Consider the following 71,777-nt stretch of genomic DNA (forward strand, 5'->3'; position numbering starts at 1 on the left):
AGTGACATAGAGTCCACTAGAGAGACACATAAACTTCTCTAAGATGCGCCTTTGTTCGCAATCATTAGAGGTATTGCAAAGGAACTCATTTCCGTTCTCTACATGCGTTTTCGCATGGAATCCGTTGGCTATTCATAGGTGCGATTGGCCCTAGGAGCGTAGAGAGTTTCTGTGACAGTAATTAAGGTGTCATTTGACAAGTGGAACTTGGGCTATTCCATGTCCTTGAATTAATACTGATGGCTCAGCCATCGTAGTCACAAAAGTCATATGCTCAGAATCAAAATGGAGTCATAAAGAACTCGAAATTTTATTCATAAGCCAACGGAGTTACATCATTGTCTCTTTGACTAAACAAAATCCTAATCCAAAATGATAGCTAATGCAAAACAATGGTAGTCGTCTAACTTCTTTCAGTAATTCCAAAATAAATAGAGAAATGTCGGTGGAGCAAGGCTCGCTTAAGTACCACTAATCTCATAACCTTCCTAGACATCACACTTACTTTGGGTGAGCCTACTTTGAAGAAAAACTAAACCAATGGCATTTACTACAAAAATATATGGCAATTGCCTATTACATCTCTTGGAAAAATAAAGACTTAAACAGAATTGGCGATCTATTGATCCCAGCCAGATTTGTAGTCTTCAACCCTTCACTCTAGATCATCTTCTTGATCTTCTTGTTCCATATAGTGAGCTTCTCTTGCTTCACAATATGCTTTGTAGGCGGTGACGATTTCACGAGCTCTACAAATGTGTGCCCAATGATCAGACACTCCACATCGAGAACATACATCTCTTTGCTCAAACTCCATTGATTGAGGCGCTTTGAAAGCGTCATTTAGATGGCTCTTAGTGTTGGTGGCGCCACCAACATGGCCAGAGGCGTTGCCTCCCTCTCTCTTTCCACGTTGACCTCTTCGGTTCTGTGTTCGCCTATATTGGCGGTTACCTTCCCAAGTAGAGCGATTATATGGACCAGAACGTCCAGAAGTATCCCTAAGGTTAGGGTTTCGCTCTTGGCACCTTCTCTTAGGGGCGCGACTATAATTGGATTCCGGAATATGCTCTATTTCCACGGATCTCGAATTATAGTTCTTCACAAGGATGTTGTCATGCTTTTCAGCGACATTCATAGCTCCAATGAGCTCATGAAACCTTGTGATCCGTCCTGCAGCAACATCGATTCGATAGTTCTTAGCAACCATCAATGCAGAAACGGGGAAGGTAGAGAAAGTCTTCTCAATCAACATCGCATCTGTGATCTCTTTACCACAAAATTTCATTAAGGATTTAATGCGAAGTGCCTCCGAGTTGTAGTCAAGAAACTGACTTGAAATCACAGAAGCGGAGGCTATGCCATCTCACTTCTAGGTCAGGAAGCAGGGAGTCATGGACGTTGCCAAATCTTTCTTCGAGTGAGACCCACAGCCTTCTGGGGTCTTCTTCATTCATGCACTCGTACTGGAGCGAATCATCCATATGACGAGTCATTAGGATGATGGCTTTCGCCTTATTTGCCTCTAAGGCTGCTCTATTTGCTTCCAAAGCTTGAGCTTGCTCAACAGTTAGCACGTCCTGGCTAGGCTCGAGAATCATATCTAGGATTTCATCGGCCTTGAGATGCTGGCGGACATCACGAACCCACCTGTGATATTCAGAGCCAGTTGTTCCCAATGGAGCAAAGTCCAATTTGTTCAGGTTACTCATCTTGAAATAGAACAAGAAAAAGGGTTAGTTTCGGAGTGAAAAAAGCTACCACGAAAACATATAAAATTTCTGAGCGTAGTCGCTTCCAAGAAATTAGGAATTTCTTAGCGTAATCGCTTCCAAGAAATTCAATTCCAAGAGGTATTGAATTAGATCGATACAATGACGTAAGTGGTCGATCATAAATTCTCTACAAACTCTAAGTTTGGAGATCTCAACAAGCTCCAAGCTTGGAGTGAGCACGAACCCCCACAGTTCGGCTTAATTAGGTCTCCCCTATGATGAAGAAAGGGAGGTAGAAGAAGGGAGTTTGCAAGTCCCCGAAAAAGAAGAGAAATTGAATTAAAAAAACTCTAAAAAACGGGAACATTTAGAAAAAAATACCTTGAAATAGGTCGTCGGAAAATTTGGTCGGAAAAAGTCGCCGAAAACGGTCGGAAAAGTCGCCGCCGGCGGCCGAAAAGTTGACCGGTGCTGACGTGGCAGAGGCTGCGTCAATGGGCTTCTCTGAACTGGGCCTAGCTTTCTTCTTCTCAGTGGGCTTTCTGCCCCTTTTTTTCTCTTCTGGGCCCACAGCCTTTTTCTTCTTTCTTCCTTTCTTTTCTTCTTGGCCGTTCCCCTTTTCTTCTTCTGACAGTGGGGCCGTTCCCCTCCTTTTTTTTTCATTCTTTTCTTCTTCTTCTGGGCCCACTCTCTCTTTCTCCTTCTTTTTCTTCTCTTTCCTTTCTTCTTCTACGCGTTTTCTTCTTCCTCGTTCTGTTTTCTGGTTTTTTTGTTTTTTTTTTTCGTTTTGCTGGCAGAGGCTAACCGGCTAATTGATGGGTGCAGTGAAGGCGCTGGGCAGTCGCTGGGTAGGAGGGCAGTCGCAGGAGGCTGTTGGTGCTCGTGCAACGGTGGTAGCAAGACTAGCACGGGCTAGGAGCGTTGGTGGAAAGGTTGAGATTTTTCCGGGTTTTTTGTTTTTAGTTTTGGGATTTCAGGGTTAGGGCTTCGTGCTGATAACGTGTTTAAGGAAAACTGAATTGGGAGAGAATTGAGTCGTGCTTTCATTGATAATAGGGGCCTCTTTATATAGAGGATTACAAGCATAGAGATAGAGTTGTACATGGAAACATAATCGTACATTAATTGGATATCTCCTAAGATTCTCCGAGAATATCTCTAATATAAACCCTATTTCAACTAGAGCAAGTAACCTCGAGTTTGGGCCAGACACATATTCTGGATTTACTTGAACAAGATGTTTGTTTAAGGACATCTAATTTATGTGTTTGGCCCAAACTCTAGTGACTTATCCAATTTGTAATAGGGTTAGTCTTACAGATATCTTTGGAGATATTCTAATCATTGTACGATTCAGTTTCCTTGTAAGATTTATATTCTCTGCTTGTAATCCTCTATATAAGAGGCCCATATTATCAATGAAAGCACAACTCATTCTCTCACAATTTCTGATTTCCTAAAACACGTTATCAGCACGAAGCCCTAACCCTAAAACTCTAAAATCGTAACCTTCAAACCCTAGTTACCTCCGCCGCACACCTTCTAGCCCTCGATCCTAGGAACCCAGAACCGGCCGCGGAACCACCAGAACAGGCCTGAAAAGCCCCGAACCGGCCATCGAAAAACCTGAACCGGTTTGGTTAGCCTCGCTTGCTCCCTCCGCCTGCCTTCTAGCTAGCCTCGCCTCACTCCGCCACATCCCTTGCCTGCTAGCCTCACTACGCACACGCCGCTGCGTTAGCCTCGCCTCGCTCTGCCTTCGGTTAGCCTCGCCACAGCAGCCCCATGTTAGCCTCGCCAGCCAGCGCCTTCGCACACCCTAGGCGCCCTTGCCCTAACACCCCACGCATACCCCACGCACACAGCATGCACGCACGCACGCCCCTGCCTGCTGCCTGCTGCCTTGCACTTAAGTCTCGCCTGCAGCAACCTCCAGCCAACTTCCGGCCAGCAACCAACCACCGGTGACCTCTAACAACATTTTCCAGCGATCCTATTTCGAGGTATTTTTTACAAAAAGTTTCTGCTTTCAAGTACTTTTAATTCTTTTCTTTTCTCGGGGACTTTCAACATCCCTTCCTCTACCCTCAATTTCTTCTTTTGTGGGGAGACCTAAGCTGAACTGTGGGGGTTCGTGCTATCTCCAAGCTTGGAGCTTGTTGAGACCTCCAAACTTAGAGTTTGTTGAGAATATATGATCGACCACACATATCATTGTTTCGATCTAATCCAATACCTCTTGGAACTGAATTTCTTGGGAGCGATTACGCTCAGAAATTTCTATTATTTTCGTGGTAGCTTTTTTTGCTCCGAAACTAACCCTTTTTCTTGTTCTCTTTCAGGATGAGAACAAACTAGACTTTGCTCCATTAGGAACAACTGGCTTTGGATATCACAAGTGGGTTCGTGATGACCGCCAGCATCTCAAGGCCCAAGGAATCCTGGATACGATTCTTGAGCCTAGACAGGACGTGCTAACTGTTGAGCAAGCTCAAGCTTTGGAAGCAAATAGAGCAGCCTTGGAGGAAAATAAGGTGAAAACCATCATCCTAATGACTAGTCATATGGATGATTCGCTCCAGTACGAGTATCTGAATGAAGAAAACCCTAAAAGGCTGTGGGTCTCACTCGAAGAACGTTTTGGCAACGTCCGTGACTCCCTGCTTCCTGTCCTAGAAGTGAGATGGCATAATCTTCGCTTCTGTGATTTCAAGACAGTTCTTGATTACAACTAGGAAGAACTTTGCATTAAATCCTTAATGGAATTCTGTGGTAAAGAGATCAGAGATGCAATGTTGATTGAGAGGACTCTTTCTACCCTCTCCATCTCTGCTTTGATGGTTGCTAAGAACTATTGAATCGATGTTACTGCAGGACAGATCACAAGGTTTCATGAGATCATTGGAGCCATGAATGTCATTGAAAAGCATGACAACATCCTTGTGAAGAACTATAATTCGAGACCCGTGAGAACAGAGACTATTCCAGAGTCCAATTATAGTCACGCCCCAGAGGGAGGATGCCAAGAGCGAAAACCTAATTCTAGGGATACTTCTGGACGTTCTGGTCCATATAATTGCTCTACTTGGGAAGGTAACCGCCAAAATAGGCGGACACAGAACCGAAGAGGTCAACGTGGAAAGAGAGAGGGAGGCAACGCCTCTAGCCATGTTGGTGGAGCGACCAACACTAAGTGCCATCCTAATGACGCTTTCAAAGTGACTCAATCATGGGAGTCTGAGCAAAGAGATGTATGTTCTCGATGTGGAGCATCCGGTCATTGGGCACATATTTGTAGAGCTTGTGAAAATATTGTCATCGCCTACAAAGCGTATTGTGAAGCAAGAGAAGCTCACTATGTGGAACAAAAAATCAAGAAGGTGATCTCGAACTAAGGGTTGAAGACTTCAAATCAGGCCAAGATCAAGAGATTGCCGATTTTGATCAAAGTCTTTATTTTTGCAAGAGTTGTAATAGGCAATTGCCATATATTTTGTACTAAATGCTATTGGTTTAGTTTTTCTTCAACTAGGCTCATCCAAAGTGAGTATGATGTCTAGGAAGGTTTTGAGATAAGTGGTACTTAAGCGAGATTTGCTCCACCGACATCTCTCTACTCACCTGGTCATATTTATTTTGGAGTTACCGAAAGAAGTCAAACGACTACCTTTGTTTTGCATTAGCTAGTATTTGGATTAGATTCTCTTAATGGTTAAGAAATAATGATGTACTCCGTTGGTTTATGAATAAAATTTTGAGTTCTTTTCATTATGACTCCAATTGATATTCTGAGCATATTACTTTGTGACCACGATGGCTAGGCCATCAGGATTAGTTCAAGGACATGGAATGACCCAAATTCCTCCTGCCAAATCGCACCTTGATTATTGTCACAAAAACTCTCTACGCTTCTAGGGCGAATCCGAACCCTATTGAGCTATTCAAGCCAAGGAATTCCATGCGAAAATGCATATAGAGAACGAAAAAGAGTTCCTTTGCAATACCTCTACTGATTGCGAATAAAGACGTATCTTAGAGAAACTTACTTGTCTCTTTAGTGGATTTTATGTCACCATTATTCGAGCTATTAAATCCAATAAAGTTATGAGAGAAGGTCTCTAGGATTTAAACACATATTGGCTTTGTCACGACAAGATAGGTCATCCTAGTCATGATATGATGATCCGTCTACTAAATACTTCACACGGACATCCATTCTTTCGAACGAAATGAAGCACGAATCAAAGGTTGATTCCTGGACTAAGTGTGACCGCGCCGCTGCAGTCCACCGCCAGCCTAGGGCTACCGTAGTCCATATCCATGATGCCATGGATGGTGTCCATCATGGTGATTGCGCCCCAGGTGATGCTGCAATCACCAACTTTGCTTCAAATAGCGTTTCAGACGCTCAGGCCCAACCAAAATCTTCATTGGTTGCTTCTAAGGCCTCTCGCTCGTTCTACAAAGCATGTTCCTTATGGAAATTAGGACTGAGACCGTTCTACGCAAAGGATACGAAAATACTCATTCTATTTTTACATAGAATCCGAGGGGATTCTGTGGACCGATTCAACCAACTTGCGGACGTTTAAATATTTCATGATGTTAGTTGACGTGCAAACACGCTGGTCACGTATTGTGCCATTTCCACTTGTAATGCTGCTTCTACTACATTCTTAGCACAAATCATATGGCAACAGGCTCACTCCCTGGATCACCTCATTCAGTCAATTTTACTTAACAATGCTAGAGAGTTTCCATCGAAGACTTTCGATGATTATTGCATTGGGACTGATGTTGGACATCATATCCCCATGTACACACCCAAATAGTCTTGAGAAAACGACTACGATGGTAGTCCGGACATTGGTAATGTGCACCAATCTCCCTATATCCGCTTGAGGTGATGCAATATCGAATGCAGCTATGCTAATTAGTCTACGACCCACCGCCACTCAATCTATCTCTGCGTTACAGCTAGTGACTGGGTACAAGTATCTCATACTTACGCATATTTGAGTGTGCCATTTATGTGCCTCTTGCACCGCCACAGCTCACTAAGATGGGTCATCACAGACGAATGGGCAAATACGTTGGATTGGTGACTCCAACAATCGTCCGTCATTTACTACGCTTGTTAGGCGATCCCTGTACCGCTAGATTTGCGGATTGTCACTTTGATGAGACAGTCTTCCAGTCGTTAGGGGGGGATAAGAACAAGGATGTTTAGCAGGAACGACAGGAATTGTCGTAGTCTGTCCCCACTATGTCTCATCTCGATCTCCGCTAAAGTGACGAGATCACACATATCTGCTGCAAACATGCCTGCAAGGATGGACGTCCCTACAAAAGGACGTAGTGCCACCCTACACGGAGATAGGCATGACACCAATGCCATAGAGAGTGGCAATCTGGCGTTACATGTCATGGCCCCAGCTAGGATGCGTGGGAGGCCCGTGGGTTCGAAGGATACTTTGGCACAATTCAATCCTTTGATCATCGACACTCAAAATCCGTCTCATGAGAATGTTCCGGATTAGGTTATAATTGGGGAACGCCTCAACATCAAAACTTATTCCTGAGAATATAGAGCTCTCTGAAAATTACACTAGTATACATAAAACGTGGGATAGAAACTCCATCATGATTGATGATGTATTTGCGTGTTTTGTTGCGCATGAGTTTGTTGAGTCCGATGATATCAAAACACGCTCCGTTGATGAATAAATGCCAACGTAGAGAAAATTGGCCTAAATGGAAAGATGCGATCCAGGTTGAGTTGGATTCTCTATCGAAGAGGAAAGTTTTTAGAGCCAGTGATGCCAACACCTCCTAACATAAAACCTTATTACTAATGGGTCTTCGTTAGAAAGCGTGATGAGAAAAAGATATGGTGATCTCGCCTTATGACGCAAGGCTTCTCACAAAACGCCCTGGAATGAACTACGAGGAGACATATTCACTATGTCAAAAAGGCCTTCAGACGACAGAACTGTTCTGTCGTCTGAACGAACAAAAATGTGTCGTCTAGTACGATGTCGTGTCTTGGGCGTATCGAACGACAGAAGAGTTCTGTCGTCTGAAAATTCAGACGACATAAAAAATGTGTCGTCTGATGAGTTTTGCATTTTGGGAACATTGTGATCTGTTTCTTTAAAAGCATTCAAACAACGGTTTTGTATTGTCTGATAAACAAAACAATGACATATTTTTTGAAATACTATTCTGTGAAGCATATTGCAAGACTTATTTGTGTGGTCTGAATGCCCTTAAATAAGAAATATGAAGACTCATATGTAGTGTCTTCTCTCATACAACAACACTTAAAGGTTGTGCTAATTTACTTTACACGACAATTATATGTGGTCGTAAAGTGTATCAGAGGACAATTAAATGTCGTTCTATAGTTGATTTGTATGACATTTAAGTGTTGTGTGAAAGATTTTTCAATTATACATATGTGATGTTGGGAAATGGTTTAGACAATAGATTTCTGTTATGTCAATCTCATTACGACGACAATTTACTGTCGTTTGAGATTATTTAGACGACAAATTTTTGTAGTCTGAATATAACAAGGACCACTAATAGTACGTGTTTTATATTGTCTGTAATCATGTCCAATCACACTTATTTGTTGTTGTTATACACTGTGCAGCTGCAACCACACATTTTGGTGTGCTTTTGTTGTAGCTTGCAGTTTGTGATGACACATTTTAGTAGTCCCCTGTACAATTGGTATGCATGCATTCTGGAAATTAAAATTGCCCATTAATGAAAGTATGAAACCATAAAATCCACATTCAAAATCATTCATTGCAATTTCCATTAATCCACTAGTATCTCATGTACACAAACTTAATCATGAACTTCAGTTCAAAATAACTCATATATACTAATCTGGATCTGAAGACAAGTCTAAATGCTTAATGAATGAAAAATTTCTACTAGACACAAGTTAATAAAGGAACTAGCTAGCTATACTGCTGTACTGCTGTACTAGTTTCACAATCTGATCATGAACGGAATCACCCAAATCATAGAAGTGGTCATAGAAAACGGAATGGCCAGTGAGCTTGCAGAGACACAAACCTGCTGACCCATTGCAGAGACACAAATCTTTCTTGACCCCCATATAGACTTATGCTGCATATTACAAGAGCAACTAGTCTTCATTCTCAATGAGGAACAAGATATTGCAGAAAAAAGAACAAAAACCTTTGCTGCAAATCTGGTAGGTGGTCTACTCGTCTGCATTTAACTCATGTGCAGCTTAGTGAGGCATTTAACTCATCTGCAGAAAAGATACAAGCTACGTAAATATAATTAAATATAATAATACCATGACCATTATCAAAATTCAGGCATTGGTCAAACCTATCAATACTCTGATATATGATTTTGCATCATATTAATTTGAAGCTGATATTGTACAGTTCAGATAAAGCCGAAGTAAGTACATTATATTTATCAACAAAGAGATGACTCAGATGAGTTCATCAAATACAGAACATACTTATCAGAAAAATCAGAAAACTCCAAGTGTAATGAATTATGATGATGTTTAAGGAAAACATGCTGAAGTACTTACACATTGAGAAGAGATGAGCTTTTCGATTCAGAGAGAGTGCCATTCAACTTATTGTTTCCAAGAAACCTAATCATGAAGACAGAAATACATGCCTCAATTAGTACTTGAAAGAGTACATTTAGGAGGAAAATAAAACAAGTAAGAGCTGAACAGAGTGGAATTTTACTGAGTTGCAAGAAGAGAAGAAGACCATCACTTTCTTTGATAGATTCCTCGTCAGGAAAGAATATAGGAGAATAAAATCTCTTGGCACTTGGCACAAGACAATAGTCCTGTTGCAGTCCTATATTCGTGGCCTGTAATGCACACAATCTTGGCAGGTTATAAAGATTACGGCTAAAATACAAGAATAAATAGGTCTATATGAGTATGAAGTGGACTTAATATTTAGTGTGGAATCCAAAAGACCAGTTGGATTCCTACCTTAGTTCTCCCATCATCCACATCTATATACATAGGCGTTGTCTGGAAGGAAAAGTCAGCAAGATCTTCAACCTACAGGTTTAATGGGAAAAGTATTAATATATATAAGAAGTAACTCATGTAACATATGGGCAATCCAGTCATGTAAAGAAGAGACAAAAACAGTTTAGAAACTACTGAACTATATGCAAACAAATAATCAACTACCGAAATGTAATCATGGGATGACTGTTCAGAGATTCAAAATATATGCAATGCATTGCTCGCTTTCTCCCTCTCAGTCTGTGTCTCTTTTACACATGGCGCGCGTACACACACACGCACATGCAACAATGAATATCAGAAACACTTTTATCCTTTACAATTTTTGTGTGCTCCTAAGAAACATTAAAATATTCAGGGAAACAAAGGTAAGCCAAAGACATGTTGACTCTTTAATGGATCATGATACTAGCTTTTTGCAAAGGCATTTCAAATTCCAAAGTCCATGAATTCAAGAGCTGGTTGCTTGAATTTTGGGATTCATAGTTGAAGGGTTCACGGACTCAGGGATTTATAGAATTATATTAAATAACTAAGATACAATATATAACTAACAGGATTGAATAAGAACTGCTTGCTTGAATTCCAGGATACTTATGTATTAGGGACTTTGGGACTGTTCTGGAGACTTTTTTGAAGGGATCACGATAGGGTGCATACTCTAATATGCAGCAAGTAACGAACATTGGTCTTACCATTCTTCTCACATCCCTAAGTTCTCAGAATGTTAGCCAAAAGCAAGTTTTATCTCAGAAAACTTATATTGCCTAGTACCAAGAAGTCTGTTAGTAAATATGTCACACTTTTCCTACTCAACTACTACTCACGATTTTATCTTATTAGCCAAGTCAAAAGTAGTTTAAGAGGGAATAAGATAGTATGGAAACCCGTTTTGACTAGGGATCTCTATAATTTTCAACCATTGATTTCACCAAGTCCAGGAAAATGGATGAAAGTAAAACACTAACAAGTACACACATTGAACAAGAACTCAACTATTCTTTTTCTGCCTTCAAAACAAAACTGCAAAATAAAATCTGTGCAAGACAAATCATCTCAATGTCTTCCACAATAAGCAAATAGCACTCTAATTGAAAAGGAGATATTTTTTTTTTATTCTCCTATCTTCTCACTTGTCAAACACTGTTTTGTTTCTCTAACATATCTATGCAACATAAATCTTCAAGCACTTCAAGGAATGCCATAATAACAGTGCCATGTTCCCGCAGAACTGCAAAAACTGTTGCAGCTCATGCAACAATATAAAACTAAGTTTGGTCGTAGTATAACCGCACCTAACTCTAAAAATACTTGTAATGTAACTAGGTCATGAGTGCAAGCTAAAACAATAGAAAGAAACCACTTTGGTGCGATCAACAAAGTGGACCTTTATCAAAGTACATTGTCAGTCAATCCTTCAGTCTTAGTCATTTAATGTGCATCTACAACATGCTTGAAAACGAGATGACTACAACTACTACATCACACCTGATGACTGTCCTTATGCGAATAACTGAATATGAAACAGTAAAGTAAAATTAAAACCATTAGCAGTGAAAGCTAAGCTAAGCTATGAGCTAATGAAGGAACTGTTGCTTTGGCTACCTACCTGCGATACTGGATAGGCATATTACCAGCCTTCCAGATAGCAATCTTACGCGCGCGCACACACATACATAGGCACATGCAACGCGGCAATGAATATTAGACATTTTAGTCTCATACATTTTATTTTTGTTTCTACATTTTCTCTAGACCTGGACCTTTTTTTTTTCTTTTATTTGAAAGGAAACAGCTTTTTATTGACAAAACAAATACCATAATACAAAGAAGCGGACAAGAAGTCCACATAAGAAAAGAAAGATAGTTTGAGGAACAGAATAAGATGCTCAACTGACAGTAAACATGCTTGCCAATCTAGAACAAGAGATGAAAGAGTGTAATCTTCATACTCCCCAAATATAGAGGCCCAAAGAGAATCTCAAATCTTAACTCTTTCCCACAACTCTTCCAACTCCGCACTACCATAGGCTTCAGACGTCCCTTTATTTCTCTGGACCTTGAAAAGAAAAATTAAGCCAGGTCTACTCTTGTTTGCTAACTGCCTAGTCTAGTATGTGCAGTATACACAAATAAATGCAAATCATGACAATACATACTCAACTCTCTAAACCACAAGTTAAGAAAAGGCAGTGTTATATATATATATATATATATAGATGTATAAATAGGCATAAAAGTTAAGAAAAGGCAGATGTATATATATGATTATACATGTGTGATAACAATTTAGTTTAGTGCAGTGCATTCATATAATGACAAATAAAGAAGTTGCACCACAATCTGTATCTATTTTTAATTACAGAGAAAGTCATTGACAAAAAAGGAATAAGTATAGATAAGTGGACAAGTATACAGTGAGAAAAAGTACCCAGTAAGTACAACAATCCTAGCAGAAAGAAACAATAAGCACCAAAAACAACGAAACTAACTTCCGCATTCCAATCTGTTTGAAAGGCAAAAAAGGAGCCATTCCTAGAAATTGAAGAAACTGATCCCTTCATGATGCCCAGACTAACCAACATCACCTTCATAGCAGATCTCCCCAAAACCAACACCTTCTTTACAAAAAAAAACTGTAGTTTCACATAACAAAGACACACAATCCTGGAATGTGTCCCAGCTCACATTAGAATCCTAATAAACACCCTTCTTCAAAGAGCTAAAGCAACCAAATTGGTGGTTCTTTAACAAGATGATAGTAATTACAATCATAAATTGCATTAGGAAAAGGAAACGACATGCTTGATCCTTGTTAAACTTTTCACCAAAGACTCAAGAAATCAACACTTCCAGTAATCATACCATTTACTGGAATCCATATCTCTCACTGTGAGACCAAAACATTGTAATGGCTTCATTCATATATATATATATATATATATATATATATATATATAGCTATCAGGAAGCTATTCAGTAAACCAAGTTTAGCAATAGAAAAACAAACACCAGTTAAGGTAAAGATCACTTACAGGTAATGTAGGCCAAGCATCCCCCTTGAATCCCTACAACCTTCTCAGCCTAAGACAATCATATGAATTCCATGAATACTTAGTGTCATCTCCCAGAATTCATCACTAGAATATCCAAATTTGGATTTCGTTGAAAGACCTTAAAATGATGGGAATTCCATAAATCCAAACCTAGAATTAATCAAACGCATCTAAAAATACATAATGAAGCCTTACTAAGGGAATTAGAGCACAAATTTACCTTGGGCATCCAAACTTGAAGTTCCTCTTCTTTCCCCCAATTCTCTAACTTCATCCTCCCTATCTATCAAAACCCAACGGTGAAATCTGAAAAGCACGACAACAACAAACCCTCCTACCTAGTGGCCAAATACCAAAAAGCCCTTAAACAAAACCCTTTTTAATCTTTTTTTTTTCTTTTCTTTTTTTTCTCGGTTGTTACATTATGAATGCAGCTACATCAGCAACTGCCTAAAGGCTAGATCAACATTGCATGTTGACGGTTCTGATGGGAACTATATCTGGATAAAACAGATGGACTATAAGCTTCTGACTATAGATAAAACTGAATATAAGGTGCCCCTTTAAATACCATGTACAATTAAAGACTTACTAGGAACACCAACATAAAATGCTGGCATCCTGCACTCAATTGCTCTAAGTGAGCCAGGAGTGAGAACTATAGTATATCCCCTACTTCACTTGGGTTCAAATTTGTTCTCTCTATAACTGCCTACATAACAAGTACATCACAGATAAATTAGCCCTATAGACTTAAGATGAAACATACAAATCCCGAGACTCGACATTCTTTCCTATGAAAATTCAACTGTACGTTTATCTTACCTTCAAAACAGGTGCCAGTAAATCATCAGCTAAAGTATCCTTAAAACCGCCTCGCTTTGCTTTGTAAATGGCAGTTCGGTAGGCCCTGTTTAACATGATTTTCAAGGCAATATTAAGCACAGGGAAGGTATAAACATTATCAACAGATATAGATTGCAAAAGATTAAACATTATCAATTACTCACGCCACAATCACTACATCCTTCCCAGCAAATCCTTTTGTAGCACCAAGTTTCCCTATCAAGGCCAACAAAATAGAAGAAACATGATACAACAGAAGAACTATTATCCAAACTCAAAACCCCAAAACCCAAATGAGTTTTAATTGAAAGAAGGAAGAGTTCTTGTCAAACAACATGGAAAATAAAACACCAACACATAAATCCATTTCAACCGAAGGAAAACCACAGCACTAAATCGAAGAGAAACCCCCAAGACAAAACCCCAATATAGCTATATCCATTTCAATCACCCCATCCCCAAATAGAAGAAAAACCTAATCGAAATCAACTAAAATCGAAATTTTGGATAATAAGCAAACCTAAAATTTGCAGATAAAACCCTAAAATCGATCTAGGATTAAACCCAATCGAAACCCTAAACTAAAAAACGATTGAAACCCTAAATTGCTTACCAATATCCGAATTAAAAACAGCTCTGTTGTTGCTGGGGAGGTCCACTAATCCGGTCGCGAAAGATGAAGTAGAGGCTAAGAAGAAGAAGGAGAGACCAAGAAGAATCGAGAGAGTGAGAAGATGAAGGAGAGAGGAGAGAGTGAGAATCGAGATCTGAGAGATCTGAGAGAGCTGAGTGAGAAGGAGAGAGGCTGGTGTTTGAGTTTTCCAGTTTCGCGGGTTCTAGGTCGAGCTGAGTGAGAAAGAGAGAGCGCGCGGGCTGGTGTTGGAGTGAGAAGGACAGAAAATGATTTAATTACGAGGGATCTATGTAAAAAAGCACAAGTCAAAATAACTTCAAAAATTTTAAAACAAGCTCCACACTCAGACGACATTTAAATGTTGTCTAAATGTCACAACATTTTCTAGTCAACTAGAGTTCGGCTATTTGAGAGGGAAAAGTACTTGATCAAATTTTGGATATCCCTCCGCATTTGAGATAGGAAATCATCATCTTTTACAACTACACAAATGTGTTGTCTGAATGCTCACCATTTTTTCAAATTGAACGAGTATGGTTTTAGTCTATATTCAGACAACACAAAAAAAAATTATGTCGTCTGAAAAACTCAGACGACATAAAACAAAACTTATGTCGTCTGAAGTGTGTCGTCTGAAGCACATTTTGGCATAGTGATTCTCTCGTAATGGATGTCATTGCACTCCACTATCTTGTCAGTTTGGTAGTTTCCGAATAACTGAACATGCAGCTTACGAATGTGGTCACTACGTATCTCTATGGGGATCTAGATACGGAATATACATGAAGGTCCATGGTGGACTTCATTCACCCAAGTCAAATGGTTCTAGATCACGGAGCGCGTTTGCAATAAGAATGAAACGCTCACTAAAATGACTATTTGATTGGTAAGGGATATGCCCGCGCGTATCTATGACAAGTTTCGGATTCTATCGCGGTTCATGTTGGTGACATGATGGTCTTCATTAAAAGCCCTTAAAGAGTTAAGGGAAACCGCTGAACACTTGAAATCCGAGTTTGAAATTAAGGATCTTGGGATAACACAATTATGTCTCGGTTTGGAACTTGAGCACCGTGTTGATGGATGCTTAGGCTTTTTGACAATGTCAAACCTTCAAGCACGCCCATGATCGTCCGTAGTTTTGATCCTAAAAAGGATCATCTTCGTCCGAAGGATGATGACGAAGATCTGCTAGAGGCAGAAGTACCCTACTTAAGTGCAATAGGCGCATTATTATACTTATCTCAATGCACAAGACCGGACATCTTATTTGCTGTAAACTTGTTAGTTAGATATAGCTCTGTGCCAACGCGACGCCGTTAGATTGGTGTAAAAGATATATCATTTGATACTTAAGATGTATGATTGATATGGGCATGCTCTATCCCAAAATAGAGATGATGGATTCGAACCCATCACACACCTGGAAAGCCGCCAACACTGGCCTGCGTTCCCTATCCCCATCTCAAAACAACATTAGTGTTTTGGAAGGTTTTGCTGATGCTGGGTACCTCTAACCCACACAAAGGTCATTCCTAAACTGGTTAAGTGTTCACCATGGGCAAGACTGCGATATCTTAGAGGTCTACAGAACAGACCATTGTCGCTACATCTTCGAACCATGTAGAGATTATTGCTCTTCACGAAGCGGTTCATGAATGTATATGGATTTGATTCATAATTACGCATGTTCGAAGCAATTGTGGTTTGAAGTCTACCACATATGAGCCTACGAGCATTTATGAGGATAATGCTGCTTGCTTTGAACGAATGAAGCAAGGCTACAACATCAAGCATCATTAACAATAACAGACTATCCTTAAGATCAAAGTGAACAAGGTTCGATATGAGGACAATATAGCAAACTTGTATACTAAGTCATTGCCTAAATCAACTTTCGAGAAACATGTTAGTAGCATCATTTGCGGAAGTTATCCGAACTCCAATGATCGTAGTCATCAGGGGGAGATGCAAACATCAGGGGGAGATGTCTACATGTATGGTCTCGAAACGTGAAGGGTGTGTTGTACTCTTTTTCTCCTTCGATCGAGGTTATTGTTGTCCCACTGAGTTTTTGTTGCTCGACAAGGTTTTTGACTAGGCAATGAGAGGAGCACCACGTTTGGGCGACACAAGGGGAGTGTTTAAGGACATCTGATTTATGTGTCCGGCTCAAACTCTAGTGATTTGTCTAAGTTGTAATAGGATTAGTCTTACAGATATCTTTGGAGATATCCTAATCATTGTACGATTCAGTTTCCTTGTAAGACCTATATTCTCTGCTTGTAATCCTCTATATAAAGATACTCCTATTATCAATGAAAGCACAACTCATTTTCTTCTAATTTCTGATTTCCTAAAACAGTTTGATAACTTGTTTAAAAAAGATCAAGACAAAACACTATCTAAAGTCGGATGTGTTTGCTCGGAGGAGAAAATTTTGCGCAGAAAGTATCATGATCTTCAATTCCTGACCTCTGAAAAGATCTACAAGTCTCGAAGAGTGCTATATTATCACTCATCAATGAGGGACCTGTCCCTCTACCTCTACATGCACAATCCCCCTATTAACGCATTGGCTCAGGAAAGCACATCATATTGGTATATGCTAGATAGCCTCCTTTCCTTCCTCTATATTGACCGAAAGTCCAAACCCCGTTGTGACAAGAAAATAGCGGCCCCAACGAAGAAGCCGCAAACATCCAAAAATCCCACCACAGGCTCGTTGAACCCATCTAGAAGATAGTCTACAAGTCCCACAACTTCCACCCATTTATTATTTTTCCATACAACACTGTAGCCCAGAACCCACGTACCTCTCAACCAGAGGGCAAGTTATATAAAAATCAACTGCCAGTAACCTCCCTATATATCAACAATATATTAGTTCCTTTTATCTAGAAGCCATCGCTATCCACCGATACCAAGTCCAAAGAATATATAAATAGAACTTGGGTTCATCTCTCTCCATGAAAATCAAACACACCCAGCAACAACAATTCCATCAAAGCTTTAGCTTCTTGTACTTCGTTTATTTCCCAAAATGGTTGCCCAATTGGACTCGTACGTTGCCCTAGAAGAAAACCCAGATCACCAATTACAGAACCAGCAAGATGATGATCCATATGAAGCAGAGGAGACACTCTCTCTTTGTGATCTTCCTACACACAGCGACTCAGCTCATTGGGATGACTTCTCCAAAGAGTATCAGAGCTCTTCATTGGATAGAGATGAAGACAACTTCTTTGAGTTCTTCAGTGAAGAGTTCACGGCCTCAACATACGCATCTGAGAATAAAGACATCATCTTCTGTGGGAAGAAGCTCATTCCCTACAGCAAAGAAGCACCACATGTTGCAGCAGAGAAGAAGACGACCCAGAAAAGCACAGAAACGAGCAACAAAATTTCCACCAAGAAATGGGGATTGTTTCGATGGAGAAGGTTTAGGAGATCGAAACCCAAGGTTGTCACCAAGTACTGCAAGCCGAGCCAAGTGAAAGATGGTAGAAGTAATACTATTTCATTTCCCACATCCAAAAGCTACAAAAGGTGCGATCCTTCACTATGGAAAGTGTCGGTTCTGTCTAGCAACCGATCAAAATCAAAGTGGCATTTGTTCATGTTTGGAATAACGAAGTTTCCTACAGAGATGGAGCTGAGGGACATCAAGAGCAGGCAAAGCAGGAGGAACCCATCGACCATGTTTGGGTCTAATTGTAAAGCAAGTAATGAAATCATGGGAAAGGGTAATAAGGAAATTAGCAGTAATAATAGTAGTAGCAGTAGTAATAGTAGTAATAGCAGTAGTAGAGCTAAGGGATTGTGGAGTTTGTTGAGAGTTATCGGGTGTAGTAGTCAGCTTCCAAAGGCCGTCCTTCTTTAGTTAGAAGAAGAATATTTTTTGTAATAGTGCTTCCATAGACCGATAAGACTCTAGTTGGAGGGTTAGGACCTCACTATTTAATTATCTTCTCTTTCCTCCTAAATATTGTTTGAAGCATTTTTGTTGATAATGGGATAGGTACTATACCAATTAATCTCATATGCGTGTTACATATGCAAGTTAATTGAGATCTGAAATTTGAGCATTCTTTGTTTTTCGTTTTCACAAATTTCCAATTATATTTGGTGTCTTGATCATGCAGGTAAAAAGCCACTGAAGCATGCAGAAACGTAAAACATGTGACATATAATATCTTATAGTCACTATCATATATATAATTGGAATCATTACCATGCATAAGCTAGTTTCTAGTGTTTGTCTTCTTCTAGGTAATAACTTATAGCAACTTAGCAAGAGATATATTAATGAATTCGACAATTTCTGTAGATATATAAATGTCTGTACTCTATTAATCTCTTCGATCTTTAAATTATTTAACACATGATTATTGCTAACCAGCTGGCCAACCACCAAAGGAAACAAAAACAGAAGGAACGTTAACAATGTTAGAACTGCGGATACAAGAGACTGCAAAATGTTAAGTTAGAAAACACGTAGCTGCCAGTTTTTACAAGAGGTTGCCCAGCAGTTGGGCGAGATTTACTACTACATTTAACAAATTGCAGGCAGACATTGCTTATAACATGCCGGCCAGTTTTTGAATATCATGATGTAAAAATTATGATAGGTTGTGTGCCAGTGGGAGTCATTCGAATCCAAGATTCAAGTTCGATATGTATAAGTAGGGGAACAGTACACTAGCTGTTCTAGAAAACTTTGCTCCTGAGGCAACTTTACCGCATGTCAACTAATTTGAAATATAAGAGTGATGGACACTGGGAGATAATCATGAATTAAGAAGAAATCCGGCCGCGTAGAAATGAGTCATTCACATTAAGCTGCTGATTTTAAATGTCTCCTATTCCATAAATTTGAATTTTCTAACAAACTAAAATATAAATGCATGCCCAATCATGGTAAACGAACCAATATACATGTCACCAACAAATCCAGACGATTACTTTTCTTCAACAAAATATTTCGTAACTGATTAGCTTCCGGTAGTTCCATCTAGAAGACATCATATATACACTAATTTCCCTAATTTCTCGTCAAAAGAAGAGAAAGAATTGAAGTAGCTAGCTCGGAAACTTAATTAGCTCAATTCTGTCTTCACCAAACAGGAAAAATTAAAGAAGCTCAACTACTTTAGTCTAAGCCACTACTCGTCACTTTCTGAACATTGTCATATGCATGATATATACCTTAATTAGGGCAGAAGATCGAGCACAGTCAGCACACCTGTACTTAATTGTGAATTTATGATCCATCACGTAGATATATACGGTTGGGAGCTAGCTTGTCTTCCTTGGTCCACTGCATGCCGGAGACCTCGACCTCCATTAATTCCTTGTCTCCGTCCCAATACTTGACTAATTGGTTGCAAGTGCATGTGAGTCTTGATTCTAGAAAGTGATATAGTACAAACACAGTTGCTCACCGGGACAATTTTAAGAAACTGTGACAGATAAGTAGATTTCAGCCACATGTACTAAATTAAGAAATATAAATTATAACAACATAAAACTGTGCATTTATTCTTAACCGTCAGATCCACGTGTACCTCATAGTCCTTCAAAAATTGTTCCGTAAGTGAGCAGCTCTGATAATACACATACACAACATGTAATACTAGGTAAATATGTGGAGGATAGTCTTAAGTAGTTAGGCATGCTAACCAAGTTACCAAAATATCCAAGGCTTCTATATGCTTCATTAATTTTCATGCGCGCAGTGCATGGGATCCCGTCATATACTAATTAACTAGGAAATTTCGTATGAAGGGTTGATGTTGATGCTTGTGATGAGGTCTATCGTGAAGTTAGTATGCAGATAGTGTTGGGATATTTCTTGTTGAGAGCGAGATCAAGTACGTTCACATCATGATAATCTGCATGGTAATTAAATTGATCTGTTTTAGAAAATCTATGGAGCATCAATATGTTTATACTTCGAATAAAACATACATTCTGAAACGAAATGAATCGGTAAATTTCGGTCACATCTACAAAATGAGGGGAGTGATCGCTTCCAGTCGCTCTGCTCTACAATGAATTCAATCTAGAATTAATGATCATAGAACTCAATCTTATATTAACAATTGATGAACAACGTATAAAACATACATTCTGAAACGAAAAATGAATCGGTTAATTTCGGTCACATGTAGAAAATGAGGGGAGTGATCGCTTCCACTCGCTCTGCTCTACAATGAATTTAATCTAGAATTAATGATCATAGAACTCAATCTTACATTAACAATTGATGAACAATGTTTGGATGGTTGCATAAAGAATCGTTCTTAGATTAATTTCAACTTCAACCATGTTGCTTCTAACAAGGAATGCATAATAACTGTAATTAAGTTTTACCCATTTACCCAAGATAACAGGAAGATATAGAAGCAAAATCTGCAGGCCACACTCATAAGTCTGTCGGTCTGTCTCTGTCCAGTCGTCTAGACGTTACTCGTTAAACTGTTAGACTGATCGAGCTAATGAAAGCAACTAGGTTGAAAACTTGATTCGACCGGACTACTAGCAAACAATATCTTCAAGACCACGCAATTAAGAATTAAGTCATAAGTTAGAATTGGAAACCAGTAAACAAGCTAGTCACCCAACAAGTTAACTGGTAAAAAGGTTGAACTATAACTATAAAGACTCCGCGTAACGGGTAATATTCTTCAAGCTACTTTGATTCATAAGCTTGACTAATCCATCCCTTTTCTGATGGAGTAGGCTGCAATGAACCAACGCATTTGTAGACCAACAGATGCCGTCAGGTTTTCTGTTAGATTGACCCCGTCAACTCACATAGGACAGGAAAGATGAAACTGTTATTCCTGTTGTTACCAGAGGGTCTTTTAAGGAAGAAGGATTAAGGCATGCATCGAGGAAGAGAGCGGGTTTTCATCGGACTTGGCTACTATAGCCGAGCGCTTCGCTTCTTCCTCTACCTATCCAACAATAATTCAATTCAATTCAAATGCAAATGGGTTGTACGTTGTTGGGTGCTAATCACTCTCTCAATCCAAAACCCAGTCAAGTCTGCCTCTCTCTCATACGACCTCCGCGTGCGTCTCCAATACTGCTCCTCTCTCTCAATCAAAACTCTCTTCTTTTTAGTCTGGGTTGTTACAAAATCCGAAAACATTAGAATTACGTATACGTGGTGCCTGAGTTCTCCGACGACGATAATCAAATACTGCAACACTCTGCACGAGGTACATCTCTCTCTCTCTCCTATTATCACTTGTTTTTGTAATATTTTGTTTGTGAAAGCCCCTTGCTTCAGTTCCATTGAATTCTAATTTCGCTGGGCAATGTATATAAAACTCATGATCACACAAGTACCCAATTTCAATTTACTTGTATTTCATCCACTTGCTCATAGTTTTATTGAGAATTGAGGTTTGGATTGCTGTGGGTTGTAGTTAGTTATTCCGGTATTAGATTGTTAAGAGCTTGTGCTTTTATACTATGGTGTCCAATTCTGCTCTCAACTATTCTTGATTATGATGAAATTTCCATTCTAAAGAAACTTTCAGGTTTGCTCATATGCTTGATTTTGCAAAGAGGATATCTTGGTTTCATATTATTTATATTGGGATACTGGTAATGATTTTTGATACTTCTGCTCACATTCGAATTCTAGTGTTCTTAGCTGAAGTGTTAGGATTATATTTGTTTTGTTGAGAGGTCATGATTTGGACTCCAAATCAGTTCAAACTTGAAAAAAATGATGGATGATACTGAATGTTTTTCATTTGTTGGCAGGATGGTAGTTTTAGGTTAATCTAGAACTTTGATTGCATGGACTTCTTATAATAAGTTTCAAGTTATTCAGTAGCAAGCAGCTTTGGAGGACAGTAAAAATAAGGTCAACTTACGTTTTACAGCCTTGGAGGCTTGGATTGGAGCATTAGAATTTGAGATTGTAAGATATAGTTGAAAGCTCCTTTTAGTTGTATCTTGTATCTTCATATATCGGGGGTGGTTAATTTTCTGAAACTGGTTTAGGGGAAGTTTTTTCCCAATTTTTTTAGTCAGGTTGTTAGATTCTCTGGTTATGCATGTTAAGTTTTCAGGTTGCTACTTCACCTCAGATACCTGCAAATCCTCAAAACAACCTGCAAAAAAACAAAAAGGGGGGTTTTAATTTTCTCAAAAAAAAAAAGAAGAAGATGTGTCCCTATACACTTGTGTATTTTCTTATTATAGATTAAAAAATAGAGTAACTTACTCAGCGATGGTATCAAATTACTTTCTTCTTCTTTTCTTTTTTTTTCTTTTTTTCAACTTACTATTGAGATGCCATTTTGGTCATACACTTATTTATTTATTGGTTTTGAATGGAAAAACCTGAAATCATGAGTCGTGCTCTTTAGTTACTCAATTGTACTTTCATTTTATTCATAGTTTAACATTTACTAACTATTACTATATGGGTTGTTTCTCAGAATTTGTTAGGGTTGTGTTGTCACTAACAGTGTAATCTGAATTCAGGTTGATAAAGCTTTTCTGAAGCAGCTCAAACTGTTCCAGAGTTAATTTTTTCAACTTAGCTTCCATTTTGTTATTAAGATTTGGTTGTATTCAATTTAATTGTGATTTGTATTCTTATGGATTTTGTGGCAATTTTGGTTGAAAGAACAGGGAATGGTAAGAGACTTGGAAAGGGAGGATTTCATACATGAAAGCTTTGGAAATGTTATCCCTCAAGGTATGAAATCCTGGATCCATCATTTTTTTTTTCTTTTCCCATATAGGTAGGAACATAGGCGATAATGAAAGCAAAGAAGTCTACAATAGTTTCTTACTGAAAAACTGTCCGAGTTATATAACAGTAGATAGGCACAGATTGTGGTAGCTGTCAGAAAGTCATATATTTTCTCAGTGGAACCAAATTGTTTATATCAGTGATATCGAACAAAATTAGACTGACAGGAGATAGAAAATTTGGTAAGATTTATGTGTCCTACAGAGGTTGTGCTAATGGTTTCATCTATTCAAGATGTGTACAAGTGTAAGCTACACTCTATATTTGGCTTCATTTTATTGACTGTTTCTATACTTCCTTGTGGGTGCTTCTTTGTTTAATCCTTCTTACAATTTGTTCTAATTTTTCTTTTCAATTATTGTAATTGTAAATTTTCCCGTCTTTCTCTTGAGTGGGTGAGTAAATCCCCTATTCAATATTTGCATTCAGCATCATCTCATCAAGCTCTGCATGTAGCCTTGTGGGTTCTTTACTTTCTGTTTTACCAATTTGGAGTTAGCTCTATACTGCTGCTGCTAATAAAATGAAATTGAAAAACAAAACTTTTGCACCGGGAGCTCTTAAAAGTTTACATTTTGACTCGTTAGATAATATCAGAGTATGTAGCGCGTACACAGTACACACATATTGTAGCTACTGCTCTCTCATTCTATTGCTTAATCTACTTAATGAGGTCATGGAAAGGGATTCTCTTAGGATTGCAATATTTCCTAAAAATTTGTGGTACCATTTGTCTGTTTTCAGTTTTTTGCTTTCTGTTTAGCGCACTTCTATGTTGGTTTTGATAAGACCACCTTTTAAATAGATTAAGAGATTAGTGCAGAAAAAAAATACACTAGAAAAGACCACCCTCTTGTTCGAGCCACTTAGAAAAGTGATGATCATCTCCATTTAGATATGCAGCTAGAAACATTGATGCATATTTTCTCTTCATTACAGAATTTCATTGTAGGTTAATTGTTAGCTAGGTGGATGGGAATACTCGTAAAATAACACAAGAAAAGTACTAAGAATAGGTATTCCACCTAAGAAGCTAGTCAATACATGCAATTTTTTTCTAGGTTAAATGTATACTGGACGCTGCTTGCTCAAAGTTCATTTCATGGAGCAATGGCAGGGTTCACAGGCTTTTTAGTTAGGTTTGTAGTTATCCTTTCTCTTACAAGTTTGTTTATTGTCACACTTGAATGGTGGAAGCTTCTACTTTAACTTCATCGTCTTAGTATGTATCTCATTCAAAAAGTTGCTCTTAGAGTTTGAAGTTAAGACTCACATATTGATCTTTTTTTACTTTGATATACAGCATATTACTGAGAGCCAGAACCAGGTTGTGATTACCGATAGGATCTGGGCCACAACTCCTTTCTTCAACCAACCAACCGAGCTTCTTGAACCCCAAAGATGTTGATGAAGTCCAAAAAGAGGAAGAGCCTCCAACTCAACTGCTAGACAGGGAAAATTGTAAAGCTAGCAAGTACTGAAGACATTCCTGGCATGATATGAAAACACAAGACTGTTTTATTCGAAACCTTCTGTTAGAATCACTAGTATTCAGATCTTTGGTTGATGCCCTACTGCCCCAGAATGTTGATGGGAATTCACATTTTTGACTGCTAGTAGCATCTGTGGAGCATAATTGTTTGTTGTTGTATCAGATGAATTCAATTCACCATGCCCTATCGAAGAGATTTCCGCTTAAAATGTTCATTTGATATAAGCAATACTAGCATTTCTGGAATGGGATTAGCAGTCTAATTAAGCTCCATCCTGTACGAGTTTGTAATTACTTAGGTCATTGCATATTTTTGACAAGTGCTGCTACTGGCCGTTTGTTCTGTTGGATAGTTTTGGGTGCTTAGCAGTAGATAGTAGTTTGGATGTTTAACAGGAGCTGCTATGCCATCTGTTCTGTTTCATTTTTATGCTTTCGTCTTAAAATTGAGTCGAGTATATTCATCCTTTACACATTTCCTGCAATGCGGTAACGCAATTATTTCATTGTATCTGCACAGCCATACCAAACAGTCATAGTGGCATGGTCATTCATTGTTTTGCGATATATCATGTGTAGGGTTTGTTTGTGAGTTTCTAACCGTATTTGTTCATTTCAAGGTCTCTAATACATCATGTACCTTGCGGACTAACTACTTCGTATGTATTATGAGTTATATGTCATGAATGATTCATTCTACTGTGCGCTAGTTTTTCAATCTTCATACTGCTTGCACTGATAGATTTTTCTTGGTTGAAAAGAAATTTGAAATCATTATTCTAGTTTTGCAATTGAAATTTAATGCTCACATCCAAATGTTGAAACCTAAACTCTCAAGGTATGGGCAGAACCAAGTTTCATCAACTTGTCAGTCATATAGCTTGTGTGGGGCAATAATATGGAGCTCAAGGAGGTGATGAGATTGAGCAGTGTAATTGAATGGTTGGCTGAAGCTGAATTTCAAATGAATAAAGACTGATATACTTAGAAAGTTTCCATAGCATTCAAAATTGGTAAAAATCATAAAATCCCACAAACAAAGTCTACTGGTAGCATCTTGATCAGAGCCGAGTCTTCTAGCCATCTCGGTCAGGCATAATTTTAGGTACAGATCATAAAATCCCAAGAACAAAGTAGACTGGTAGCATCTTGTTGGTTAATCAAAGCCAGTCGTACACTAAACAAAGCACACTAATATCAGATTATCAGTAAACAAAAAAAAAATGACATAGTTGAAAGTTTCTTGTTCTACATGTCCTCTTCAATAGTGTCCATGTGCTCGTTCAAAAGCTCCTCTTCAATAATAGGCTCCAAGTGCTGCTTGCTCAAAAGCTGGCTGATAAAAGACAACAAATTAAACACACAACTCCTAAAAATTGGGTGAACGAATAGTATTTTATTGGAGATAGAAAATCAAGACGAAGTGATTACCTGGGATGGCTAGAAGACTCAGCTCTGATCACCATCCAATAGGATAAGGAGGCCAAAGCCTTATTTGACAAATTTATGCAAGTTCAGGCCGTCTTTAAACACGTCATATATCAATCTCTTGCCTATCAGCATCTCAAATAGCAGGATTTCATAGCTATAGATGTCACCACTTGTTGACACCTCCATTCCTATGCCATACTCTGAACTTCATTTCCAAATGTACAAAAGAATACGACTGGGCCAAATCTAGGACCTATAAACTATCATGTTTGTGTGCATCCCCACCTAAGGTCCTCGACTCTTAATGGTTAGACTGGGCCAAATCTAGGACCTAGATGCATTCTTTGACAACCCAAAGATCACATTGTAGATCAGTAGATCACCTTGTAGCATATTTATGTATGCAACATGAAAAAGAAAAAAAAGAACAGCAAGCTTTGACAGCAGCCAACTTACTCTTCATAAACACATTGGGCTTCTCCCAACTTACTATAAAATCCCTCTATAATTTCTTATACTCTTCAAATAGCTTCTGTAATAATCAGACCCTCAAAATCCATAGTCACAACTGAAATAAACCATTTCAGGTTATTAGAAGAAAAAGAAGCTCAAACCTTACTCTTTGATACTTCCAGCTACACTCTTGCCAAGTGCAATGACTACTTTCTTTAAGATAACTTCAGTTTTCCACGGCCTTAGATCACAAAAAGAAAAAAGAAAAAAAATATAAATTAGTAAAAAGAACTATATATTTAAAAAGGGGAAATTACTGGTCCCCTCTTTAACTTTTGGTACGTCGACAGTTCAGTCCCTGTTATTCCAATTTTAACAGATAACTCCCCAAACATTCAAATTTCACACAATTTGATCCAAAATTACCATTTTACCCCTCACTTCCTTTTTTCACACACACACACACACATACATACATACATACATACATACACATATACATATATCTACATATACATATATATATATACACACACACACACACACACATATACATTATATACACACACACACACATATGTATAAAATTATACATATATTTATATATCTACATATACATATACATATACATATATATATATATATATATATATATATATATATGTATATATATGTATATGTAGATATATATATATACATATATATCTAATGTGTATATATATATATATGTGTGTGTGTGTGTGTATGTATATATCTGCATATGTATATGTACACACACACATATATACATATAAATAAATATAAAAAGAGAGAGAGAAGAATAAAAATATACACACACATATACATACATATATACATACACATACATACATATATACTCACACACACACACATACATATATATATATAAAGAGAGAGAGAAGAATAAAAAATATATATACATACACACACACACACATATATACATATGTATAAAAGAGAGAGAGAGAAGAATAAAACAAAAACAAAAAAAAATAAGTGAGGGGTAAAATGGTAATTTTGGATCAAATTGTGTGAAATTTGAATGTTTGGGGAGTTATCTGTTAAAATTAGAATAACAGGGACTGAACTGTCGACGCACCAAAAGTTAAAGGGGGGACCAGTAATTTTCCCATTTAAAAACCACCCATCTAGATTGAACAAGACCAATTATACAAAACAGCAAAAAAAAAAAAAAAAAAAAAAAAAAAAAACAAATTCAATTCGAGTTCAACAAAAACTGATAATCAAATTGAAAACCGAAAATCCTTGAACTTTTACCGGTATCGAATCGAGCACAAGAAGAGGATGTTTGTGGTGCGTGCAGGAATCAAGGGCCATTGCGCATAAGCAAATAAGAGAAAGAAGAATATGCAAAGACCAGCAGTAGCACATCAAATAGAATAAAATCACCCACTTAAAGTCCAAATTTTTAGGTCATGTTAATTCTTCCAGCATATAATGTGATCCACTTACACATTCTGCTTGATTATGTGCGCAAGTGTAGGTGGACAAGTGTGATTATATATATTTGTCTTTCTTTATTAACAACACTTTTCTCAGTAATCATTTGTCATTGACAAATTTAAAGCTTACTTACAGAATAGTTGACATCAAGCTTAGGATCGCTATTGCAAACCAAACAAGTCTGAGCAATGCAGTACCAGTGGGAGTGCGCTGTGATGTTTTGGACCTCCTATAAATATCTCAAATATAGACATACAAGAAAACAGTGATATGAGAATTCATTGATCGCTTGATAAAAGTGATAGCATTGAAATATTAAACTGCTTGCTAGTGCAAGGCTATGAGCATTACTTTTCCAATTGGGTAGGCGATACTGGATAGCAGATGATCATCAGAATGCGAACAAGCCAACAGAAAGCCCATACATATCTTGAGCATATAGCTTGTGAATGGCAAGTCACAAGTCAATCGCAATCCCAATATCCCATTGCATCTCAATGAGCTTAAGACAAAACGAGTAGGCAACATACCTCTCTGAAGATTAGAACAAATGTTACAGACATCAAAACGGCAACAACAGGGTGAAAGATTTCATCAAGGTACAAAGGAAGGGCCCGAAAAATAAAAATAAAATCCAATGTAATTCATGAACAGGTATTCAAAGATCCTAAATTTACAGCAGAAGGATCCAATTCAGATCGAATTGATGCTTGGTTTTGAAGAAGATGACATTGACATGCATCCACAAATGGCAGCAAAGCAAACTCAAAACTTTCTCGGTGTCTGTCTGGGTGATTCTTCTTCTTCTTCTTCAGAGTAAGATCAAGGACTCAAAATCGATCAAACCGACGGGACGATTGGGTTTCATCGAATGGGTTCGAAGCGGTGCGATAGCCAGTAGCAGTAGCACAACAGTAATAATAAAAAAAAAAAAAAGACCAGAGAGAAGGATGCCAAACCAGATATTTTTCGTGGTTTTGATGCCAACCCATACAAGTTATTAGCTGTAAGCCTCATCCCAGATGCCAAAATACCAGATTGATGCCGGGATTGGTTTGCTCTCTCTGCTTTTAATCAGCTGTAAGGAGAAAGAGATATCGAGAGGCAGATGACTTCAATGAAGCTGGGGTATGGAGATATTTTCACAGCGAAAATACCATTAGACCCGGCTTGTTTCACCATGACGGCAAAACAATTACAGTTAACGTTCAATTCACGGTCAACAAAAAGTAAGCAATTCCTGAGGATGTTAATTGGCCACGTCGGTGGGGCCCATTTGGTCTACAATTTTGTTGGTTCATTGCAGACTCTTCCTTTCTGATATGATGGTAGGCAATCTTTTCCACTTTCTATGCATAAAGATAAGGTTACACATGAATAAAACCAAACCAAACAAAAGAGATCATTGCGACCCTATTTGGACTTTAAGAGTTGAATATAATAGTTTTTGCTCTTTTGATGAACACGTCTCTGAGTATCCATTCACACTAAGCATAACTTCTGGAACTCTTTACAATTAATAGTCAATGGAATCTTCCCCTCTTTTTCTTCGAAGACACGTTCTTATGATCCTTGTAATGTGATGTGTTATATTTTGAATGGATGGAGCATGTAGCTAATCAAGGATATACATTCTAAGTCCGTGGCCTAAATCTTGCCGAAAATCTGCCAATGAATTGAAATTAAGGAATTTAGAGTGTTGAACTCAATCAGCAATAAGAGAAAATGTATGCAGCATTGATTTTTTAACGTAAAATGAAATATACGTCAGAAGTATGACTTTAATATTGGCGGATCCACTAAAATCTAGTAAAGGATATCACACCCTTAAAAATATAATTTGAGGCAAGAAAATGTTCTATTATTTTGTGTAAACTTTTTTAAATTGATAATAGCCCTAAGTTGATATCACAAAATACTCATATTATCTTTTCAGAATAATGATATGTAATTTATAAAATTCGTAAAAAAGACTTAATAGGCTATTTCAAACCTTTTTTTTTTTTTTTTTTTTTTTTTTTGAATCAAACCCAAACCCAAGGGCGGGTGAATATATATTCATCTCAAGCCAGAATAGGCCGTTACATATCCTTCCGCTGCCATCTATAGACAGACAAGAAGATAGTGGTAGTACCCACAATGATACATAGAAATAGACCCACTCATTAGACATTTAAAGACGTAGAGGTAGCGGATACCCTCTTTTGGTACTACTCCAGAGGCGCTAGAAGTACATAGAATGTTCCTAATACAAGGAAACTTATTGTAACCTTTGTGCAATCTGTTCTCCAATATATGGAGCTGCTATCGATCTAAGCTCGAGATATCTTTTAACAAAATATTTTTGTGCAGAAAAGTTTTTTAGAATCTTCCTCACTATTTAAAAGAAAAGGATCTCAAATGAGTGTCACTCTGTCATCTTTGTAGGACCTCTCACCTATGCACAACAAAACCCCCATACTATAGCCCCAAATTAACACATAGTGCTCAAGAAACCACATCATATTGGTATATGCTTCATAGCCTCCTTTCCTCTATGCTGACCCAAATCGAATCAACTACGTGGTGAAAAGAATAGCAGCGCTAACAAGGAAGCAAACACTAACATCCAAAAAACCCACCAGAGGCTCAAAACTCATTGAACCCATCTAGAAGGACCATCCCACAACTTCCACCTATTTCTTAATTTTCCAAACAAAACTACAAAGCATTCGCCAAAAAAAAAAACAAAACTACAAAGCTAGAACCCACCTCTCAACTTTCCCCCCGTCTCCGCCTGCTATTCTAGAAGTTCAAGTTATATAATAAACTACTTACTGTCACCTCCCTTGTAAATTATTCTTTATTTAATTATTAGTTCCTTTCATCTAGAAGCCATCGCTATCCTCCACCTCCACCTCCACCTCCAAATCCAAAGATATATAATTGAACTTCTTGGCACCTCTCCCCTCACAAACCCAAACTACAATTCCATCAAATTTTCTAGCTTTTGCTTCCTTGGTTCCCAAAATGGTTGCCCAATTAGACTCGAACCTTGCCGTAGAAGAAAACCCAGATAACCAATTACAGAATCAACAGGATGATCCATATGAAGCAGAAGAAACACTCTCTCTTTGTGATCTTCCTACATACAGTGACTCGGCTCATTGGGACGACTTCTCCAAAGATTATCAGAGCTCCTCTTTTGATCAAGATGAAGACAACTTCTTTGAGTTCTTCAGTGAAGACTTCACAGCCTCAACATACCCATCTGGGAATAAAGACATCATCTTCTGTGGGAAGCTCATTCCCTACAACAAAGAAGCTCCACATGTTGCTACAGTAGAGAAGAAAACCCAGAAGAACCCAGAGCAGAGCAACAAAAAATACAGGAGTTCCACCAAGAAATGGAGCCTTTTTCGGTGGAGAAGGTTTAGGGGATCGAAACACAGGGTAGTTAAACCAAGTCAAGTTAAAGATGCTATAAGTGCTAGTGCTACTAATACCATTTCATTTTCCGCATCAAAAAACTACAGAAGGTGTGATCTTTCACTTGGGAAAGTGTCAATTCTTTCGAGTAACCGATCAAAATCGAAGTGGTATTTGTACATGTTTGGAATGGCGAGGTTTCCTACAGAGATGGAGCTGAGGGACATTAAGAGCAGGCAAAGCAGGAGGAGCCCATCGACCATGTTTGGGGCTAATTGTGAAGCAAGTGATGAATTAATGGGGAAGGGTAACAAGGGAATTAGCGATAGTAGTAATAGAGCTAAGGGGTTGTGGGGGTTGTTGAGAGCGATAGGGTGTAGTAGTCAGCATCCAAACGCCGTCGTAAAGGCAGCTTCGTTTAGCTAGCTAAACTAGAAGGACATTTTCCCATATTATGTATTATGTAATGTTCTTTTGGAGGAAATGAATATGATGTGATTACAACATTTTCTTTTATGTCATCGATGGTGATAATTGAGTATATGATTTGAGTTGCGCTAATTTTGATTCGTGTTCTCTAATTCTTTATTATTGTTTCATATTTCTAAGCTTAGTGTCTGGCTGAAATGTAGGAAATACTACCGAAATAGGAATGATATCCCACATCATTTGCTTATAGTCTTTACGAATATCATCAAACTACTTACAACTAATAGTCAAAACCACGTAGATTTGTTCTCTTTTATTGGTAAAGCATGACATTTTATTGAATTAAAATCGAAAGTCATTAATATATCTAATTGGAATGAGAGATCAATCGTCTAAATGCTTTGAACTCAAATTCACTTATGAATATGTCACGTCATTATATAAAGCTAAAAAAGTGATCGTTGGATACAATAAATCTTCCACACAAAGATTTAAATACATCGGAGTAATAAAATAAACGTTTTGGTAGCATGTTATACACAAAACACACAGATAAAAAGTAATGTCATGTGTACTACATATGTGATGAGAGTTTATATCTCGTTTTTAATAAGTTTGTTTTGCTTTTCATTTGGAATATATATTCTCAAATGCGGTTAAAGAGTATAAAGCCAAGTGAAAAAATGCCCTACATTCTGCACTTTTTGCTAGGCCACAGCATGATGCCATGATCTACGGATCTTGCACCAAACAATTACATTTTTAAAACAAAATGTGAGGCCCATTAATCAAAGGTTTGAAAGATTTACAGACAACACGTTATGTGTGCTAAAAATACTACTTAGGATAATACTAGTTACGATAATTTAATGTAATGAAAGGAACAGAAAGTTCAGAAATAAACATATATAGTTAGTGGCTTTCATGTCGGCAAATAGTAGCTTTCTTCACTAACTTTACCAATGGCAAATCGCCGGCCGGCCTTCTAGTCCATTGTACTTTCTCTTTCTAGAATGCGTGACTATAAAACCAGTAAGTGAGGTTGGCCTCGATTAGGTCCCAGTACATCTTAATATTGAGTTGAGAAATATAATAGACTTGAGTCTGGCATAAAAAATTTGAAGTCAACCATGAAATTACATATATCATGCATGTTCTCTTTTATCATGGAATACACAAACTGATGTGATTCCTTGAACTTGTGTTTACAAGCAAAACTAATTTGATAATATTCACCTATGGACTAGATTTCTTAATTAGCTGATATTCATGATATTGGCCTTACATGTCTGTTTCTGGAATGGGACTGTATAAGCTTAAATGATCATGAAAACTGTAAAAGTAAATATGAATAGGATCAAATGTTGCTCACTGAGACTCAGAAACGGCCTAGAAATCGGTCTTTTTAATGACTTAGCATTCGGCATTTTCGACACGTTCTCTTTCCTTTGTCTTCTTAACTTGCTTCTCTTCCACCATGGCGATAGATACCAATACCTTTTTCATTTCTCTGAATGGTCACCATTATTAACAGCCTGAAATAGACTGTCATCTTGAAGCACTAGCATGTATTTTCGTTTTGATTTCCCTGCATGCTTCGTTTTGACCCAAAGATAATTTTCAAATCTACGGTCCCATATGCCAGTAATATGTTTTCTTCTCGAACGATAAACTTGATTTTTAGCCAAATGGATTGCAGTTTGACTGTAACCTAGAACTAACATACTGTTTGATTAAAACCAAGTTTATATGTCATTTCTTTTAGCCATATAGCTTCCTTTCGTGCCCCGCTGCCATATGTTGTGCCTGCAGGTAGTACACACTACACAGTGCAACTAGGTCTTGCACTATAGATTTCCAATTTGATGCCACATTTGATGACCCTGCCTCTGTCACATGTGCTGGAATTTAAGGTATCAAACAAACGAGGAAGAAGAAGATGAATGAAGAAGAACCAGAAAACGAAGAACCAGATGAAAATTAACATTTACAAGAGCCAATATCCTCAAATATATATAACAAATCGTGTAGTTAGCGATGTATCACGTTTCAAAATTATACGAACTTGTCCAATTCTGCACTGTACTTTAGTTGACATATAGAATTTTCTGAAGGTGACATCCAATGGAAGCACTTCATCAATTCTTTCCTATCTTTCCCCTTATTTGTTGGACCAATGTCAGTCGCGAAATCCAAATGTCTTGAGTTTAGGCAATATTGGTGAAGAGAAGGCATTTTGGAAACTTTCCGGAAAAATGAGGACCTTAAAATCACGAACAAAGAGGATCATCTCTTTTGAACTACCAAATTCTGCAAGGAAATCTTTCAGTTTAGGAAAATGTTTCCATGGCTCGTCGGAGGTGGATAGTTCGCCGTCCCAAGTATTCCATAATAAGATGCGGGCCATTGCTAATTTTGGAGCTTCCAAAGAAAACTTGGACTTCAAGTAACCTTCGAAACTGAAACACTCAAGATTTGGAGCCCTGATGGTTCCTTTCATATCACGGCAGTCTTCTAAATGAAAGAGTTTCATGTGCCAGGCACGTATGTCCATATATTTCAAATTGCATCAGTTTTTTCAAGATCACCGTCTCAAGCGGAAATTTCGACGAAACAGTTGTAACAGATTCAAGATTCACAGCTTCGTAAACTTGAGTTCGATGGGCCTTGCAATACTTGGCTTCCAACAACTTGAGACTGGAGCTTAAAAACAAATCTTGGAGCATGCAAAAGAACATGATGTTAATGACAGATACTCAATTGAAGGGCACTCGCCAATTTGGTAGAAGAGAGCGTTGCGATCAAATGCACAGTTTTGAGGGACATAGTTTTCAAAGAGGGAAGAAGGGATGTAGATGTAGGCTCGGGCACCACATTACTATCAATGTTCTTGATTCGAACATACTCCAAAGTCAGAGTCGTAAAGACTTCGCTTCGAGGAAGGTCGTTCGGGACAAGCAGTAGTAGCTTTTCAGCCAATCCCGATGCCAATCTAATTTACTAACCGTAAGGCTGATATCTACTTCTTTCAGGCTTCTCTTGAATGAAACACTCAGCAAATTATCCCACCATGATGGCGTCCCTATACAAGTAGCTAGTCATGCGAAGCCTAAATTTGTCCAAGGGATGTTTCTGTTTCTCTTAATTTGTCACATAATTCTAAGTACCTTTTCAAGATGTTGTCGACGAACTTCTTATGTCGTTCGAAATTGTTGTCACCATACTCACCACCCTCGTCAAAATCTAGTATGGGGACCCAAGCCAATACACCCTCCCACTTCTTGGAAAGCAAGCTCATGCGGACGGCAGCTTTAGTTGGAAGACGTTGAAAGATGTTGTGGATAACAAGGTCGGGTAAGTCAGGTACGGTCGACCTACGGTGTTGACAGCCATATTAATACGTTGTTATGGAAACGGATTACAACATACCGAGGCTATTGAGAATTTATCTACGTTGAAAATTGTGATACTTTCTTTACAAGGTAATTTTGGGAATGGATTTCGTCCAAGTAAGTTGGCCTAATAGTTCACCTCTAGTGTTTTATCCAACGCATTAGTAGGAAATATTCACGTTCACATGACCGTACGTAGTATGAGAAATGTCATTGTATCTATACTATTATTAAGAGAAGAGAGTTTGTCAACCAAAATAAATTTTTTTTACCAAAATATCCCTTAAATATTAAAAAACATTTGAATTGAAATATTTGAGAAAGACAAAATGGTCAATTCACAAATAAAAGAAAAACAAAAGAAATTTAACAAAAAAAAAATCAAAAATAAAAAACAAAATATGAATATGTGCAGCAATTTTCTCCACATTCTGTGGAATAACTTCTCAAGTAATTATCCACACCCATAGGGTGTGTTTGGGGTCTAGTATATATAAGAGATTGATTAAATTAATGACCCGAATCACATTTAGACCTGACTTGGTTTGCGTTTATTGACTAAACATGAACTGCAGCTCCACTCTTGACTGGAATGTATTAGTAAATTTCTGAGTTGAGATTAAGTGGGGAGTCTCCTCCTCCTTTTTTTTTTTTTTAAAGAAAGAAGTGGTGGGTCTCCTTGAGAGATTTACTTAAGAAAAGGAAAGAAAATTGTTCAAGACAAAAAATTTCCTATTGGCCGTTCATGCATTGAGATTTTTTTTTTTTTAGACAAGATTGTGAGACTTTATTCACATGATATACAAATACAAGTTATAAGTACGGGATTGTTAACAAATGACAATTTAAAACCTAATATGAAAGTCAGGAAACAAAAACGCACTCACTACTAACTAGCTGCGCTGCTTGCAACTTTCACGAAAATATATACTTATAACTATATTCGGAAAACCACTGCAAGTGTCCTAGTGGTTCTTGCCTAGTTGGGTGTGCTCCCCAACCTAGGTTCAAACCCCGAAGCTGTCAAAGTGGCCAGGCACTGTGCTGCAATGCACAGTTAGAGCATTTCACATGCGCCGAAGGGGTTTATCTTGGGCCTAGGAAGCCTTTGGGTTCCCCTTGACACAGTAAAAAAAAAAAAAAAACTATATTCGGAAGAAGTTGAAAAAAGTCTTCACTTCTCCTCAAACCTAAACTAAGGTGGCCTCATTAAAACCTTATTAAGATAAAACGCAATAGGGAAAAACTTTAAACCGAGGAAAGAGTACCACTTACTAACTATAACAATGTTCACAAGCCGCAAACACACGACCAAACCAAACCCTATAACAGCACCAAAGAAACGAAAATGAAAATGAGGAAAAGAAAAAAAAGGAAAACGGTGCGTTGTTGGTGGTTTTAAGTTGCACGTGAACTCACACGTGATCGCTGCTTAAATACTGCTACGCCAGAACCCAGTCAGTCACTTTTCTCTGAGTCTGATTCATTTCTCTCTGAAGTATGAAATTCCATCTGAATCTTCCAACCCAAGCAATGTATGATAGGAGCATTTTAATGCTACGTTTTAACTGCTATTTCCCTACATCTCCTGCGTTATTTCCTTAATAAAACTCTGTTTAGGAAAGTTTCCATTCTTTGATTGGGAAAGTTCCTAATTGTAGAAAGTTTCCGTTTTGTAGTTTCTATTTTCCAATTTTGGAAAAGTTTCCATTCTTTGATTGGGAAAGTTCCTTATTGTAGAAAGTTTCCATTTCTGTAGTTTCCATTTCTCATTTCTGGCAAGTTTCCATTTTCAGTTTAGGAAAGTTTCTATTTTTCATTTTTAGAAAGTTTCTATTTTCAGTATAGTTTCTATTTTCAGGACCTCCGAGCTAAAAAGTGGAAATGAACTCACGAATGGAAAGAGGAGCTTGCGAACGTCAAGACGAGCGAATATGAGACAAAATGGGCCACACAATTGAGCAGAAATGAAGAAATAAGCTTTCCTAGTCCAACCAGGAAATCCTGCGAAATGGAGGAAGGCTTCCCAAGCAAGTTTCCAACGCAACCATGAAAAAGAAATGGAAAAATAATGTGTTTTGACGTTGGAGGGAGACAAGGCTTGAAGTTGAAGCAACGAGGCCCAAGAACCCTACAAATTGAATTGGATTTTCGGCAAAATGGATCAAGGCCCATGAAAACCCATGGAATTAGGGTTTGTGACGCAAGGATGAAACCCTAGAGATGCTTTGCCGTGAAAACCAAAGGGAGGAGAGAAAAGTGGCGTGAAAAATCAAGAAGAAATAAAAGATTACGCAAGAGATTTTCTAGGGTGAAGTTTATGGAAAGAAAAAGTGTGGACATCAAGAAAAGCACCAAATGGCGTCTAGATTCATTCCTAGAAACCCTAAGTATATTTTGGCCGAAATAAGAGAAGAAAATCAGAAAATATTCAAGGAATTTCGGCAAGAATATATTAGGGAATCTTCTTGGAGTTTTATGATTGGTTGGATGACACACTAGGGCTTACTTGGCAATTTCTCATTGGTGGAAGCTATGTGGAATTATTTATTTAATTCCTTGGGAAATAAAACAGAAAATTCACGACTTGGAGACCAAGTATTGCCGTCCCCTATATATACTCTACACCCTAGACGTCTCACATATCTCCCCATAATTCAGAAAATTCTCTCTACGCGCGAAAGCTCTCTCCATTCTTTAGGCATCTTTTGGCGTTTTCAAGCAAGGAAGAAAGAAGCAAGACTAAGCCGTGAGCACCTCCACCATTCCACCTTGAAGCCGTGCACTTTGAAGCTTGCTTTCGAGTTTCATTAGTTCATCATTCGAGTTTTTCATCACCATCTCCATTCACGGTGTAATTCAACCTTCTTTCTTGTAATCACTTTTGATTCTCCTTGTTTGATTTCGTTGGAAGTTGTTCTAGTTAACATTGATGTTTGAACAAGGTTTATAATCTGAAATTTTATGATTGAATAAAGGATTTCTAATTCTATGTTGTGATTCCAAAGTTGCTTATGTGAGAATGTTTAATTGAATTTGCTTTACAGAAAACTCTTATATGTTTATCTTATTTGGGTTGACACTTATAGGATTTGCATGTAATTGATGCTAGATATTAAGAACATGATTCAACTTTTTGTTTTGTGAACTTAAAATCAAGAGTAGTAAAGGTTTTGGACAAAAATCGAGTTCAATTAAAAAGGATTGCAATTAGGTGGAATTTTTCATACTAAGTTGCACACTTGAGTTGATAGCCTTAATGCTTTAGTTCCTACTTGTGCTCTAGTTAATCTGCTATTCCAATCAATATTGTTCCTATATGGATTTGTGAATAGTTTGATTTTCTAAGTTGTTCTATTGCTGAATTACTAAGTAAATTTAGTATGACTTCTTTATCTATGCAACTTATTTCATATTGACTTATGCTACTTACTATACTATTTTTATTTTCAAATATTCCTAATTGATATAAATTATGTCTATTTCTTTGTGATCTTAAAAATCCATTTCTAAGAAAGTCTTGTGCTTCTTCTTCATTAGAAGAGTTCCATTTGCTATTATCAAAAGGATTGATTTTTCTTTTTCTTATATTGCTTGTGCCTAATGTTAAATTTTCTAATCTAGTAACTAATGATGGTAGTAATGATGCTGATGTGCTATTTAAAAGTTGATTAATTTCTGCTATTTGTTCTTCTATGTGATCTACTTTTTCTGCTAAATTTATTATCAATTGGATAATAATATTATTTTGCCTTATGGGAATATTATTACTAGGTACACTTGTTGTAAAGTCTGAAAATCCTATTGGTTCTTCTTCTAACTCACTAACTTCTTTTAATGCTTTGATGTAATTATTATTATTTCTAGAATCATTCATTAAACTAATAATCTATCTATTTTACTATGCAATTTTTCTACTTGCTCTGTTAATTCTTTTTGTACTAATTTTATCTTTTGTACTTCTATTTTCAGTTGTTCTACAATTTCTAAGGACTGCAATTCTACTTGCTTCGGCTTACTGTCAATGATGTCTACAAGCTCTTTTATTTCTTTTCTACTAGGAAACCTTTGTATATTTCTATTATTATCTTCTAGTTGTGATTGTATAAAACTTAAATTCTGTCTAATTATTTGTAGGGATTTTTTCTGAAAATAGTCTAATATTTGCTGTAAGTTGTGATTATGCTTACTATGTTCTGATTTGATATTTTCTGCTTGGCTAATTATAAGGTCTATGACACTATTAATTAGTGGATGTTCTTCACTATGTAAAATATGCTTATTATTTTTCTGTGGAAAATAACAAACTAAAGTATTCTGATCTAGAGTGATCTTACGTTTTTGATGCTCTGTAATCTCTAAATTAAGATAATCTATCATAAAACAACAACAGATTCAAAGATATGTAACAAACAGATCAGATTTATAGATATCAAAATTGTCTATTGGCTCCCAATAGTCGTCTATTGCCCCCCAATACAGGGTCGGACTGTACTGAATCTTGATCTCAGGTTCAATTTTTTCTTATTTTCTTACTGGGAAAATTTCGCAAACAGTACACCAAATAAATGCCACTAATAATTCTTATACATAAAGTTCCAAACCAAACATTTCAGTACACGAAATCTGAAACTCGACCCACTATTAGTACACAACGTCAATTTTGACACCAAAATGTCCATTATGCCCTCAGTTCTTTTTTTTTTTTTAATAAATTTTTTTTTTCTGTTATTTTTTTTTCCTTCGCTTTTTCTGTTATTTTTTTTCCTTCGTTTTTTCTGTTATTTTTTTTTTCTGTTATTTTTTTTTCTTCATTCGTTTTTTTTTTCCTTCGTTTTTATCTCTTTCTTTCTTTTCACATGACTAAATATTGGCTGAGTTACAAATATAAGCTGTAGGACCATAAATCTCACCAATTGGAGGGCAAGGGCGGCGTTGGAAGCGAGGGAGTGAGCCCGGAAGAAGGAAGAAGAAAGAGATAAAAACGAAGGAAAAAAAAATAACAGAAAAAACGAAGGAAAAAAAAATAACAGAAAAACAAATTTATTAAAAAAAAAAAGAACTGAGGGCATAATGGACATTTTTGTGTCAAAAATTGACGTCGTGTACTGATAGTGGGTCGAGTTTCAGATTTCGTGTACCGAAATGTTTGGTTTGGAACTTTATGTATAAGAATTATTAGTGGCCTTTACTTGGTGTACTGTTTGCGAAATTTTCCCTTTCTTACTAGATGTGTTTATGACTTCTGTCCTCAAGGTACTTTACTGATATAACTATACTATTATAATGCTAAACTAAGGCTCTGATACCATAATTTAAGGGGGTTGTCCTAACTAAGACGTATGCCAAAACATCTATTAAAGATTGAGTCTTGAACATGGACAAGAGCTTAAAACTGCAAACACAGCCAACCTATTGGGCTAAACAAGAGCAGAAACAGAGGTTCTTAGACTCAGAGGTTCCCTGACTAATTTTTATTAGTTATCTTGGCATGCATGTTAATTAAAACAAACTTCCTCAAAGATAATATGATCGTCAGTTTAGCAATATAATAGCATAATTGTTTCAGTGTTTCCCTATTTTGGACTAGAAGTCTACTAAGGAAACCAGAAAATAAAAAGGTAAGATGAACCTACTTGATCGTGCTAGTACAAACTGTACAATCTTCTATGGAGTTGCAACAGAAGGTAGTATAAACAAGAGGTTTTATTGATACTGCAAACTTTTTACAAAGGAAAGCAATGGGTACTGAGATTTTTTCTTCTCCAACATACTCCATTTGCTGACTACTATTTTACATCTTATACTAGTCTTCAGCTAGCTTGCCGATCAAGAGCTTCTGACACGACCAAGGCTACATGTACTACAAGTCCAAAAGGACATGCACTAATATACAAAAGTTCATGCAAAAGGAAACAAACTTTCTGCAAACTCTTTTTACAATAAGCTACCGGGAATTTCTGGAATGCGCCCTACGTAGGGTGCGCCCCAAACGGAAGGTAACGGAGGGGCAAAATGGCCATTAAAGATTTCACAAACGACAAGGTAGTTGGAGTGAGTAAAAAATTCTTTACTGTGGCGCCATCCTCTCATCGGAGGGTGAAATGGTCATTTAAAGGCAATTACCCAGAAACTATGTGGAAAAACGGTCTGATTCTTTGCCTCAATCACCTCCCACTTCCAAGGTCTCATGACTCATCTAATTCCTCCGAACCTTTGTAATTGGCTTCGTGGGTCTTCTCCCTTTGCTCTCCTTTTCCAAACATAACGAATTCTGTGTCTTTTCCAAACATAACGAATTCTGTGTTTATGAATTCAACCAAATATCAATATGCAACTCACAACACAAATCATCAACTCAGCTTGGCCAACGATCTGGGTTTGACCTATCATTCCTTCCGAGTTCAGGGACCAGGATACCTACCGGAGAGGAGTCAGGAGTCCGGAGGTCATGGCTCGCACCACACCGCCGAGAGGGTTCAGTCGCCACTGGTCCATCGACCTGAGGTGGCCGGAATCGAGAGATGAGGTCGGGTTTCAACGTCGCCAGGTCGTGAGATCGAGTTCGATCGAGACGCTTGAAGGTTCTGGGTTGTACTGGATCGTACGATCCCATCTCTTTAATACCCCTTCCTAAAATGAATTTCAACGGTTAAGATCAAGCGATGAGTAATTTTTATGGCTCAGATTGCACCACAATATTTTCTAGTTTTCTTAAATGATTTTTCACTTCGAAAAATCACTATAAATAGCTTGGGTATCCGAAAAATTTCTCGAAAATTTTCACGAACTCATCGTGTCGTGTATTTTATTATCAAACTTTTAAATCAAGGATTTCACCTTGTTAAAATTTATGAAAATATTCCTGAGTACCTTTTATAATTACCATGATTGTAAACTCAATCTGGAGTAATTGCATTTCCACTTCTTAAATATTTTTCGGGGCTCACAGTATACTATCTGATACAACTAATAAATAAGTTAGACCACATAAGTAGACAGATAAGGATTTTGTGGGATCCATTAATCAATTTTTTGTAGAGTGCCTATTAATAGATATTCTACAAAAAATTTATGACGTATAACGTATAACCAAATAATCAAAATTGAAAATTAATAAATTTGACATTAACGTATAACCTATTAATAAGGATTTTGTAGTTACATTACCGTATAACGTATTAATAGGTATCCTATAAAAAATTAACTCGTTCCGTCGTCATTCAACATCGAATAAAACGGTCAACCCTTTATACACTTATACTTATCTAAGGGGAGCGAAACCACGAGAAGATAAATTTTTTTACATTGGTTGATATAGCTTAGATCCACGAGAGTGTGAGATCTGACAGCTCGAAAAGAAGAAGAAAAAGTGTATAAGTAGTTATGAGCATTTTAGTTTTAGGTGTCTTTAAGGTTTGTGGTTGACCACGTAAATCGGGATCCAAACTACGACGAAAAAAATTGAAATTTTGATCATAACCAATTCTTTATGTCATGATAATATCTAACAGCCGAATTATATAAATTCTATTTCGTCCACCTTGTTTGTCATGGAAAGTATACTTCTACATGTAACTAATAAGTTAAATTACATTAGTAGGCATGTAAGCATTTTGTGCGATCTAAATAATCAAAATTGAAAATCGATCAGTTTGACATTATCCATCTATTTATAGTGTATTATTAGGTACTGTGTAAAAAAATTAACTCGATCTGTCGTCATTTCAACATTAAATAAAGCGGTCAACCCTTTATATGCTTATACTTCCCTAAGGGGAGCTTAATCACGAAGAGATAAATTTTTCAAATTTTAACATTAGGTTATATAGCTCATACCCACGAGAGTGTAAGAGCTAACAGATCGAAAAAATAAGTTACAAGTGAGCGGTAATGAGCATTTTAGTTTTATGTGTATTTAGGGTCTAAGGTTGACCACGTAGATCGAGACCCAACCTACGACGAAAAAAATTGAAATTTTGACCATAACCATTTCTTCATGTGATGATCATATCTAACGGTCGAATTTGATAAATTATATTTCATCCACCTTGTTTGTCATGGAAGGTATACTTCTACATGTAACTAATAAATGAGTTAAACTACATTAGTGGGCATGTAAGCATTTTGTGCGATATAAACAATTGAAATTTGAAATCGATCAGTTTGATATTATCCATCTATTTATAGTGTATTATTAGGTACTGTGTATAAAAATTAACCCGATCTGTCGTCATTTGGACATTAAACAAAGCGGTCAACCCTTTATATGCTTCAACTTCCCTAAGGGGAGCTTAATCACGAAGAGATAAATTTTTCAAAATTTTATCATTAAGATATGTAGCTCATACCCACGAGAGTGCAAGAGCTGACAGATCGAAAAAATAAGTTACGACTGAGCGGTAATGAGCATTTTAGTTTTATGTGTATTTAGGGTTTAAGTTGACCACGTAGATCGAGACCCAAACTACGACGAAAAAAATTGAAATTTTGACCATAACCATTTCTTTATGTCATGATCATATCTAACGGTCGAATTTAATAAATTATATTTCATTCACCTTATTTTTCATGGAAGGTATACTTCTACATGTAACTAATAAATAAGTTAAACTACATTAGCAGGCATATAAGTATTTTGTGCGATCTAAATAATTGAAATTGAAAATCGATCAATTTGACTTTATCCATCTATTTATAGTGTATTATTAGGTATTGTGTAAAAAAATTAACCCGATCTGTCGTCATTTGGACATTAAATCAAGCGGTCAACCCTTTATATGCTTCTACTTCCCTAAGGGTAGCTTAATCACGAAGAGATAAATTTTTCAAAATTTTAACATTAGGTTATATAGCTCACACCCACGAGAGTGTAAAAGCTGACTGATCGAAAAAATAAGTTGCGAGTGAGCGGTAATGAGCATTTTAGTTTTATGTGTATTTAGGGTTTAAGGTTGACCACGTAGATCGAGACCCAAACTAGGACGAAAAAAATTGAAATTTTGACCATAACCATTTCTTCATGTGATGATCATATCTAACGGTCGAATTTGATAAATTATATTTCATCCACCTTGTTTGTCATGGAAGGTATACTTCTACATGTAACTAATAAATAAGTTAAACTACATTAGTGGGCATGTAAGCATTTTGTGAGATATAAATAATCGAAATTTGAAATCGATCAGTTTGACATTATCCATCTATTTATAGTGTATTATTAGGTACTGTGTAAAAAAATGGATTAAATACTGCTTACTCCCTATACTTATAGGGTTTCGTCGTTTCAGTCCCTAACCTTCGAATTTCACCTAAAAAGTCCCTGAATTCTCAATTTCCTCCCAATCAGTCCTTACCGTCAAGCCTCCATCCAAATTGTCTGTGAAGTGCTGACGTTGCATTCCTTACACACCGAAATGCCTATTATACCCCCAGTAACTCTTTTTTTTATTTTCTCTCTCTGTTTTTTTGTCTCTTTACCTTTTCTTCTTCCATCTCTCTCCTCCTCTGTTTATCTTCATCTTCTTCTTCCAAAAGCAAAGCCAACTCTCTCTCCATCTCCAGACCTTCAACGACACCAACGCTCGCCCGCCAGAACGGCGACGTTTCCAAACAATTCGTCAAAGAATTCGACACCTCCAAACCCCTCAGCGGTGGCCTCAGAGCCCCTGTCATGATTGGTAACCCAACTAGTTCCTATAGCACCCAATGGGGAGAAGGCAGTCACAACTATACCATTGGCTTTGCAAAAGTCCTCCTTTCAATTTTCGTTTCCAACAAACCATTAGCACATTTGAATTCAATGTCAGGTTAAAGATTTTATTCACCCCAAACAAGCAACAAACAAACTAAAACTCAAAATTGACAAAACAAACAAGCAATTAGTCAACAAACTCCAACCTGGCCTTTCTCACAACAACAGAAACTAGATACAGAGCAATTGCAAGAGGCTACCTCATCACAAATTAAAAAGCCTAAATCAACTACAAATTTGAACAACAATACCATTTACCATCATAAAACTCAGATCAGCAACAAGGTTAGATTTTCATAAAACCCAGATCGGACTGTTGTTGGTATTTTTGCAGAAGCACTCGAAGATCGAGAATCCATGAGGAGCCGGATTCAGGCAACCATGGTCGAACAAAACAATATGTTCAACAAGAGATCATCGGCGAAAGATAATTCGGGACGGTTTACTGACCAACTTGGCTTTCTCGAGTTGGGGCTTTAGCGGGTCGGATTTCAGAGCCAGCACAGACCTTCTTGTGGATCCCAATCCAAAAGAACCCGAATTGAAACCCTAAATCCCCAAATCAACCACAAAAGAATCAAACTTTGGGAATCAACAACGATTTAGATCAAGAAATGCAACTCGAAAAAGAAGAAGAAAGACTTACCAAGCTGCCGAGATTAGAGGAGTATCCGGTTGGGGAAGTGAAGATGAAAGTGAGGGAGAAGAAGAAGATGATGGCTGAGGAGGTAATGGTGAGGGCCAGTAATCTGAAAGACGAGCTTCGTCGGAAGTCATCAACTCATGGCCAATCTGGAAGGGAAAGGCAAAGACGCGGCGGCGCCAAGACTTTGCTTAATACCCGGCCTCGCCGCGCCTAAGGAAGATGCGAAGGTCTGGAGACAGAGAGAGAGAGAAAGAGAGCAAGAAGACATAAAAAGAAAAAGGAGAAAAGAAAATAAATAAATATATTAAAAAAATAGTAGGTGAGGGTATAATAGACATTTTCGCTTGAAAAGAATGCCACATCAGCAATTTAACGGACAATTTGGACGGAAGTTGACGGCAGGGACCGATTGGGAGGAAATTGAGAATTCAAGGACTTTTTAGGTGAAATTCGAAGGTCAGGGACTGAAACGACGAAACCCTATAAGTATAGGGAGTAAATAGTAATTAACTCTAAAAAAATTAACCCGATATGTCGTCATTTCGACATTAAATCAAGCAGTCAACCTTTTATATGCTTCTACTTCTCTAAGGGGAGCTTAATCACAAAGAGATAAATTTTCCAAAAGTTTAACATTAGGTTATATAGCTCGTACCCACGAGAGTGTAAGAGCTGACATATCGAAAAAATAAGTTGCGAGTGAGCGGTAATGAGCATTTTAGTTTTATGTGTATTTAGGGTTTAAGGTTGACCACGTAGATCGAGACCCAAACTACGACGAAAAAAATTGAAATTTTGACCATTATCATTTCTTTATGTTATGATAATATCTAACGGTCGAATTTTATAAATTATATTTCCTCCATCTTGTTTGTCTTAGAAGGTATACTTTTACAAGTAACTAATATACTAGTTAAACTACATTAGTGGCCATGTAACTATTTTTTGCGATCTAAATAATCGAAATTGAAAATCGATCAGTTTGACATTATCCATCTATTTATAGTGTATTATTAGGTATTGTGTAAAAAAATTGAGATTAATTATATCTGTAATTTTGTGGTGGAGATGAATATATGGAATTGATGTATAAAACCATTAGATTGATTGAATTTGGGATGTCTATGAATTTTATTAATACGGAATTGAAATGCTTCTGCAATTTGTTTCGGGTTTACGGTAGTCTAAAAAAATTTTGCAGTCTTTCTTTATGTTTAAATATCTTCCAAGGAAACTGACAGAAAAGAAGATGGGTATTCCTTATCCAGTAGCGAGATCAAGCAGTTTCAATTGACAATGGAGGAAGGTAGAGTTTGAACAACCCATTTCAAATATGTAAATGGATCATCCTTTTGTTTGATCTGAAATTTGATCTCTGTTTTTTGTTCGTCTTTTTTGGCTTTTTAACTTTACAGTTGATGAGCTGCTGAAGAGCAGCACATTTGAGGTTAGACCCTATTTCTCTTTCAAGTTTGCTCGATCTGGGCTCTTCAAGTTTTGAACTTTTGTGATATGCAGCACCAGATAATGAAACCCTGTACTCATTACAGTTTAATCATTTAGCTTTGCTTTTCTTTTGGAAATTACTTCCTGCTGAATCTTAAATCAGTTTTATGTACTTGATCTGGGTCTCTGCTGTATTGCATTTTGGGCTTTTCCTCATATTTTGGGTTGTTAGATTGATTAGCATGAAGTTCATCTTCTATTTTTCAAAGAGACTTGCTGTATTTATTAACTAATACTCGATCAATTTTCTGGCATTCTTCCTTCTCAGCTTGGTTATCTGGTCAACTTGCGGACCTTGTAAGCCATCAAATCCTCCTTTTTTCAGTCTCTTCTGTGGATAAATACATGCTGCATGCTGCATGTTGCTAATGCAAAAACTTGTCCTATTTTCAGGCTTTGTAGGAAGTGCAATGAAACATTCAGAAGACTGGAGGGGAAAGATCAGAAATGCTTAAGCTTCAATCAAATGTTGTAGGAGCACTTAAATGCAGCTCAAGACGTAATTTCTACTTTCTGAATTTATATGAAACTATCAAAACCCTAGTATTTTTTCCAGAAAGTGTAGAGTCAAATGACATTAACTTTGAAGCATGGATGGTGAAATGAAAGGCATAGCCTATCACAACAGCAAACATGGTAATCAGACTACAGTTAAAAACTGTAGTTTGATTCATTTGTTGGCCTAGTGCGGTCACGTTTCCAAATTTGTGGACTCTAAACAAAGAATCAGAGTAGAACAACAATAATACAGCTTAAACATAACAGAAATTTGGAGTTTGGGGTTTTGTTTAGGGTTATGTTTAAGCTGTATTATTGTTGTTCTACTCTGATTGTAAAGAATTGCTCTTGGGGTTCACATATGATAGTCACCATAATTCTGTCTTAATTCTGGGTTTGCCATGTTGTGGTGCACACTCCTGTGATGTATATTCTGAGTTAAATATCGACAATTGGATGGTGCTATAGATAAACATAACAATGGTCTAATGTACAAGCAATGTTTATCTCGTGAGGAGGAAGATTGAGAAATCCGTGTTTTTGTTTCTGTATCATAATTAACTTGGCAAACAATTAAGAAACAACTACGAGTTTTGGTATGGTAATATCAGCTAGGGTTCTCTCGGAGTTCCAGGAAAGGTCAATTAAGGTATTTGGTTTAGGTATCCCAGTATCAATGCATATGATGCTATCCTTAATTGGCCAAGGATTCATCAAAATGAAGAGGAACTTGGGGCACAAGGAGGAATACGAATGCAAGAATGTACCAATCTTGACCATCATTCCAGAGATGAGTACATATTTTCCTTTGAAATCCAAAATTTTTACTGCTCTAAATAAAGAATAACCCAAGGCGAATCAACATGCTACAAAAGAAATGTGATTATGTTGCAATAAGAACACCCTCTATTACACTAAAATTTGTGTTCAGTTACACTAAAATTTGTGTTACTGAACATATAAAGCTATACCGACTGCCCTCTCTAGGCATAGTTTGTTCAAATCCCTTCTTTCCTATCTGCAGTGTACTGTAATGGGAACAAAGCTACTTCACCTACAGTTAAGACACTTGGAATAAATTCTCAATCACAGCTATGATTTTTCCTCAATCTTCATACTCTATATTGTGCAGGCTGCAAACATCTCACCGATATGAATCCAATGTCTTTTAAACCATCTCCCTGCATCTGGTTTTACTTTGATCCACCACCTCAAAGCAAATCAAATCATACACCAGCACAAATGGCTCCTGTAACAAAAAACACCTTAAGAAGTAAATCAACTGAATCGGCACGGGCTGGCACCAAATTTTATATCGTAACTTGTGTATGTGTGTGAGGGAGAGAGACAGACCTCCTGTCCAAGAGGAGCAGCAAAACTTGGCGTCATTAAGATGTTTAACATCAAGCCCAATAAACCAAGATCCGACACTGATACGGAGAATATCTCTGCAGAACAACTCACAGAATTCAAGTTAGTGCTCTGCATAGTGATAAATGAAGGAACCAGTTTGAAAAGAGTTTCAGACCAAAAATAGTTTAGCGGAAGGAAGACTCACCTATTTATTCAAACAAATTTGGCCAGACCTTGAGAAATGTCATACATCTCACATGAAGCATGGTGAAAATATCTGTTGGATGCAGAAACATAATTTCAGTATACCATCTTTGATGTCAGCTGCATATAGACTTTTATGCGTATGCAAAACCCCATATACAACACTATCGCTTAAATCCCATATAATCAAGCTTGCTGAAATTGCAATTCTTCAGAAAAATCTAACCATCTTTAATCTTAATCATGAATATACTTAGCAACTACATATGGATATGCACATATGCATATACACCACCATCAACATGTACACTGTCACTAAAACCCCGTATCAAACTCACAATTCTACAGAAAAGTAACCATATCTTTGATACCAGTCATGACCATAATATGCACCGCGCACACACACACACAGATTCCACCAAGACCCAAAATTAGGAACATGTAAAAAAGTATAAACAAAAGCTTCACCCCATGAAAGTTTGGTTAAGAAAACAGACTTTTCTGCATAACGTCTTGAAATGAGAGTTCATATAGAAACCCAGATGCATATACATACAGACATAGTACTCACCAATTACATAAATTCTTTTTTTGTAGTGCTTGTTCCTTGACAAAACTAATGATGATAGGAGCTGTAGACAAATAAATGAACACAAGTTTTAGTGAAGAGACGAGAAAGAAAACAAAACTAAAAACAAATCTCTCTAACAAACAACACAAAATGGTTTAACTTATAAACATGCATTTCAAAAATACTATCAGCCATTGACAAAACATAAACCTGATAAGAAAATATTGGCTATTAGGAACTCAGCAGAACAACTCACCAGATAATTTGATTATAATTCTTTGATAAGAAGTTACAAGTGATCAGGATATAATCTACTTTCAATTAAATGATGAAATAAGTTGAAGTACAACTTGCGATTTTTTATCACCAAACTTCCACCATTCTGGTTCATACCACTTTTTGACTCCTGTCAAAACACCAGCAAGCAGTAATATGAGACATAAAAAGATCATGAAATTCTTAAGACTGTTAACACTTGTTTCTGAAGTTCTAGACTATACTCACGGCTAAGAGAAAACTTTAGCCATGACGAAAATGCTGATAGGCTGCACATATATATAATACTGTATGAAAAATGATTTCAAACTTACGCACTTGATCTAAATCTCAAAACAAAGCAAGGTTACTTTTACTCATTTCATACACACAAATCGTATATATAATAGTAGCAACAATTGCGACAACCCAAGAAGCTTAAAGGTCTGGAATTTGAATTGAATAGAGAATAATCCTTAAAGGGGACTGTGGTGTATTATCCCCTTTCAGTTTGATAAAGCCAAACTACATTTGTCTTGAGTATTCAAAGAACAAATTGAGTACAGCCTATTTTACAAAACCATTGTTCAGATTCTCAAGCATTTGGTGAGGCAAGTGAAGCCAACCATTGGCAATCATAGGACAAAAGCATGAACAAACCACTACCTTGATTCTTCAGTAGCAATCCAGTTCGAGTATCGCCGATCCTCAATCCCTGTTATAGCCATGGCCTTTGCAGAAATCGACATGCAAACCCTTCCGGTCACCCTGTCCAGCCACAATAGCTGCAAAACCACACCAAATTCAATAAATTTCCACCTAATTTGCAAAATAAACCACCAAAAAACACAAAAACAAACCCAATCCCTCAACTCCACCTAATTCAAGAGCCCCTACCTTATTGCCATCGTCACCTTGCCTGCTAGTCTGCTACACAAACAATCAGATAGAAATTGAAGGGGGCTATGGCAGATCTGAGGTCTTCCGATGGACGCCAATGGCCGACCCTAGACGATCTCGCCTTTTTCTATCAATCTTCTCGATTTCCATGCTCATTCGTCAAGCCCAATAGCTGTTCCATCTTCAACACCAACATTTGCAGATCTACGGTTTTTTTGGGTCGACTTCGGTTTGGAGTTTGGAGGCGTCGAGGGTGCGTGAGAACGTGAAAACTGAGAACAGCCCTAATCTGAAACCCATATATGTACCTCACGCGCTGTTAACAGACAGCAGGTGGTGAATAGCAGACACTTCGTGAACAAGAAATGAAGAAAGATGAAGATGATAACACGAGCCTTAGCCCTTTTTACCTTGTTTCGCATATTACATTAATACCCTCGGCTTTCTACACTAACGGCAGCCATTTTACTGATAACGAAAGTTAGCTTTGCAATTACACTACTGCCCTTGTAATTCAAATCGTGTGGACGTGAGCAAGCCACGCGGGACGGGCCCACGAGGGCGCACCCTACGTAGGGCGTATTCCAGCCGCTCCCTAAGCCATCCATACAAAAACTCATGCAAATAAAAATTGATTTGATACAAACATTTAAAAACAAAAGTGGACAAACCCCATGTGATGGTAAGGACAAACGGTGGTGCAGCAAAGAGAAATACTATTAAGCAGCTCTTGTACCCCTTTTCGGTATTTTGAAAATATTTTGGGTGACTGGGAATTACCCCCCTAGAAAATGTGAGTGGGAATTTCCCCCAATTTTTTATTGTTTTAGTGTTTTCACGATTATGTCATAGAGAATGAAAATTGTGCTTTGTCTTTTAATATTTCAGGGGTATTTCGGTACATTTTTTTTATTTTGGCTAACAAAGCCTCTTCTATTAATATTAGTATAGATTAATATTATTCATATATAATTATATTTACATTTCAATATCTTCAAACAGATATATGTAGCTAAATATCATTTACACAGATATCTGTGTATAATATGTTTTTAATTTTATATTCACATGTTTGCTCAAGTTCCATTAAAAGTCATTCACACGGAAGGCCGTGTGAAATATCACAAAATATCTAATATATTACATCTTTGACATAGATATTTGTGTGAAACATGTATACACACGGAATTCTGTGTACAGTATAATACTTTTGTCACGCCCCGAATTTTGAATAAAGAAAATTCAAATCCGAAACGCGAGAACAAACACAAGAAAACACACATAGAAAATTTTTCATTAAAACTAAGCAACAAACAAACTGAACTCACAATGTCAATAACGACTCGTTCTTTAGAGTCACATATTACATTACAATAGTTTACAAATTAAACTGAATATCAATTCAACGTGTAACCACTCTCACCAACTCACTACACAGCGGAAGACTACAAGTAAAAGCGCTATTCTACACCACGTGACGGAAAGTCCACCTCAGCTTCGATAACGATCACCCGATATTCTAACCTGCACAATAACCCCTACACCATAGAATAGTGCACCGGGAATGTAAACAACAAACCCGGTAAGCTTTTCAGCCCGTATGAGTAAACTCAATAAAAATGACTCACGTCACTCATGCTTATAATTTCTCAATTCGTGAGATAATTAAAGCAACAACATTTAATTTCACAAAACACAACCAAACATACAAAACCATCCTTCAATATCATGCTCACGTAAGTTAACTCATATCAAAATCAACATGCTCTGACCCTCGACTCAAGCATCCAATTTCACAATACATCAACGAATCAATTAAACTCAATTATGTTTTAAACATTTTAAAACACAACGAACTACAAAATCAACCTTCATTTAACTCAACAAAAGTAGTTGTCACCTCAGTGACGTTTCAAATCATTTTCAGTCTTGACAACACAACCACGAAATCACACTTCTTTCCTCTCAACATAAAACACTTATCACCACAATGACGTGATAAAACATTTCTTGACTCACCACGAGTCTCAACCACAACTGCACTCATATCATTAAAGTAAATAAAACCAGTAATCCCTGCTTAGAAAATTAGTTCAGGAGATCACTAAAAACACACAATTCAAAATCATAGTAATCCCTGCATATAGTTTAGTTCAGGAGATTACGATGAAACCAATTAATTCAGAAAATAGTAATCCCTGCATATAACTTAGTTCAGGAGATTACATTAAAACAAATAATAAAAATCATAGTAATCCCTGCATATAATTTAGTTCAGGGAATTACATTAAAACAATCAATTCAGAACGGTAATCCCTGCATAGAATTTAGTTCAGGAGATTACCAAGAAAACAAACAATACAATAATAGAAATAAATAGAAACATTTACTAAAAACATCCATTAATAACGCCAACCACCACACAGCTCATCACACCCACACAGGTCATCACACAGAACACCACACAGGTCATCACACAGGTCATCACACAGATCATCACACAGATCACCACACAGGTCAACAACTCACATTAGAGTCGATGATCACCCATCAACACCAAACTAAAGTCGATAGTCGATGTTCACCCATCGACTTTGACTAAAGTAGATGATCGCCCATCAACAATCTCAAACCTCAATCACTCAACATTAATTCCTATCCTCTTCATAACAATCAACACATCAATTATCGCCACTTTGGTCACCACTTTGGTACTACAATATATTTAATCACACTCTCAAACACAACTTCACCCATGTCACACCATCCAATATATATATTCCACGTAAATATATATATACGTAGTCATTCACGCAGGAATGACCACTAATACCAACTATAGTTTTATAAATTATTCATCTCGAAAATCATTTTATATCAAAACATTGTTTTAACCTACCCATGAACCGTTGTCGATCAAGTTCATATATTTTAAAACAAATAATTTATTTTGATAAATACGATTTTGCATGCTAACAATAAAATATACTAAAATAAAACATAACTACTTTATCAACCGAAACACCGTGAGATTTACTCACCTCTAACTCCAGCTGCGTCTTCACACAAATACCAAGACAAACACAAAATCATCCAAACTCCGCTCACGCAATTCCATCAATCACCTAATCACATCAAGGTCACACTCAATACCACACAAAACACACAATTCACAAAACACAATTATATGACGATCCAACAGTCGGATCCTCATCCGAGACCATCCAACATCTTCGGAACACTTCTACGATCACTATATCAAAACTACAAGTCGATCGGACAGCCGAATCCTCACGGATAGAAAACCGATCGAACCGAAAACCCTAAAACTTGGAAAATTCATAACATGCTCATACGATTTCCAAAAATTACAAACTATATATCGAAATGCTCGTATCGACGAGTAGATCGAAATCAGAAACAGAAAATGTCCCTGAGGTGGCCGGAAACCGCCGGAAAACACCACCACAGTGGCAGCACCGCCACCGGCCCAAAGTCGGAATTTGGCAAAACTTCCAACACCAAAGTTCTTCATCTCAACTCCAATTGAAACATTCATAACTAGCACAAAGTCAGAATCAAAGCCATTTGGCCGGAATTTACCTCGCAAGTTCAGAAATTCGAAGAACCTAGAATCACAATCTTCAAAATTCGATCACCACAGATCAAATCGCTGCAAGCCTTCTTGGGTGTAGCTTCTACTTCCTCTGGGCTAGAAAAGCCCTCAAAGAACTCGAGCTATAGTGGCCGGAGCTGGGAGAACCAAGGCCGGCGATTTGAGGCGATTTGCAGCTCCACCGTGCAACTTCTCGGCCATGTAGCGTCGTCTACGGTGCTTCGCACGATAAATCACCACCACAGACGTGTAGAGGGGACTGAGGAGAGCAGGATTCCCTTTGGAATCGAAGCAAAAGGTGGCCGGACGAGGAAGAAATCGGCCGGCGAAGGTGAGAAGGCGAAACTGAGCTCGGGACCGAAGAGAGAGAAAAGTTTCCCAAAATGGAAACTTCAGATTTTCTGATTAATTTTCGGAAAAATCCCATATATACCAAAATGGAAACTTTTTCTGACGGCCATAACTTCTTCATACGAACTCCGATTTCCGCGTTCCGCATGTCCACGAACTCGTATCGACGCGCTCTACGATTTCCTTGAAGGAAGCTCTCACAGAATCTAAACGTATAAAAAGTCAACCCTTCAATCAAAGCATTCCAACGAATAATTGTTCGAAATACTTTCCGCTCCACCCTCGAACCACGAAATCGTACAAACGAACACTTTATTAATCCCAGGAAACATTTAGGAATTAATAACAAATTTCCGAGGTCTTACAACTTTATACACGGATTTTTGTCCGTGTGAAGTTCTATGACAGTCTTGTCTGTATGAAAATGCATGTTTTGCTAGTAGTGTCATTCTTGATTAATTTGTCAAATTCTCGAATTATAAGCTAGTTGATTATGTATCTTTCTTGTTTTTTTCTTTTGGTTGTGCTATTGGTTTCCTTGATCAACGAAAGAATGTCCATTGTATTGCCTTTTTTTGTTTTTTGTTTTCGTTCTTCTTCTTCTTCTAAACACTAATGATGGTCAATCTATATTTGTTCTCGTGTTATTTCATGCCACGAGAGGGGATAAGAGAGGATTATAGTAACATTCCCAGCCATGCCAAGGTCAAAAGCCCCGGCAAATATATAACTCTATCTATTAATCGGATTCCCAAATTTAGCTTTTAATTTCTTCCAAATTTGATTAAGGGAAAGAGTTGATGAATATGCACGTTATCTCTATTTTTTCTAAATAAAAAACAAAGCTGATCACGTAATCAGCTGAGCAACAAAAACTTATGAATTCCACACCAACATTGGAGCTCTTATATATGGCAGGGGTTTGTAGAAGCATTGAAAGCTTCATCCTCGTCCAATGCTCTTGATTAACTGCGATAAAGGAGATGAGTGAAGCTCTAGTGTCATGGATAATAAGCTTCGTGATCTGCAACTGAGTGTGCCAAATACTCGATTATCTGTGTCTCTTGATATTTATGGCCGTAACTCTCCCAAATCCATTCTCTGAGGTTAAGAGTCATTCATCTTGCTCCCTTAGTACTTACTAAATTCAACTATCAACATAAGTGCAACATGAGAAGTTCAACTCTTGTGGTGATAAATAAACTGACCTAGTAGAGCTATGCTAGGATTTACTTTCTAGGCTTCTAGAAAGTTACATCTCTTTGCCATAAACATGGATATTCTTAGTTGGAATTGCAGAGGCATCTGTAATGACACGACAGTAAGGGCTTTGAAGGATCTGATCAATCAAAATCGTCCTCAAATCCTTTTTCTTTGTGAAACCAAGATCACTCAATTGAGGGACTTTAACGCTCTTCGTGCTGCGTTAGGGTTTCCCAATTCTGTTGAGGTTTTAAGTGAGGGCCAGTCAGGAGGGCTGGGTATGTTCTAGAATGATGAGATTCAGGCATCTGCTGGTACGTCTTCTACACATTAGATCGACCTATTTGTTGATGGTGGAGATGGTAGCCCTAGATGGAGATTGACGGGTTTCTACGGCTATTCAGGCACAGCAGACATGGATCGTTCTTGGTAGTTGTTGAGGGAGTTGAGTGATCTGCACGCACTGCCTTGGGCTGTTATTGGAGATTCAATGAAATCCTTAATAGCAGTGAGAGGTTAGAAGGGTCGATACGATCTGAACGTCAAATGAGAGGATTCCGGGATGCTCTTGGATTTGGTGACTTGCTGGATCTAGGATTTTCAGGCCCTCAATCTACGTGGTGGAATTCAGAAACACAACTCCGATTGGATAGAGCAGTTTGTACGGCTTCTTGGTGTGACATCTTTGGTCATGCTCGGATTATGTACTTACCACCTAGTGACTTCGATCATGTCCCCATTTTGTTACGTGCTAGTACGACTCTTTTGCCAAAATAGAGATACCATCATCGGTTTAAGTGATAGGAGCATAATGTGCGACATTTATATTAATATTTCCTTACATTTTGTCATGCTATTTCTCTTAATAGAAAGTATTAATGTTTGTTTTATTATTTTAGGATTCCTGTGGAGTAAAGGAGAAAATAAAGCAGGAAAGACGCATGAAAGGCAAAATCAGGAAATCTGTATGTGCAGATCAGTCAACTTTGACAGAGCACTGAAAGCAGCTCAGAACAAACCAGATAATGATCTTTATATCGTTGGAAAGCCTCGGATGTCTAGTTTCCAAGATTTTTTTTCGGTTCGTCAATATCATTTTTCTAGAAGAAGTTATGACCTATTTAGTACAGGAAGGTCAAACTGCGCATGAATTTGGTTTTTGATGGGAATTTATATTTACATGAAGATTCTAGAGTTTATGATGTCCAAAGGCTTCCTCAATCATACTTGGATACGAATTGGAGATGATGACTCAATCATGATGACATGGAATTATTTTATTGGCCTGAAAGTAATTAAATTGTGCATCAATCGAAGGAAACCTCAAGCAAATTACAAGCAGAGTTGAAGAAGGAAACTAGGGCTATGTAATGGTGAGTTCATCTTGCTTAAGTAATCTAGGGAAGTAATAAGAACTTATGCAATGCGTTTCACGGTTTGTTCTTGATTGAAACCTTTACATGACTTAGTAATTGAAACTAGGATAATAAACTTGTCTTGAGCATGTTTTGGTGGTGGATTTCCGAATCTCTAACATCTTCATCCATATCATTGTAAATCCCGTATTGTTTATATGTTTTACTTTAATTTTCTGCGTTGTACAACCTGAAACCCACCCTTTTTACAATTTACTGTTCATACATTCCTTCATTATTTTCGTACATACTTATATTTATACTTTGATCTTTATTTATTACGAATTACTTGTGTACCCTCAATCCCCGGCTTGAACGATCCCTAGTTATTCTATACTAATAACTACATTTTGCAGGGTTAAGTTGAGTGCTCACATTTAGTGTATCAATTTTTGGCGCCGTTGCCGGGGATTGAAAAATCACTTGTTTTTACGTTTTATTGTTGATATATACTTGTTTTAATTTTTCTGTAAAAATTTACGTTAAATACACTTGTATATTCTTTTAACTTGAACTGGCCCCTAGCGGTTGGTAATTTGCTAACTAAGTCAAGGCCCCAAGTGGAGTGAATCCATGGGCCGATGATTATTGAGAGGGGCTCCGCTGGGGCATGAGGGAGGTCAGCATATTGCTGACACTTGTGGCAGGACGTGGAGACTTCTCTGGCGTCGTCGCGGAGCGTGGGCCAAATGAACCCTTGCCGTATGGTGCGATTTTCTAGAGATCTAGCGCCTGAATGATTACCACATTCCCCTGCATGTATCATTGCCAGGACTACCGTACCATTCCTTCTTCTGGGGTCAGGCATCAGAGGTTGGGATGGGTGAATCCCTGGCGGTAAAGCTTGCCGTTCTGTATGTTATAGCGTGTTGCCCTCCGCTTAAGCTGCCGTGCTTCAACCTTGTCGGTTGGCAGCGTTCGATTGCGCTTGTATTCTATTATTTCATCCATCCAGCTGGGATTGACCTCAATGTTGAATATTTCTGCTAGGGTTTTGGTGATGCTTGGCTTGTCAAGGCATTCCACCCTTGTGTCCTTCAGACTTTGGTGTGGTAGAGCGGTTGCCAACCTCGTGAGAGAGTTTGCCTCATCATTCTTTTCTCTAGGGATTTGTGTGATGGTGTGGAACTTGAATTTCCTGAGCAGGGTTTTTGCGTACCCTAAGTACGCCGTTAGCTGTTTGTCCTTGGCATGGAAGCTGTCGTTGACTTAGTTGACGACTAGTTGGGAATCGCTGAATATGTTGACACTATCATCATGTGAGTCAATGGCGAGGAGAAAGCCTGCAATCAGTGCTTCATACTCCGCCATGTTGTTTGAAGCAATGAAGTTGAATTTCAGCGCGTACTCCATGTTCAGTCCCCCTGGCTCTGTCAAGATGATTCCTGCTCCACAGGCCTTAGCGCAGGCTGAGCCGTCGACATGGAGGTTCCACTCTGACTGTTGCCTGGGTGTTGGTTCCTCGTTGGTTGCCATGGCTGTGCTGCCTTCTTCTGTCCCTAAGGTGGGTTCATCTTGACGTTCAGTGAGCTCAGCGATGAAGTCCCCTACCACTTGGCCTTTCATAACGGTTCGTGGTTTATATTCGACGTCGAACTTGCTGAGCTCGATGGCCCACTTGCTGAGGCGGTCGGAGTGCTCGGGGTTCTGCATTACTTGCTTCAGCGGTTGGTTTGTCAGGACATGAATTGTATGGGCTTGGAAGTATTGGCGGAGACGTCTGGTGGTGACGATGAGTGCGAGAACGAGCTGCTCTAGGGGGTGTATCTTGTCTCAGCGCCGTTCATACCTCTGCCGGCGTAGAATACCGGGAACTCGTCCTGTCCTTCTCTTCGTACTATGGCGCAGCTTACCGCCGATATGGATACCGCTAGGTATATGTAAAGTATCTCACCCTGTATGGGAATGGAGAGGAGTGGGATTGCCACTAAATTTTAGAATGTCGCCCAACAGTCCGAGGTCCAGTCAATTTCCTTCTTGTGGGTCCTCTTTATGGCTTTGAAGAATGGGAGACATCTGTCTGTGAGCTTGGAGATGAAACGAGAAAGGGCGGTTAGCTTGCCCTGGAGGCTCTGAACGTGCACCTTCCACTCCGGGGGCTTCATGTTGAGGATGGCTTGTACCTTGTCGGGGTTAGCCTCTATGCCTCGTTCACTAACAATGTAGCCCAAAAATTTGCTAGCGGTGACGCCGAAAAAGCACTCCTCGGGGTTGAGGGGCATACCGTAGGCTAAGAGAATGGTGAATATGATGCGGAGGTTTGCCACGTGTCCACTGGCCTTGATGCTCTTGACTAGCATGTCGTCCACATATACCTCTATTATTTTGCCGAGGTGCTCCGCAAACATGGCGTTCATCAACCTCTGGTATGTTGCTCCGGCGTTCTTCAATCCGAAAGGCATGACATTGTAGCAGTATAGGCCTTTGTCGGTTATGAAGGTGGTGCACTCTTGGTCACCGGAGTGCATCTTGGTTTGGTTGTATCTGGAGAAGGCGTCCATCATGCTGAGCAGCTCGTGTCCCGCTGTTGCGTTAACCAGCTGGTCAATGTGGGGTAGCGGGAAACTATCCTTGAGGCATGCCTTGTTAAGACCCTTGAAGTCTACACACATTCGCCATTTTCCGCTGGGCTTCTTTACCATGACCAAGTTGCAAATCCATTGGGGATAATTGACTTGGCTGATGAACCCAATGCCTTGTAACTTTGCGACCTCTTCCTCTATTGCACGTTATCTTTCTTCGTCAAAGGCCCTTCTCTTCTGTTTGATTGGATAGAAAGATGGTCTAATACTTAACTTGTGTGTGATGATTTCAGGGGAGATGCCCAGCATGTCGGCTTAGGACCATGTGAACACGGTTGCGTTATCTCGCAGAAATTGTGTGAGTTCCGCCGCTATCTCAGGGGCGAGCTGAGCACCGATGCGGACTGTCCGCTTAGGGTGTTCGTCAGAGATGCTGATGACCTGTAAAGATGTTTCTGGGTTGACAGGTTCATTTTTTACATACTTCTTTTCGTCATCTCTGGGGTCTTCAATTGTATCCTTTAGCAGCACATGATTTCCTACCGTTAGGATCTCATGGCAGCGCATTGACCGCGCAACTGTTGTTGAGTAGCATTCTCGCGCTAGCTGTTGGCTTCCCTTCACATAGCCCGTGCCGCTGGGTGTAGGGAACTTCATGAGAATCATGTATCCGGAAATGATGCACTTTAGCTTGTTGAGTGTCGGCCGAGCGATGATGGCATTGTAGGAACTGAAGCAATCGACAACAATAAATTCGGTGTGTACCTCTGCCGTGCATGGGCTAGCGCCGATGGATAGGTGCATGTAGTCAGAACCCATTGGTTCTATGACGTCGCCAGAGAAGATGAGCAGCGACTCGTGATCCTAGAGCATCTTTCTGTTCTGTTGGAGTTGGTTGTAGCAGCCATTGAAGATGACATTGACAGCGGATCCGCTGTCAACGAGGACCATTCCCACTGACCATTTGTTGAGTATGGTATCGATCAAGAATGGATGGTCGTGGGGGAGATGTACTCTGCGTTCTTCTTCCTCTAAGAAGGTTATGGGTTCCCACCCAGATCTTGGTAGCTTAGCGGATCTCTCATAGCGGATGTTGCAAACTTCTTTGGGGTGGTTGGCGCGCGCATAACGCTTTCTTGCTCTATGAGACATGTTGCCGATAGGAGCACCTCCGTCGATGGTGTTGATGCGCCGTATAGGCTCGATATTGGCAACTACTAGCGGTGGCTGTCGCACTTTGAATTGTTCCAGCTTGCCATCCCGATACAAAGTCTTGATTGCGGTTTTAAGAGCGTTGCAACTGTTGGTGTTGTGACCGCTGTCTTCGTAGTACTTGCACCACTTGACGGTGTTCCTTGGTTTGCCCACCCTCGGGTATTTTCTTGGAGGTGGCGGTGGGATTTGGTCCTTGCACTGATCGTATATCTCTTGATATGAGGCTATGAGGACTGTGAACACTGCGTATCGCTGGGAGGACTCAGCAATACACCAAATTTTTAAGCTTCAAGGGTTGACAAATTCCTTCTAGATATACACAAAGCAGTACAAAACTTCTATCACAATTCAATGAAGACATATATGAATTTATCTCCTCTGATCCCTAAACTCGTCAAAACTTAAACTGACAGCTTGTAATATATTTAGTAGAAAACAATGAATACTGTGCAATTCAGCAAGACAATTGCTTAATGAAGCTATATATTATTACACATGATTCATTAACTTCTCACATTCAAAAACCTACTAAACAATATGAGCTATGAATTTTACTCTACTTTATGGTGAAAATTTAAGATTTTGAAAGAAATCGAAGACTACAGACGTAAAACTCTTGATTAAATGTGACAAATAGACATAAAACAGTAGATTATCGCATCTCATTTGAACAATAAATTTAGAAACTAAATTAACAATTAACCTTAGCAATAACAGTAGATCATCTCAAATACAATGTTAAAAACTCATTCTTGGAAACAGAACACCTCACACCCAATCTTAATATAGGAAAAGAGAAACCCAAACACGAAACAATCAAATTCAAGAGATTAAAAGAAAGATAGACACGATTATCTCGATCATAGCACAAAACCCCTCACCTGGTTGGTCTAACACGATTATCTTCAAAACCCAAGCACGATTGGTTTAATTGTAGTGAGTAAAATCTAGTTCACATATACAGAATTGAAAAAAAATTCCACGAAGTACTAAAAACAGATGATTCATAACTACCTTTTATCAATAGATCGAAGATTTGAAAAAAGCTCTTATGCTAAAGATCGAATAGAATCCAACCCTCTCACCTGATATTAGAGGAGATAATGAGCAGAAAGAAAGAAAGAAAGCAAGCAAATCCGAATAAGAATAATTAGAGGTCTACCAACTATACCTCAGAAGAATAAACTGAACAACAGCAAGCCTTCTTCCGTTTTCCGCAAAGCCCAATCTAATTTTAAAGAGATTGATCTTTCTCTCTTACTCATTTTCAGTCCAACCCGACCATCAAAGATAGGATTAAATACTGTTTACTCCCTATACTTATAGGGTTTCATCGTTTCAGTCCCTGACCTTCGAATTTCACCTAAAAAGTCTCTGAACTCTCAATTTCCTCCCAATTGGTCCCTGTTGTCAAAATTTTATGTTAAAATTGCTGAAAATGTTTATTATGCCCTCACTTACATTGTTTTTTTAAATTTATTTTTTCTCTCTCTTTTATTTCTTTTTTCCATTTCACCTCTTGAAGGTCTGTGGATTGGAACCATCTTAATGAGGAGATGAACAGAAGGAGGCGAGAGAGCCGGAAGAAGAAGAAGAGGTAAAAAGAAAAAAGAAAAATAAAAAAAGAGAGGAAGAGAAATATAATAGTAAATGAGGGTATAATAGACTTTTTAGGGGAAGATAACGGAGTTTTTGACGGATGCTTGACGGCAGTGACCAATTGGGAGGAAATTGGGAGTTCAGGGACTTTTTAGGTGAAATTCGAAGGTCGATGAAATCCTATAAGTATAGGGAGTAAGCAGTATTTAACCCTCAAAGATACAACAACAAAACAACTAATCAATAATCAATCATTCGCAGACCAGATTACGAAGGAAGAGAAAGTCACCGACGATCACCTTTTATGGGCAGATCGATCGTAATGCTATGATATATCCAACAACAAAACACCAAACCATGAAACCAAAAGAGTGAAATCGCCTTTCGCAAGAGAGCCTTTTGCAAGAAAGATCTGGATGCACGTCAAAACCGAAAAAACCCATCGCACGACAACACCATCAAACAGTAATTGAGACAAAAATGAAGGGCAAAACCGCCACTTCACTTCGAGCCAAGATGAACAGTGCTTATGAACAGTGAATAGTGCATCCACGTACGTTTAGTATATGTAGAATAATAATGTGGAGCCTTGTAATCACCATCTAAACTATATAGTTGAGATCAATTCAGATTGTCTCCATGAGAAAAAAAAAAAAATAAATAAAAAAACATGTGAAAGGCTAGTACGGCTGCCCTCAAACTGTAACCATTGATAAAACTGTAAAATACAAGGGGGGACATTCTGCATAGATCTCATATTACAATAAGCCTCAAGAGAATGTACGTCTCGGAATAATATCAAGGGTCTTTACATAACTTATGTATTTTAATAAGCACTATTTAGCAAATAGTGCAACATTGACTACTCTATTTACTTTATAGTTGTGGTGACATACCGAAAAGATACTGCTCACGTGAAGCCATAAACCAATAAAACCAACTTTTCCAGTATGCTGATACTGGAAGGAAAAACGACAATCAATTTATTCAATCATCAGAACTAGTGAGTACAAACAGGAGTAACAACGTTACTCTAAGGTGGAGGAATAGTTCCTTCCCATACAAAGTAAAAATCAGAGGCCAAAGTAGCCTTTGCTAATTTGTGTGCAGCTATTAGGATCTCTACCAACATAGGACAAATTAGAACAGAAAGGTAATGCAAACAAGGCTACTCGAATGTACTCCATTATCCTTCCCAACTCAGAGACATCCTCACCTTCAGTAGACTGAACTCCATGCACAACAGTGATCAGGCATTCAGATTTAATAGTGATAGGTGTAAAGTGAAAAGTCTCCACCAAATTGCAGGCTGCCCTTACAGCTTTTGCCTTTATGTGCAAAGACACACCTCCCACAAGCACCTCCTACGGTCCTACCACCAAACCAGTGTTAGCACAATGAGTATGCCTACTACTAGTAATGGTGATGTGCCTTGTGCTTGTGATGTGCCTAATACTAATGGCAGTAAGGTGCCTAGTATGGTACCTACTGTGCCTAGTGTACTTGGTGATGATAGCAAACCTGTCACAACAGAAAGCAAGGCTCAGCAAGCTACACATACTTCACATGTTCTCTAGGCCCAACTCTTGCAAACAATGCCTAGTGATGAAGCTAGTGAGCTCAGCATGAGTGCCAGTACGGTTGCATGCCTTGCATGTAATGCTAGCCAGCTCATTAACAGCTTGTGCTATAGGAATGCTCTTGAGCCTCACCATGTGCAACTAACTTGCATGAAGATCAAATCTGGATTGTTGTGATGGCCACATGGCATCATCTGCAATTCTGCATGCTAATCTAGAATAATCCTTGTGCTTAATTAGCTTTCAGTCAATTAGTATAAATAGCTAGTCTCTCTTTCATTTTGCAAGCTGCTACCATTTTGTAAAATTACAGAGCATCAATACCAGTCTATTCTCTCTCCCATTTTGCTTCGTCGTCTTCATCAGGTTAGGGTTTCTGCCATTGTAGCTTAGTTTCTAAGCTTACGACTCTATGAATGCGATTTCTAGCATGGTATCAGAGCCCATAGCGTCCTGACCGGTGCTCGATCACTCTTCTTCAACTGCAATTTCACTCTTCAAAACCCTAGATTGATTCAGATTTGTACAATTACCAAATCAAATACTAAATTCCTGTACAATTAAAAAGCAAAATAATCAACCAAAGCACGATTTCAAGTAGATCTGTAGCTGTTCATTCTCAATTTCTTAGTTCCTTTTTTTTTCCGAAGTTTCGTTCGAAGATTGAGTATTTTGAATCATACAAAAGTCGCAAGATTCGTTGTTGTTCATCTTCAAGTTTCAGAAATCTGTTCATCATCAAGTTTCAACCTGTCTCAACCTCAACAATGTCGTGCTCATCAAATTAGGCATGTACTGTTATTTCCGTTCGACTCGATGAAACCAATTATCACATTTGGTTGTTTTTGATGCAACATTATCTTCGTGGCCATGGCTTACTCAAATTTGTTGATGGTTCTTATCCTTGGCCCTCTCAATTTCACATTGCTGATGATGGTACTCTCTCTCATGATAGTACTGATGCTTAAGAAAGTTGGTTGGAGCAAGATAGTTATGTGATTTATTTGATCACAACTTCACTTTCTACTGATGCACTTACTCTAGTAATTGGATGCCAAACTTCAATGGAGCTATGGACTACTCTTATCGATATGCACCAAATTCTGATTTTCACATTATGCAATTGAAGTCCAACTTGCAGAGTATTCTGAAAGGTTCTGATTCTATAGAAAGGTACTTATTGAAATTCAAGAGTATTAGAGATCAATTGGCCGCTGTGGGAGTTAGAATGTCTGACCAAGATGTTAGAATGTTAATTCTTGCTGGACTCCCTAATGAGTATGGCCATACTAGGCAAATTATCACAGGCAAAAGCAATGTTGATTTAGAAGAAGTAAGATCATTGTTACTGTCTGCCGAATGTGAAATTGAGTTGGAAAACAAATCTGCACCTTTAGCTGCACTTGCAGCAACGTTTGCTCAGAATGGCATGTTACAAAACTCTCAGCACAACAGTCATTATGGCATAAAGTCTAGAATGTTGTCACCTCTTGGTTTTGGTCAATCTTTTGGGATGCATTCTAATCTGATGCCTTCACTTGGTAACTATGGAGTTACTCACAATGGCATGATCAACTGTATGACCTCTGGAATGACTAATTGTCATCAATACAATGCCTCCCCTGCAACCACTCAATATGGCTTTGTGTGTCCACAAAACACTATGGTTGCAAGTACTGGCTTTCCTGTGCCACCCACATCAATCACTTTACCAACTACATTTCAGCACAACTTCAATATGTCCAATGAGAGCTATCAGTCTATGCCATCCATGAGTTATCAGTCTATGCCATCTATGGGAAATAACACATTCATGATGAACAACAATATGATAATTGAAGGAAATTACAGTTCAATGCCATTTCAATTTGGTTTCTCACATCAGTCAGCTGGGTTTCTTGCTCAAAATGGCTCGAATGTCTCAGTACCATATGGTAGTCAGTAGCAACAAGCATCTATAGTGAACAATTCCAACTACAACAATATTTCACAACAGAATGCAGTTATGTCTCAAGAACACTTTTCTCAGCACAATGCACAAAATGGAGCATCAAGCAATGATCATCAGCAGGGTGATTTCAGCAACCATTTTTCTATTGGTGGCTACTCAGTTGATAGTGTTTCATATCCAAATTTTCCAAACAACAAGTGTACAAACAACTACAACAACCGGGCCAATAACAACAATGCAAAGTTAAGAAACACTGGGAATTTCAGCAGCAATAACAACATCGTTTGTCAAATATGCAAGAAACCAGGCCATGCTACAAAAACTTGCAGGTACAAAATCAATAATCAGAATGTGAACACTGCTATGATTGCTTGCTGTGACAACACTCCAACACCTATCCAGCATGAGGTTTGGCTTACAGACTCTGGGGCCATCAACCATATGACATCCAATGCTCAGAGTTTACAAAATGTGACTCTGTCATTAAGTGATGCAGTTCAAATAGGTACACCCTTGTCCAATATTGTCGAAGAGCACCCTCACTACAGTTGAAGCGGACACATTCATTTCAGAGTTACCTATGTCCATTCCTGGTGCTGTGTCCACTACCTCACAGTCGTTTGAGAACACAACACAATTCAAATACCAATGCTACAACCTAGTGCTTGGCCCTCCTAACACTAGTTTAAGGGGGGTGTTAGCACAATGAGTATGCCTACTACTAGTAATGGTGATGTGCCTAGTGCTTGTGATGTGCCTAATACTGATGGCAGTAAGGTGCCTAGTATGGTACCTACTGTGCCTAGTGTACTTGGTGTTGATAGCAAATTAAACCTGTCAAAACAGAAACCAAGGCTTAGTAAGCTACACATACTTCACATGTTCTCCAGGCTTAACTCTTGCAAACAATGCCTAGTGATGAAGCTAGTGAGCTCAGCATGAGTGCTAATACAGTTGCATGCCTTGCATGTGATGCTAGCCAGCTCATTAACAGCTTGTGCTACAGGAATGCTCTTGAGCCTCACCGTGTGCAACTAACTTGCATGAAGATCAAATCTGGACCGTTGTGATGGCCACGTGGCATCATCTGCATGCTAATCTAGAATAATCCTCGAGCTTAATTAGCTTTCAGTCAATTAGTATAAATGGCTAGTCTCTCTTTCATTTTGCAAGCTGCTACCATTTTGTAAAATTACCCAGCATCAATACCAGTCTATTCTCTCTCCCATTTTGCTTCGTCGTCTTCATCAAGTTAGGGTTTTTGCCATTGTAGCTTAGTTTCTAAGCTTACGACTCTATGAATGCGATTTCTAACAACCAGTACTATCACGAACTACAACATCCCAACTTCCGGCACCATCTGAAAAAGCAGTATTGATATTGGCCTTAAGCCAACCTGAGGGGATTGCCACTGACTTGCAATCCTGGAACCTTCACTATAGCAGGCCTAGTAGACTTGAACGCAAGAAATAGAGTTAATATACTCTTTACTATTGTGAAAGACACAAAAGCATCTCTAATTAATGAGCAGGTTTTCAAAATGAAAATAAAAAGATATCAAAATGCCTTTTGTATATACTATTTTTATGGTCCCGCCCTGTTATGAGTCCTTATTTCACTCATAATGAGAGGAATCGATTTCATAGTGCGAGAGATGGCTAGATCAAAAGGACAGTCTATGAGCTAATGTTTTACACTTTTTTTTCGTCCTTTTTGTTTGTAAGTAATTACAACATCATCATTTTATTATTTTTGGCAATGTCTAGTTTTGTTTGTAGGGGCACTTTTGATCAGGCTTGTACGGCAGTGAAATCACCATGGTTGAGCCCAAAATTTTGTTCCCTTTGTCTGAGTTAGCGAAGACTAGGCCTAACAACTTCGAAGGACCTAAGAATCCTAGGAAGCTTACTGTTGTGTTACTCCCGGTAGCTCCTTCCTCATTCATGACAGTGAACTGGTTGTATGTTATTTTTAAGGACAACATACTCATTTAAAAAAAAAAAAAAAATTTAACACAAAGAGGATCAAAGGACACCATACTGTTTACTCCCTATACTTATAGGGAGTAGACGTTTCAGTCCCTCATCTTTCAATTTCACCTAAAATCTCCCCAAATTCTCCAATTTCAACCAATTAGTCATTGCCGTCATTCTCTGTCAAATTGCTGACGTGGTATCATTTTCATGCCAAAATGTCTATTTTACCCTCACTAACTCCTTTTTTTTTTCCTCTCTTTTCTTTTCTTTTTATGTTTTTTCTTTTTACCTATACTTCTTCCAGCTCTCCCTCCTCCTCTGTTTATCTTCATTTTCTTCTTCCAAAAAAAAAAACCCAGCTTTCTCTCCAAAAACAAACCCAGTAAATGAACCAACAATCATCTCAAATCTGCAATCGAAAATCTAATACCACAAGAACAACAAGGCCAAACTCAAAAATCATACGGCCTAACCAGATTCTATTAAGTAAATTTAAAACAATTATAAAGTTTTAGCAAACATTCATAGATCAAACATTCATAATCACCCAACATTTAGTGCTACAGCGAGATAACAGCCGGCACAGTTCGAAGATTGAAGTTGCAACAATGAAACACATTTTAAAATTGATTCAGCAATTCCAATGAGTATAACAGATGCCTTAGATCACAAATTGCCAAAGCAAAACCAGTTTGGCACTATAAAGAACAAAGCTTTAACGAATTCATATTCAAGAAACTGACTGGAGAATAGGTTTCACAAAGCTCTCGAAAATCCAATAGAAGAGTATCATCAACATTGAAATCAACATCTTTGCCATCACCACTCAATTCAACACTCTTGGCATAAACCCCAGCATCATTAGAAACCCTCTCCAGATCAACACATTAAGCCCGGCCGGAGACATAATCTTCACATACTCTACACATTCCTCCAGGATTGTCTTCCATGGATTCACATTGTTAGCCTCCACCGAAAACCTCCAGCTGGTACAGTGTGGCTTAAGCCCTTCCTCAAGCTCCTTGAAATGGGGCTCGACATGCTTGGGGTAATCGGTGATCAACGACCGCAGTAGGAGGTGGGAGTCGAAGAAGACGGGGAAGAAAGCTAGGGTTAGTAGGGGAAATAGAAGGAGAAATTTCCAAAAAATCATGGCTGATTATTGTGAAATTAGGGGAAATTGAATTCTGGGTTTCGGAGATGAAGTGAATCTGAGTAAAACCCCCCAAAAAAGGTCTGGAGATGGAGAACGAACTGGTTCAAGTCAAGATCGTCTCAGCCGGAGAGGTCGAACCCGATTCTCGCTGACGCCTCGCTCGACAACCCGGATCTCGGCCCCTTTCTGCTGAAGTTGGCCCCGGACACCATTGCCTCCGGTGAAGGCCTGAACAAGGTGTTGGACAATGCCGTCCGAGCAGCCAAGTCGTTCGAGCAGTGCTTTGTCGACGGTGAGATGGTGCCAGGAGATTTGCATCTGGACTGTGGGATTTGGTTAAGAAAGTGGGTCGGGTATTGTGATGTGGATGATGTTGGTTTTCGTGTTGAGCTTGAATAGATCGAATTAAAGAGAGAAGAGATCAGAGAGGAGGAAGAAAAGGCCAAAGAGCAGGGGCATGGTGGAAAAAGAATAAAAAGAAAAGAAAAGGAGAACACAAAAAAAAAGGAGTTAGTGAGGGTAAAATAGACATTTTGGGGTGAAAATGATGCCAGGTCAGCAATTTAACAGAAAATTTGATGGAGAATTGACGGCAGGGACTAATTGGGTGAAATTGGAGAGTTTAGGGAGTTTTCAGGAGAAATTAAAAGGTGAGGGATTGAAACATCGACTCTTTATAAGTATAAGGAGTAAACAGTATTTTGTCCTATTTTCAATGAAGGGCTTAACAAGATACGTGTGGCGTGGGAGCTAGAAAAGCATGAGTTTCAAAAGAAGAGATCCCAGCGTTGATGACATATTGGTTTAGGTATATGGAATAAGAGATTTGCACAGGAGATGAATTGAGAAGGATGGAAAACTAAGGACGGATTTGGGAGAGATGAAACATGGCAGAAGAAGAGTGCTAGAGAGCTTGCTAGCATACTCCATTATGGTCCCTCTCTCTTGGTTAATAACATAGCTATTTATATGCAATTCCAGCAACGAAAGGAATCTTGGTTGAAGTTCTGTACTGCTAGGTAAAGAGATTGCTTGGGTTAAAAGTGTGTACTGGATTTTGTACTGCCTTTGGTTTGTCAGATTTTATCTAATGTTGTGAACATGTTGGCAGATTTGTTGCCTTGATTTATGCAAGATTTGCTGCTGTGATTCAGTCTTCGTTGTTACACATGTAAGAGTAAAATCACTATTGTGTAAAAGAATGCTACATGAAGGAGATCACTGTTGTGTAAAAAGATGTTGGTTGTTTGGTTTGAGAATGAGTTATTGGTAACGAGAGTTGTTGTTATGATAAATCAGGCTTGTCAATTTGGGTTATCTCTTCTTCACTTAACTTACCCGTATTAAGAGTTAGGCCATTGGGCATGAAGTTTGGTCCTAAGTTCAAAATTACCAACGAGCCTAAAGCTAATAACGGCCGTCATGCAATTCTGTTACCTTCCACAACACCCGTTCTTGTTCTTGTAAGCCCCAAATGCGTGAATGTGGCTTGGGTCCACGTGCATGGCATGATGATTCGTGTGTAATTCGTCTTTCTTGTTTTATTAGGCTGCTATATGAATTGGGCCTGCTAACTGGATTTTTGGGCATCAACACAATGTCACACATAGGTGTTATACATTAGTTGACTTGTGGGCTAATTTAGTAAATGAGAAACTATGGTCACAAGAATTATGGGTAACCGGAGGCACAATCATCTAAACTATTTTAAATCACAAAAATAAAAAAATTATGAATGGTATAAAACAGAGAAGTTATACATTAGTTGACATTTATACTAAAATGCAGTACATGAGAAGCTATGATCACAAGAATAATAAATTGTTTAAAATCACAAAAATAAAAAATTGTGCATGATCTAAGACGAAACCATCCAAACCAACCGTATGTGGAGCGAAAATTCGATAAGGTGAGATATGAACTTTCAAGAGTATCTTGAAAAAGAAAATCTTCTACGAATCCTTTAGATCAAGAAACCCTGACTGAATAGGTTTCCTAATCTTCAAAGGCTACACATAGAGAATAGAGAAGAGAAAAGCTTAGGCTAAAAACAAAGGGCAAAGAAATCTTTATCCAAATAGTGGAGAGTTTCCTAGTTGTAGGAGTCCGGAAAGGAAAAGATATCCCTGAGACAATCGTAAACTTTATCTATAAATAGAGGGAGAGATTAGGCTATTTGCCTGACAGCCCAATACAAGACCAGGCCCATATCAGGAAAAGAAACAGAGGCCAGCTGTGACAGAAACTGTTTCTCTATAAATAGCTAAGTTCGGATCTAAACCTGACTCCCATCTGCCGGCCGTACTGAAGACTTGAAGAGCTAG

The 71,777-nt window shown here is 38.1% G+C and overlaps 4 protein-coding genes and 5 long non-coding RNA genes across 34 annotated transcripts in view; 5 read left to right on the plus strand and 4 right to left on the minus strand.

Moving 5' to 3' along the window:
- Positions 1–8,490: 8,490 nt before the first annotated feature.
- Positions 8,491–14,956, minus strand: LOC133718897 (uncharacterized). Of its 2 annotated transcripts, XR_009850646.1 has the most exons (9): positions 14,287–14,956; positions 13,838–13,889; positions 13,653–13,737; positions 13,048–13,110; positions 12,807–12,855; positions 9,730–9,801; positions 9,473–9,602; positions 9,307–9,372; positions 8,491–9,009 (listed from the first exon to the last, which is right to left on the minus strand). It is a non-coding gene; the product is annotated as an uncharacterized LOC133718897 (long non-coding RNA). The 2 variants fall into 2 exon arrangements; XR_009850645.1 differs by having other exon boundaries at positions 13,838–14,956.
- Positions 14,957–17,167: 2,211 nt separating this feature from the next.
- Positions 17,168–18,366, plus strand: LOC133718765 (uncharacterized). Its single transcript, XM_062145648.1, has one exon. The coding sequence runs from the start codon at positions 17,351–17,353 to the stop codon at positions 18,188–18,190; it is 840 nt and encodes a 279-aa protein (XP_062001632.1). The 5' UTR covers positions 17,168–17,350; the 3' UTR covers positions 18,191–18,366.
- A 2,672-nt stretch (positions 18,367–21,038) lies between these two features.
- LOC133718459 (uncharacterized) lies at positions 21,039–25,293 on the plus strand. 14 transcript variants are annotated; one of them, XR_009850310.1, is made up of 5 exons: positions 21,039–21,536; positions 21,851–21,927; positions 22,090–22,249; positions 22,819–23,035; positions 24,396–25,293. XR_009850310.1 is itself a non-coding variant. In XM_062145308.1 (4 exons), the coding sequence occupies exons 1-4, from the start codon at positions 21,198–21,200 to the stop codon at positions 24,404–24,406; spliced, it is 462 nt and encodes a 153-aa protein (XP_062001292.1). In that variant the 5' UTR covers positions 21,043–21,197; the 3' UTR covers positions 24,407–25,293. The 14 variants fall into 14 exon arrangements, 1 of the variants encoding a protein (XP_062001292.1); XR_009850307.1 differs by having other exon boundaries at positions 21,851–22,249; XR_009850308.1 differs by lacking the exon at positions 21,851–21,927.
- A 272-nt stretch (positions 25,294–25,565) lies between these two features.
- On the minus strand, positions 25,566–29,079 carry LOC133718621 (uncharacterized). 5 transcript variants are annotated; one of them, XR_009850423.1, is made up of 5 exons: positions 28,484–29,079; positions 28,305–28,395; positions 27,768–28,182; positions 26,016–26,709; positions 25,566–25,920 (listed from the first exon to the last, which is right to left on the minus strand). It is a non-coding gene; the product is annotated as an uncharacterized LOC133718621 (long non-coding RNA). The 5 variants fall into 5 exon arrangements; XR_009850424.1 differs by having other exon boundaries at positions 26,016–26,220; positions 26,630–26,709; positions 28,305–29,079; XR_009850421.1 differs by having other exon boundaries at positions 25,566–25,916; positions 28,305–29,079.
- Positions 29,080–30,962: 1,883 nt separating this feature from the next.
- On the plus strand, positions 30,963–31,787 carry LOC133716826 (uncharacterized). Its single transcript, XM_062143481.1, has one exon. The coding sequence runs from the start codon at positions 30,963–30,965 to the stop codon at positions 31,785–31,787; it is 825 nt and encodes a 274-aa protein (XP_061999465.1).
- Positions 31,788–45,031: 13,244 nt separating this feature from the next.
- Positions 45,032–45,833, minus strand: LOC133713474 (uncharacterized). The gene is made up of 2 exons (XR_009848034.1): positions 45,583–45,833; positions 45,032–45,485 (listed from the first exon to the last, which is right to left on the minus strand). It is a non-coding gene; the product is annotated as an uncharacterized LOC133713474 (long non-coding RNA).
- An 802-nt stretch (positions 45,834–46,635) lies between these two features.
- LOC133717415 (uncharacterized) lies at positions 46,636–47,720 on the plus strand. Its single transcript, XR_009849608.1, has 4 exons — positions 46,636–46,888; positions 46,998–47,029; positions 47,357–47,385; positions 47,482–47,720. It is a non-coding gene; the product is annotated as an uncharacterized LOC133717415 (long non-coding RNA).
- A 730-nt stretch (positions 47,721–48,450) lies between these two features.
- LOC133717111 (uncharacterized) lies at positions 48,451–51,462 on the minus strand. 5 transcript variants are annotated; one of them, XR_009849414.1, is made up of 7 exons: positions 51,280–51,462; positions 50,867–51,185; positions 50,636–50,754; positions 49,715–50,120; positions 49,145–49,216; positions 48,940–49,034; positions 48,451–48,835 (listed from the first exon to the last, which is right to left on the minus strand). It is a non-coding gene; the product is annotated as an uncharacterized LOC133717111 (long non-coding RNA). The 5 variants fall into 5 exon arrangements; XR_009849417.1 differs by lacking the exon at positions 51,280–51,462 and having other exon boundaries at positions 48,451–48,640; positions 48,735–48,835; positions 50,867–51,253; XR_009849415.1 differs by lacking the exon at positions 51,280–51,462 and having other exon boundaries at positions 49,715–49,775; positions 49,971–50,120; positions 50,867–51,252.
- Positions 51,463–71,720: 20,258 nt separating this feature from the next.
- The window catches only part of LOC133715531 (F-box protein At2g26160-like), a 1,837-nt gene continuing 1,780 nt past the window's right edge, over positions 71,721–71,777 (plus strand). Inside the window, exon 1 of one of the 4 annotated variants that reach the window (XM_062142050.1) lies at positions 71,721–71,777. This exon is cut by the window's right edge and continues 376 nt beyond it. The gene's annotated coding sequence lies outside the window, so the exon portion shown is untranslated. The other 3 variants (XM_062142049.1, XM_062142051.1, XM_062142052.1) reach the window with 3 other exon arrangements.

Source organism: Rosa rugosa, chromosome 6 (genome assembly GCF_958449725.1).
Source record: "Rosa rugosa chromosome 6, drRosRugo1.1, whole genome shotgun sequence".
NCBI lineage: Eukaryota > Viridiplantae > Streptophyta > Magnoliopsida > Rosales > Rosaceae > Rosa > Rosa rugosa.

Excerpts from the sequence above, each read along its gene's own strand:
- LOC133718765 (XM_062145648.1), top strand. The coding sequence starts at position 17,351 with ATGGTTGCCCAATTGGACTCGTACGTTGCCCTAGAAGAAAACCCAGAT.
- LOC133718459 (XM_062145308.1), top strand. The coding sequence starts at position 21,198 with ATGCATCGAGGAAGAGAGCGGGTTTTCATCGGACTTGGCTACTATAGC. Across the intron at positions 21,537-22,818 it reads ACTGCAACACTCTGCACGAG|GTTGATAAAGCTTTTCTGAA; the intron begins GTACATCTCTCT and ends ATCTGAATTCAG. Across the intron at positions 22,859-22,963 it reads GCAGCTCAAACTGTTCCAGA|AACAGGGAATGGTAAGAGAC; the intron begins GTTAATTTTTTC and ends TTTGGTTGAAAG.
- LOC133716826 (XM_062143481.1), top strand. The coding sequence starts at position 30,963 with ATGGTTGCCCAATTAGACTCGAACCTTGCCGTAGAAGAAAACCCAGAT.